This window comes from Vipera berus, assembly GCF_964194415.1.
Source record: "Vipera berus genome assembly, chromosome: 2".
Lineage (NCBI taxonomy): Eukaryota > Metazoa > Chordata > Lepidosauria > Squamata > Viperidae > Vipera > Vipera berus.
The window spans coordinates 616,776-687,398 of NC_138203.1; the positions used below are offsets into that span (position 1 = coordinate 616,776).

The 70,623-nt window shown below is 45.2% G+C and overlaps 1 protein-coding gene across 1 annotated transcript; it reads right to left on the bottom strand.

The window, feature by feature from the left end:
• Window positions 1-33,411: 33,411 nt before the first annotated feature.
• Window positions 33,412-51,705, bottom strand: LIPG (lipase G, endothelial type; the record flags this gene model as incomplete). Its single annotated transcript, XM_081316313.1, has 10 exons — window positions 33,412-34,034; window positions 34,978-35,082; window positions 37,791-38,009; window positions 38,358-38,478; window positions 39,064-39,306; window positions 42,812-43,036; window positions 44,627-44,738; window positions 46,833-47,012; window positions 49,375-49,571; window positions 51,663-51,705. 10 exons carry the CDS (start codon window positions 51,703-51,705, stop codon window positions 34,013-34,015), a joined length of 1,467 nt encoding a protein of 488 aa, XP_081172439.1. The 3' UTR covers window positions 33,412-34,012.
• Window positions 51,706-70,623: the final 18,918 nt, after the last annotated feature.

Sequence of the window (70,623 nt, forward strand, 5' to 3'; positions counted from 1 at the left end):
GGCCGGTGCTCATCTCCGTTTCAAAGCCGAAGAGCCAGCGCTTGTCCGAGGACGTCTCCGTGGTCATGTGGCCGGCATGACTAGACGCCAAAGGCACACGGAACGCTGTTACCTTCCCACCGGAGTGGTCCCTATTTTTCTACTTGCATTTTTACGTGCTTTCGAACTGCTAGGTTGGCAGAAGCTGGGACGAGTAACAGGCGCTCACTCTGTTACGCGGCACTTGGGATTCGACCCGCCAAACTGCCGACCATCTGATCGACAAGCTCAGCGTAGACACAGCTGGTACAAGCATTTATTTAGCCATTCGGGGTTGGTTTGTCCCCCCCAACCCATGGATCTGTGTTGCTATAGACACAGCAGAAGGCTTTCAAATGCAGCTTTTACTTTACATTTAACACGGTAAATTAATTGCCCTGATTGTTATGCACATTACCAGCTCCAGCCTGTTAAAAAAAGGGGGGAAAATAAACCCCAAGGACTTTAAAAACTAATTCTGATTTGTGTGATAACAAACATCTAAATTCTTAATTCCTTCTTTTCTTTACATTGCAGAGATTTGTCTTCTCCTCCTCTAAAGAAAAAAATTATATATAAATATATACCGTATTTGCAGTGCTTTGTCCTGCCTCCAAGACCAACTGTTCCTCAGACAAAGGTAACTTTCTGACCAGCTGTAACCTTTCAAAAACACTTTCGGAGGTCATGGGAATGTAACATTCAAGCTACACGAAAGGCAGTTCTTGTCAGTGGATATCAGGGACTTTCCACCACAACCACGCAAAAAAAATATCCAGTGAATCACACTTTTACAGAATAGACACACTCACTGGATTTCTCCATCAGCATCCGATCTTTTCTAAAAATAAATTTAAAAACCTTGACCTCATACGTTTTTGAGTGGGCGGGATAACGGGAAGAAAGGGCAATTTGGGGGGCTGGGGTCATCACATAAAATTGTTGCATGGTAAAGTATTTGGGATTGCTGCAGGGGGAATGGCCAGATATGGAACAAGTGGTAACAATTGAAGAGGATTAAAGAGAGAGAAGCAGTTAAATGATAAGAGTGTGGGAGATTTAACTGCGAAAAATAATTACAATTCCTTCCAAGCAAAGCAAGGCTCTGTCCCGGACTGGCCTGTTGCGATGGGAGTTAGTTAGACATAACAATATTGTAAGTGTGTGTGAAAGCAGGGGCTTTTGAAATAAGAGATGATAAGAAATGGCGGGTTGGAGAACAGGAGGGAAAACCTGCATTTCAAACTAATTGGAGAGTTTGATTTATGACAGTTAATTAGAGGAGGGAATTGTGTTTGATACTATGTGCTCAGGGGAGGGGAATTCAGATTTCGGCTTCCACCATGTACGTGCCGATGCCATGCTACTCGAATAAAGATTCTTTAAGGTAAACAATACCTCGAAGATCTTGGAAGAGTTTCATCTGTCGGAACCATGACACCTGTATTTTTGGCAAGGTCACCGAGCTTTCACCTTTCTCTCTGGCCCAATTTGGATGGTTTTGACAAAGCCCAGGAAAGAGCCACGAGACTTTGTGCTACCTCTTTTCCTCTCGTTTTAACAAATTATTTTTATGTAGACATACGGGTAGTCCTCAACTTACAACGGTTTGTTTAGTGACCATTCAAAGTTACAACAGCACTGAAAAAAGTGACTTATGACCATTTTTCACACTTACAGCCATTGCAGCATCCTCCGTGGTCACGTGATTTACATTCAGACGCTTGCCAACTGACTCACATTTATGACGGTCGCATTGTCCCGGGGTCATGTGATCCCCTTTTGTGACTTTCTGACAAGCAAAGACAATGGGGGAAGCCAGAGTCATGTAACCACCTTGTTACTAATTTAACAGCTTCAATGATTCACTTAACAAATGTGGCAAGGAAAGTCGTAAATTGGGGCAAACCTCACTTAGCAAATTTCTCACTTAATGACATAAATTTTGGGCTGAATTGTGGTGGTGAGTTGGGGACCGGCTGTTCAGCAATCAATAAAATAAACAGCACAATAATATGCATGTTTAAAAAACAAAACAGATACTAATCACGTCCTACGGATGTAGCCTTACAAGTTTAAAGACAATTTTAAAAAGTGTTAAAACATCTATATTCAATATTTCTATCCAGAGAAATAATTTTATGGGAGGAGGGCATGTTAGGAATTGCTGTACAGGAAGTCCTTGACTTACAACCATTCTTTTAGTGACTGTTCTAAGTTGGAACGGCACTGAAAAACGTGACTTTATGGCCGCTTTTCATGCTTGTGGCAATTGCAGTCTTCCCCCTGAGCACGTGATCCACATTCAGAGGCTTGGGGATAGTTTCATATTGATGACGGTCGCAACGTCCCAGAGTCACATGATCAATGGGGAAGCCAGATTCACTTAACAACCGTGTTGCTAACTTAACTGCAGGGATTCACTTAATGGGGCAAAACTCACTTAACAATTGTCTCTCTTAGCCACGTAAATGTTTGGCTCAACTAGTCAAGGAGAGAAGCAACCTAGAACTAAGGAGAAACTTCCTGACAGTGAGAACAATTAACCGGTGGAACAATCTGCCTCCAGAAGCGGTGAACGCTCCAACACTGGAGGTTTTTAAGAAGAGACTGGACAGCCATTTGCCTGAAATGGTATAGGGTTTCCTGCCTGAGCAGGGGGTTGGACTAGATGACCTCCAAGGTCCCTTCCAACTTTATATTATTATTATTATTAATTGTGGTCATAGGTCAAGGACTAGCTGTGTAGCTAAAAACTGGAAAGCCATACATGAATAAAAACAGTTTTCACCAAGTTTCTTTAAGTTTCTTCTTTGTTGCTATGCTCAAGTTTTCAGACAATATTATTTTCTGCTCTTTTAAATAGGTCTGTTTAAATGAAAGAGGAATGTTAGTTTCTTCATGTTTTATTATTAGTAAAATCTCACAGCTGGTGAGACACACGGGGTTCCTTTCCTCTGCTGCAACATTTTATACAGCCTGCCGAAAGCGGACGTTGAACTGATTCGAGCGTTCATTAGAATCCTAGCGTTGGAAGGGACTCCAGGTCGTCAAGACCGATCTCGTCTTTATTGGAGAAATTCAATTAAAACATTTCTGAGAAATGGCTGTCTGATTTCATCTTGAACCCATCTGAAAAAAAGGAGAATCCGTCACCACTCGGGGTCCCTGATTCTATTGTCATGCTGTTCTCATGGCTAGGAACTATTTAAAACAAAATATTCCACGGGAACGTGGCTTCCTAGGACTTTGACTTGCAACGTAGGGACCCCAGAGCAGAACGGGGCTGATCATTGCAGCTTGCCAGATGGATAAACAGTGAGTGGAAAGCTATCCTTCCTCCTGTTGCAAGAGCCATGTTTGAATCCGTTGCCTTCTACAAAGCTGATAACAGATGAGTTTCAACCGCCTAATGATGCCTGGATAGCTCAGGGAAGAAAATTCCAAAATCCTCGCCTGCCAGATATAAATAAAAGACCCTCCGAAGGGTAAAATATTTGCATTTTGGAGACAGGACGTTACAGCATGTTTCAAAACTAAAGCTCAAGTTGGGGCATGGATGGATGGTCCAGCTCCTTTTCAGCTGCTTTAAATTCTAAAATGTCCTGCCTTGTTTCATTTTGAAGAAAAAACAATAGGGGCAGTTAAAGAGGCAGGGCTGGCTCCAGGCTAGGGCTGAGTAAACACTGGCCCAGGGTGCCAGATTTTAGGGGAAGTTAAGCAATTTGGCAAAAATGCTATTTATGTGCATTTTTGTCCTTGGTGCACCCTTCTGAAGAACTGGGAGGGGAGGGGAAGGAACAGGAGGATGTCGCCCCCTCCACACATCGGTGTGTCTCGGGAAAGGCAGGGCTAGAAACCCAGGGCTGGTCATTCCGGGTAATGATATATGTTATCAAGTCATGGTGAACTCTTAGCAACCCCCTGGATCTCTCCACGTCAATCTGTCCTTTACCTGATCTATCAGATCTTCCAACGATGCTCCCATCGCTTCTGTAATTGAGTCCCTCCACCTTCTTCTAGGACTTCTAGAAGCCACGGTCCAACCTATTTGGAACCATTATGCTGGGCAGGTCCTCTCTGGCAGAAGACTACAAAAAAGATGTGGCTGATTTAAGAGTCACGATTGGACCCTTTAAAGCAACTGCTTCTTTTTTCAGAAAATCTTTAGAAGGTTGGTTTGCTTCCATGAACTGAAGGGAAGTTTCAGCTTGTAGGAGAATAAAAAAAATAACAGAGTTGGAAGGGGCCCTGGAGGTCTTCTAGTCCAACCCCCTGCTCAGGCAGGAAACCCTATACCATTTCAGGCAAATGGGTGTCCAGTCTCTTCTTAAAAACTTCCAGTGTTGGAGCATTCACCACTTCTGGAGGCAGGTAGTTCCACTGTTTAATTGTTCTCACTGTCAGGAAGTTTCTCCTTAGTTCCAGGTTGCTTCACTCATTTTTTAGTTTCCATCCATTGTTTCTTGTCTTCTGGTGCTTTGCAAAATAGGTTGATCCGCTCTTCTTTGTGGCAGTCCCTTAGATATTGGAAGACTGCTATCATATCACCTCCTGCTTCTTTTTTTATTCTTCTCAGCCACTTTGAAGCCATATTAAATAGTGCTAAGGCCTACAGGATTGCGGTTGAAATTAAAAAAATAGTCCTCCCTTAATCTGGAACATTTATTTCTGCTGCAATCCAGGTACTCTTATGTCAAAATTATGTCTCTGTTGCTATCTGGTATCTCTATTTGGATTCTGAGTTTTAATCCTGCAACGAAACTTTCAACATGTTTATATCCTCTTTTTTGATTTGTTGCGATTTCTTCATGAAACACTTGCAATTGGGGGGGGGGGTTTAAAGTTGAAAATGGGGTTACAGTTCTGGCACTCAGGATGCAGTAATATTTCTTATATTTGATTCAGAAACACGTGCGTGTATGTTTTTAGTCAGTCATTTTCTAATTAATTAGAGTTACTTGATCTTTCCATATATTATTCTGGCCACATAGAATATTTGTCAGGGACATTGGCTTTTTTTTCTTTTCACATTAAGATCACAGATGATCCTCTACAACTGTTGTCCATAATTTTTGCTCTCCAATTTACTTTCCATTCTCTTGATGTTATTAAGGGCCAGGAAAACTACTTAAGTTGGTTATTTTAGCTATCCCCAGGCAGCTGGTAATTTATCTCTAGGTCTAAATTCAACTATCTGAATGATGATTTACTTACGATCATTTTACAACTATCTTTTATGGTGATTGTCCCTGGAAAGATACAGAAACTTTCATAAATATTTTCCTGTATTGTTCAGCAGTCTGAAGGCAGTTTATTTTTCCCCTGATTCTATTCACATTTGACAGCGATGAACAAAACAGATTATCCATTAAAAAACTTCAAGGGCTATCTGACCAATGGATATAACAACAAATACAAAAATAAAGTAACCATGACAATTGATCAGGATCTCTTTTCTGCAAAGCACTCATAAAAGCTAGATTTTATTTCTTTATTAAATGTTTAAACTGCCTGATAGCTGAAATTCTCTGGGCAGTTTCCAAGAAAATCCATTGAAAAAAATACAATCAGAATAAAAACATTTTCACTAAAAAGAAATAACATTTAAAACACCACGTAAGCAAGGAAGGGCAGATGCTCAGAATCAAAAACACTGTCAGTCAATTAAAAAACCTGCAAAAATTTGGAGGGGTTTTCACCTGGGGCCAAAACGAAGCCAGCATGAGCTCTGCAGAGCAAGCCCTCTCTGTTCCCTGGCTGAATTTAAAATATTAATTACTGCCTTTTTTGAAGATGGGTGAATATAGCACTTTATATTCAGTTCATCTTAATGTATTTAACGTAAGTAATTTTCTTTCTGAAGCAGCTGCTTGACAGCATCAGAATAGATGTGACACAAGGACTGGGCTGTTAATCACAAGAGTCGGGAAATTTAACTAATTAGCTGCTAGGAGCAGCACGAGGTGTCTTGCTGAACAGGCTCATTAGTTCCTCATTAGCATTCCCACTCATTAGGATGAACAAAGCACACCAGAGGCCCTAAATATAATGATAAAACTATCTTAAACAATCAGGCAAAAAGAATAACCAACTCAGATTTCAGTTATGCCTGGATGTCCAAGCCGCATTTAGCAGACGATGTTAATGAAGGCAACATTGACTGGGAGTGTGGAGAAAGCAACTTTGGTTGGGGAATTGCAAAAACCAAGATTTATTTTTCCCCATTCCTGGAAGTAGGGAAGAAAGTGGAAGAGCTTTGCCTCCAGAAGTCGTGGGTGCTCCAGCACTGGAGATTTTTAGGAAGAGACTAGACATTCACCTGTCTGAGATGGTAGAGGTTCTCCTGCTTCAGCAGCAGGCTGGACTAGAAGACCACTAAGGTCCCATTCTATTCTATTCTATTCTATTCTATTCTATTCTATTCTATTCTATTCTATTCTATTCTATTCTATTCTATTCTATTCTATTCTATTCTATTCTATTCTCTATTCTCTATTCTCTATTTCTATTCTATTCTATTCTATTCTATTCTATTCTATTCTATTCTATTCTATTCTATTCTATTCTATTCTATTCTATTCTATTCTCTATTCCTATTTCTATTCTATTCTATTCTCTGTTCCTATTTCTATTCAAGCTGAAGTTCTGTTCTGCCCCATTAAGGTAAGAGGTTAATTTTGGTGAATTATAATTTCTCAATATTTAATTTATTTGTATCCCGCCTTTATTATTTTATAGAAATAAAGTGGAAAACATACAGGTAGTCCTTGACGTACAATAGTTTGTTTAGTGAACGTTATGCCTTACAATACTTGAAAAAGTGACTTAACGGTATGACCATTTTTCACACTTATGACCGTTGCAGCATCCCCCCGGGGTCACGTGATCAAAAACAAAACAGACCCTTGGCAACCGGCTCCTATTTATGATGGTCGCAGTGTCATGTGATCCCCTTTTGCAAAGTCAGTGGGGAAGCCAGATTCAATTAACCACCGTGTTACTAACAACGTCAGTGACTCACTTAACAACTGTGGCAATAAAGGTTGTAAAATGGGACAAAACCAGTGGTGGGATTCAAATATGTGAACAACCGGTTCTCTGTGTGGATGCTGCTTCTGGAAGTCCATTCTGGGCCTGGGCAACAAAAAATTAGCTACCAGTTCTGCCAAAGTGGGGCGAACCGGCTGAACCCCACCCCTGGCCAAAACTCACTTAACTGTCTCATCAACAGAAATGTTGGGCTCATTTGAGGTTTAGTCAAGGACTACCTGTTTCCATCACACCTTCCTCTTCCCTTTTTCTCCACAACAACATCCCTGTGAGGCGGGGTTGGGCTGAGAAACAGTAAAGGGCCTAAGGTCACCCAGTTGGCTTAGTCCAGCAAAGGCAGGACTAGAACTCATGGTCTCCTGCTTTGCAGCCTGCTACCTTAATCATTGGACCAAACTGGATCCGAGTATCAGTATCTCCATATCCGTTCTTGTTGGTCATGCTGCTCCAGAGGCTTCCCGTCCTGGAAGCAAGGGGATTGCAGACAACAACAGTAAAACGTACACTTTGTGACTTTTACAAAAAGAGAGCAGGGCAAGAACAGCGAGTCAAAACTACAAGAAAGGAGTGAAGGCTGCATGTCAGGAGGAACGTCCTAACTGTGCGAACTGTTAACCAGCGGAACACATTGCCACATGAAATCATGAGTGCTCCATGGCTGGAGGCTCATCCATCACAGGATTCTTCAAAGTTGGCCCTTTTATGACTGGTGGACCAACTCCCAGAATTCCTCGGCCAGGCACGCGTGCCTGGCCGAGGAATTCTGGGAGTTGAAGTCCACCAGTCATAAAAGGGCCAAGTTTGAAGAATCCTGGTCTGGATCCAAGCCCGCAGTTTCATCAAAATGGCCAACTGAGGAATTCTGGGACTTGAAGTCCACCAATCATAAAAGGGCCAACTTTGAAGACCCCTGATTCTATTAGAAATGTTCTAGCAGCAGCTGCGCTGAGAGGGGGTTAAACTAGATGACCTCTGGGAGGCCTGCTATTTTAATGGCTCTGTAATTCTAAAGAAAGTTAGGTTTTGTGCGCTTTGGAAACTGACCCAGAAGGGCGCTTGACTGTTTCAGGAGTTGAGCCAAGGAATAAATACTAATTATGTCCTTTTATGAGCCTTCCAACATCTGACAGATAAAAAAACTAAATACAATTATTCATATTAAACTCACAGCTGGCTTCATGATACTGTATGTTCTCTGCTGGGACCTGGCAAATTGCTAGACAATCTTTCTTTTATTTATTTTTTAGAGGGGAGATTTCAGCTTTGGGTTCTCCATCTCCCTTTCTTTGCATCTTCAGGTGTGCAACTCGAGTTGCTCATTTGCTCCTTCCTGGAGAGGTTTTAAGCATCTCATCCTTCCCTCCGCTGCCTCTGAAAGGAATCCAGGTGGAATCAGACCAGGTTGTTAGTTAGATCATGTAAGGGGGGTGGTGGCGCTCCTGGTGGTTGGAATTATGGTTCTCCAAACTGGGCTTTCACTTTTGCACATTGGATTAGAAGCAGGTTTAATTCCCTGCTGGTTTTTATAGTGACACCGTAATCAAAGAGAATGCTGAGAATTAAAGGAGAATTAAAACTCAAATCTCTGCATCCATCAGTAGGGTTTTCAACCTGAGCAATTTTAAGATGGGTGGATTTCAGTCCCCAGAATTCCCCAGGCAGCCAAGTGTAAACTAAGTTTCTTCAGAAGGAAAGTGGTCTTCGTTTTTCTTGGATGCCTCTCTCCTCTGTTTCTGCCCCCTCCTCTCAATTCCAGGGCTTGCTCCTAAAGATCTGATTCTTGCACACACACACACACACACACACACACACACACACACACACACACACACACAAACACACACACAGAGCCACCTTCCTGTCAGCTATGTCAGACTTCATTACATCCATTAGATTAATGCTTGTTTAGCACCTTTTTCATGGCAAACACACGGAAAGGGAGAAAAGCTCCTAGGGCTTTAAAATGCCATCTCCCAATTCAGAAGGGGGGTCTCCTGGGGTGGTCAAAGAAGTCAAGATGGTGGCCATAACAGTACAATCAAAGCCCAGCCCTATTGTTATTATGACAGAAATTAGATTAAGTTGAGAATTAGGTAAAGATGAGAATTACTTGACAGAAGGGTGGAAGGCAGAATTTTATGTTTTGTTTTTTCTTTCTTTCTTTCTTTCTTTCTTTCTTTCTTTCTTTCTTTCTTTCTTTCTTTCTTTCTTTCTTTCTTTCTTTCTTTCTTTCTTTCTTTCTTTCTTTCTTTCTCTCTTTTTCTGTTTATTTTTGCTGTCCTGGAAAATTCTTAGAGAGAAAGAAAAATAGGTATTTTCAGCCAGAAAATCCTACCCCACCACTCCCAGGTCCCAGTCTGCAGTTTGCACCGAGGGAGCAAGAGAGACGAGAAGCAGCTGGGTTTATTCTAACCAGGCAAAATGATGGCTGGAGAAAATGCCATCCAGGCGAGCAACGTCTCTGCTCTGCCTGCGGGCAGCCAGAAGCCAAAGGTTTGGTCCTCCTTTGAGCGGAGGTTGTCTTACGATGGGTACTGATATGTATTCAAATGTTAATGTTACGTTATTAATAGTTATGTTAAACTAGTTATGGATTAACTGTTATAAATGCTACATGAGGTAAACGCCGCTGATAGGAAAAACATGCGGCAATTTGACAGCTGTCAAATTGCCGCCGGCTACCGCGCAAGCGCAACGATTAACAGCTCCACACGCGGACTCAAGCTGTCAGAAGCCGACCCAGCCGATTGGCCCAGCAGACTGGCGGGAGAAGCCGGGTTGCGGATTGGAGGAGCCAACTTCCAGCTGGCTATATAAAGAAGTCAAACCGGCTGACTTTCGCCGGGTGTACCTCAATAAACAAATGTAGCTGAGCCTGCTGTCTCTGCGTAATCCTTGCCATCGCAAGTCACTTCACTGGCGACGAGGATGGGATCCGCTGGCTAAGCTGAAGTCACTGAGCTTAGGAAGGGCAACCTTCTGGAGGCTCAGAGCTAGTCACTGGGAAGTTATAACTTCCACCTCACAGCAAGCAGAAGGAGAACTGAGACAGCATGGCCGCATTCGGTCAGATACGTGAGTTCGACACCAGATACCCCGAGCGCTGGGAATCGCACCTAGGCCAAGTAGAAGGGTTCCTGCTGGTTAGTAAAATAACCGATGACCGGGCTAAGGCAGCAGCCCTCTTGTACTTGAGCGGAACCGCGGTGTACGACGTGGCCGTCGGACTATGTAGCCCGGAACCGGTCGCGCAAGTAACCTACGCTGAGCTCACCGAGAAGCTCAGCAAACACTACATGCCGACGCGTTCCGAGATCTACTGGAGAGTCCAGTTCACGAAGCGACGCCAACGACCCGGGGAACCAGCAGCCGACTTCGTAGCGGGAGTAAGGCAAGCCACCAGGTGGTGTCACTTTCCGGACCTGGAGGACCAGATAAGGGACCAACTAGTCATAGGTCTGAGCGCCTCCAGAAAAAAATAATCGCAAAGCCCACCCTGAATCTAGCTGAAGTCACTAGAGAGATTCAGGCATACGAAGATAGCCACTCGGAAGACTTCGCCAAAGCTGAAAACAGACAAACCGGAGCCGTGAACCAGGGGGAAATAATCCCCAGGGACAGAGGAGAGCTGGAAGATCTCACCGATGTGGACGCCATCCACCGTTGGTTCGAAAGGCTTCAAACACGAAAAACCGAACGAGAAGAAGGGGCGAGACCCAAGAACAACACCCGAGAACGTCGAACCGCCTGTGCCAGCTGTGGAGGGAACCACATCAGATCCTCCTGCAGGTTCAGGAACGCCAAGTGCCACAACTGTGGCAAATCGGGTCACATCAAAACAGCGTGTAGAAGCCGCAACCGCAAAGATCTCCACGAAGTCGAGGCAACGTCCCCAGGTATGACATTCCAGCCAACCCTAAAGGCCGAGCCCCCCAGATACCTAGTACAGGCAGTAGATAAGGAAGGATAAAGGGGGGAGGGCCACATTCTAACCCCTAAGGTTAAAATCAAAGCCAGATTACAAGGACTACCATGCGAACTGGAGGTAGACTCCGGCTCCGCAGTCACCCTAATATCTGGAAAGACATTCAGGGAAATTTGCCAAAAAAGCCGCAAACAAATTCCCTTAAAACCACCCCAGATAATTCTGGCGGACTACCAGAAGTCCCCAATACCCCTGAAGGGCCAAGCGAAAATTTTTGTTGAATTCAAGAAGTTTCGAGGACCCCTTAACGTCCTAGTCACCCAGGAAAACAGATCAAACCTAATCGGATTGGATTGGTTTAAAGCACTAGGCATAAAACTAACTGGCGTTAATAAAATACAGGCCGCAAGCCTCGAAGACGTCTGCAAACAATTTGCAGACGTCTTCGACGGCTCCCTAGGTAAATACACAGGGCCCCCAATCACCCTTAAACTAAAACCAGAGGTGCTACCCATAAGAATAAGGGCACAAAGGGTTCCGTTCGCCCTCAAACAGAAGATTGAGGACGAACTGGACCGCCTTATCAAAATAGGAGTCCTAGAGCCCACCGACGGAGGGACCTGGGAAACCCCTATAGTGACACCTATAAAACCGAATGGCCAAATTAGATTATGTGCCGATTATAAAGCTACTCTAAACCGGGCACTCAACGCACATGCTTACCCGGTCCCCGCGGTGAAGGATGTCCTCTCCTCTGTCCGTTCCGGTGCCATCTTTGCCAAGCTTGACTTGGTGCAGGCGTATTTACAGCTCCCTGTAACTCCTGAAACCGCAGATGCGCAAACCATCGTTACTCACCGCGGGGCTTTTAAAGTTAAACGCCTCCAATTCGGCATTTCGGCAGCCCCAGGAATTTTCCAAGAAATAATGGAAAAAACATTAAAAGGAATTCCTGGGGTATGCCCTTATTTCGACGATGTCCTCATCGCCGGAGAAAATAGAGAAAATTTAGCAGAACGACTGTCAGCTGTTCTGACCAGATTCAGAGCAGCAGGTCTCAAACTACACAAACAGAAATGCCAGATAGGGGTTCCCTCAACCGAGTTCCTCGGTTACAAAATAGATGCCCATGGGGTCCACCCAACAGACACCAAGATCAAAGCTATCAAAGCTGCCCCAACACCAAAAAATAAACAAGAGTTACAAGCGTTCTTAGGACTCTTGAACTTTTATCACTCATTCTTGCCGCATAAAGCCACCATAGCAGAACCATTACATCGGCTTTTAGATAAGGGACGTCCATGGCTCTGGACATCGGAACACGATACCAGTTTTAACAAACTTAAAGACGCTTTATGCAACAGTTCCACTGTCACCTTATTTAGAGAAGACCCCTGTGCATCGCGTGCGATGCATTTCCATACAGGATAGGGGCTGTCCTCAGTCATCTGCTGGACTCAGGGATTCAAAAACCGATAGCTTTCTATTCAAGGACTCTCACGAAAGCAGAGAGGAATTATGCCCAAATAGATAAAGAAGCTCTGGCCATTGTAGCCAGAGTCAAAAAATTCCATGATTACCTATATGGTAGGAATTTCACTATTTACACGGACCACAAACCCCTTCTTGGCATATTCACCTGGAATAAATTAACCCCGCAAATACTCTCACCTAGAATACTACGATGGTCGACTTTCTTGTCGGCCTATTCGTTCCAACTAATCCACAAACCAGGAAAAGAACTGGGGCACGCAGATGGCCTCAGCAGACTGCCCCTGCCCTATTCAGACCCAGCCCCAGCCCCAGCAGGGCGCATTTTGGCGATCTCAGAGCTGCCAGAAAGCCCCTTAAAGGCAAAGGACATCTCCTCTGCCACAGCCACCGACAAAATTTGCAGCCGAGTATTACAGTGGGTCACTGCAGGATGGCCAACCACATGCCCGGGGCAAGACTTTAAAGCATTCTTCACAAGAAGACATGAACTATCAGCCCATTTAGGATGCCTCCTATGGGGAAACAGGGTGGTAGTTCCGCACAAACATAGAGAAAAAACCTTACTTACACTACACGAGGGACACCCAGGGATAGTTAAAATGAAAGCCCTGGCAAGGAGTTACGTATGGTGGCCAGACATAGATAGCAACATAGAAAACCACGTTGCAGGCTGCCATCCCTGCCAATTAACACGCTCAGCTCCACCTCAGAGCCCACCACACAGATGGGAGTCAACCAAAAATCCTTGGTCCAGGGTCCATTTGGATTTTGCCGGACCATTCCAGGGACAAACATTCCTAATCGCAGTAGATAGTTTTTCGAAATGGCTAGAGGTAGTCCCAGTCCACAGCATCACCACTGCTACCACAGTACAGGTACTGCGGGGGCTTTTCGCAACACACGGCCTCCCTGACATCCTTGTTACCGATAATGGGCCCCAATTTACCTCTCGCGAATTTCAGATATTCACGAGGGGCAACTCTATTAAACACATTACATCGGCTCCCTTCCACCCCTCGTCCAACGGGATGGCAGAAGTCATGGTGAGGTCCACCAAGGACGCCCTCAGAAAAATTGTCAAAGGCAACTGGCATCGACGACTTTCCCAATACCTGCTCGCACAGCACACCACCCCATGCACCACCACGGGTAAATCTCCGGCAGAATTACGATGGGGATGTCGGCTCATCACTCGACTGGACAAAATGCACCCAGATAGATCAAACACCGAAACGGACCAACCCCTGCCCCCAAGAACCTTCGCAATTGGACAAAATATGTGGGCCCGTAATTACTCAGAAGGACCTAAGTGGCTTCAAGGTATTGTCATCGACCAAACGGGGCCACTCTCATACTTGATACAAACACAACACAACGGTCATATTTGCAGGCACACAGACCAATTGAAAAACCGACAACCCCAAAACATCCCACACCCTGCACAAGCTGATTCCGCAGAGCCGCAACAAGAACTCGAAACCCGTCACCTCCCCGCATTAATCCAACCAAGACTGGGGGAAGGGGTACAAGAGAACGAAAGAACCCCTCGACGCTCCAGCCGGAGTAGACAACCACCAACGTACTTGCGAGACTACGAATGGCAGGGCAACAGGCATCATCGAGGGGAGAAGAACAACACCAGTTCAGGGGAGGGGTAAGGGGTGATATGTATTCAAATGTTAATGTTACGTTATTAAAAGTTATGTTAAACTAGTTATGGATTAACTGTTATAAATGCTACATGAGGTAAACGCCGCTGACAGGAAAAACACGTGGCAATTTGACAGCTGTCAAATTGCCGCCGGCTACCGCACAAGCGCAACGATTGACAGCTCCACACGCGGACTCAAGCTGTCAGAAGCCGACCCAGCCGATTGGCCCAGCAGACTGGCGGGAGAAGCCGGGTTGCGGATTGGAGGAGCCAACTTCCAGCTGGCTATATAAAGAAGTCAAACCGGCTGACTTTCGCCGGGTGTACCTCAATAAACAAATGTAGCTGAGCCTGCTGTCTCTGCGTAATCCTTGCCATCGCAAGTCACTTCAGGTACCATCTTCCTCTCTGACACTACAGTGAGAGCTGCATGGTGGGAATCAAATCCACTCTAGACCTCCTTGGCTGATGCCTCCAGTGAAGCCACCAAGGAATGAGCGAGGCCCGAAGGCAGCTTTGCCCAGAGATTCTTCTAGTCTGCAGAACGGGGCTGAGTGGGAATCCCCCACTTGACAAGGAAGCGAGAAGAGAAAACAGCACAAGCTGAGACCAAATCCTTGTCTCGCTATCAGCTGAAATATCAGGCTGTCTCGCACTGTTCCTCTCAAGCACATCCTGACCCTCCCTGTCTCTAGAACAATAACAAAACAATGCTCTTTCTCTTGAACCCAAAGATACCAAGAGACACGGAGACATGACATTCCAATGCCCTGAATTAGGACAGATGATAAATATTATGTCGTGGGCTCTGGTGAGCAGGAATGAAGACACACAGCTGAGTACAGAGAAAATAATAATAATAATAATAATAATAATAATAATAATAATAATAATAATAATAATAATAATAATAATAATAATAATAATAATAATAATATTAATTATTTGGAAGGGACCTTGGAGGTCATCTAATCCAACCCCCAACCCCTTATACCATTCTTTTATTTAAGCTGGAACTGTACTGGGGACTTGGGGTGCACCCCGCCACAATATATAGCCAAACCCTCGGGTAGCAACCAGTAAGATTGAACCCATGCTTGCCGCCCAAGGTTGACCAATTGCAGGACCGGAGACGTCCTGTCTGGGTTGCGGGAGAGCCGTTAGCTCTCCAGCAACGCACGTGGTGTGGTACCAAAAGCCCAGTACATAACAATAAACATCCCTTCTTCAGCTACTGGGGAAAAATGTCCTTCACCTTGAACCTTTCAGCTCCACTCAGCACATTGTAAACCCCTCATTGTGGAGGCTTTTGACCTGAAGCACCAAAAATGGGCCACTGAAGCTCTCCTGGTTGTTGAGATGGAGATGACGGAGAACATATTTAGGTGGAAACCAGATCCCTTTACCCTGGTTGAGCTCAACTGTAAGGAGAAGAGACCATTTCAGAGCAGAATTCATGACAATCTTTTTAACAGAACAACAGAATAACAAGACTTGGAAGAGACATTAGAGGTCTTCTAGTCCAACCCCCTGCTCAGGCAGGAAACCCTATACCATTTCAGACAAATAGCTGTCCAGTCCCTTCTTAAAAATTTCCAGTGTTGGAGCATTCACAACTTCTAGAGGCAGGTTGTTCCACTGGTTAATTGTTCTAACTGTCAGGAAGTTTCTCCTTAGTTCTAGGTTGCTTCTCTCCTTGGTTAGTTTCCATCCGTTGCTTCTTGTCCTGCCTTCAGGTGCTTTGGAGAATAGCTTGACTCCCTCTTCTTTGGGGCAGCCCCTGAGATATTGGAAGGCTGCTATCCTATCACCCCAGCCCTTCTTTTCATTAAACTAGACATACCCAATTCATGCAAGCACTTTTTATATGTTTTTAACCTCCAGTCCCCTAATCATCTTTGTTCAAGAGTCTCAACATCCTTTTTATATTGTGGTGATCAAAACTGGATGCAGTATTCCAAGTGCGGCCTTACCAAGACATTATAAAGTGCTATTAACACTTCACATGATTTTCATTTTATCTCTCTGTTAATGCACCCCAGGACTGCATTAGCTTTTTTGGCAGCTGCCGCACATGGCTGGCTTACTTTCACCCCTCTCTTTCGATAAAAGTGATCAGCTCTCTTAAGTGGTGCCTTTTAGCTGTGTTGAACTTCAGCACATTTATTCCTTCTTAATGTGGAGAACCAACCCATCTGAACAGTTGGGCCATAGCTTAATTTGGATCAGAAGGGGAATCCTTCTGTTGTCCCAGACAAAAGGCTGTCCAACATTTGTTTGAAAAGCTCCAGTGATGGAGTCTCCATGTCGCCAGGAGATACGTTATTCCATAGTCTAACACAGGGGTCTTCAAACCTGGCCCTTTTATGACTTGTGGACTTCAACTCCCGGAATTCTGGGAGTTGAAGTCCACAATCATAAAAGGGCCAAGTTTGAAGACCCCTGATCTAACAGTTCTCATGGTCAGAAAATTCCTCCTTAATTTTGATTTTGGATTTCCCCTGTAAGATGCCTTGGTTGAGACAGGATTTTCTTCTTTTTTCCCCCTGATTTTTTTTAAATTACAATGGGAGCGGTAGACCATTTCATTTTATTTTCAACTATGTTTTCCTCCTTCAAAATGATGGAAAACTTCCAGTATTGTGCATTATGATTCAAAGGCAGTTGCCAAATTAGATTCAACAGCCCCAAGCCTAACCCTAGTTTATAGCTTGCCATTGTGTTAGAATGGGGTCTCCGGGGCTTTTTCTACAAACCATGGTTTAAACTAACCATAATTACATTTGAGCTAAAAGCACTGGGGCAGACACAAATTTCTCTCCGACATTCACCTGTAAGAATGGAATGGCAGACCTATAGTAGTGTTTAGGCTGATTGCTTTTATTAAGTTATTTCCATCTTTCTATTCTACGTCTGCTTCTGTTGGCAGTTCACACGCCCTAGCCATAAACAAATAAAGCCATAAATTTCATCATAAACACAAAATAAATCAGTACAAAATTATCAGCCTATCAGATGGCAAGCCAGATGTTAAACAGCATTCCAGAATACCAGTGAGCACCAATTAAATTTCAGAGGAAAAAGATACTCCAGGGGTTTCCAGGGGATTACCAGGGGAATACAACTAATCCTTGACTTACGATCATGACTGAGATCATAACATGAGTGGCCTTCAGTTCCCGGAACTCTCTAGAAAGAGAAGAGCAACAAAGATGATCAGGGGACAGGAGGGTAAAGGAACGGTGGCTGGAATTGGGGATGTCCTGTTTAATGAAGAGAAGGAAGAGGGATGACAGGATAGCAGTCTTCCAATATCTCAGGGGCTGCCCCAAAGAAGAGGGAGTCAAGCTCTTTTCCAAAGCGCCTGAAGGCAGGACAAGAAGCAACGGACGGAAACTAACCAAGGAGAGAAGCAACCTAGAACTAAGGAGAAATTTCCTGATGGTTAGAACAATTAACCAGGGGAACCACCTGCCTCCAGAAGCGGTGAATGCTCTTAACGCTGGAGGTTTTTTAAAAAGAGACTGGACAGCCATTTGTCTGAAATGGTATAGGGTTTCCTGCCTGAGCAGGGGGTTGGACTAGATGACCTCCAAGGTCCCTTCTGTTTGGAACGTGGCTCAAGATCCCAAAACAAACAAGCTCACTTGGAATTCCAGCAACAAAGTTTTATTCAAAATAAGGCGTTTGCAAAGGCTTGGTGGACTGAAACACACACAGGAGTTCAGCCACACTTTACAGAGCTGTTTGACACATTTTTATATCCTGCTCCCGACGCAGATTCCCCCCTCCCCTATCGCACTCAACGCCCCTTCCCTAATCATCCGATAAACTATCCGGACCGCCTAAAACCACTGTCCCTCCCGTGTTCCAGGAAGCCCCTTTGTCCATAGCCTATCTTTCACCATCTGATTTTCTGTTACCACAGGCCGTCTCCTATAGTTGTTTCGATATTTCCTCTTACAATTTGTAACTTCTGCTTTTCACATTTGTAGTTGTCAATACTTAGATAAAATATTATTTCTGATCTTCAGTTGGCTTCTGCTTCAACCTTTAGACTCATTAGAAATTTCTGAATAATACTTTATTCCTTTCACTTCCAACTTTATTATTATTATTATTATTATTATTATTATTATTATTATTATTATTATTATTATTATTATTATTATTATTATTATTATCCGGCTGGTTGGGGAATTCTGGGAACTGAAATCCACACATCTTAAAGTTGCTGAGGCTGAGAAACAATGCTGTGGAGAAAATATGTGATTTGCAAAATCAAGTAGAAGTGACTTGAAAAAACACAGTCTGTGACAATACACAAAAAAACTCCTCACGAGTTCAAACTCAATACATTGGCCCTTCCTCCAAATATCACCTGGGGATTATTCCCAAAAATACAACAGTCAAAGCGGCTTAGTAAATTAACACCTGCAGTGGAAAGCAAACCCTACTAAATTAACAGATAGATTTCATTTTGAGTTCAAATTTCACTCTCCCATTTGAGGTTCCTCTGTTAGGAAAATAGCGACTTTCAGATCGGTAGTAACAGGTACAAGAAAACTTTCATTTTTCCCTTTGGGGCTTTGAAAGCTGTCGTGTCAGAGGGCTTTCCATCCGTTAATGAATCTTGGTCAAAAGCAAAAAGACGCAGGGGGCTTTAAAAAATTCAGGTAGAAGTTAAAATACGCCCCAGTTATTTGTTTAGCTCCCCGCTGGGCTGGGCCATGTCGTAGGGCTGTGCCATGTGGAGCTTGGCACGGGATGCCCGGTTGTTAACAAGCGGCCGGCATCGACGTCTGAAGTGGCTTTGCAGATTGTCAGGCCGCCTTGCTTATTTTTAGATGACCGTGGCAATTTTATGCTCCCACTGAGTTGCACCCAAGTATAATCACCTCCTTTTGCAGAGGCCTTCCTTCTAATTCCCAGCATTGCTTCTTTGCTGAGTTTTTAAAAAGCAGATCAAAAGGCAAAGAGGAGTCCAAGAAGCTTCAGGGCTGTTCATAGTCCCCCCCCCCCACTTCGCTCCCCAACTCCTCAGAGATCCTTGAAAAAGCCATTTCTCCCCCGGGAATTAATTCTGAAAACCTCTGTGGATTTGCATTGCGGGAGGATTTTATTTCTGGGGGGAAAAAAGGGTTCAGGGCAGTGGCCTTTTTAACATAAAATGGAGTACAGTTAGTCCACGACCCCCAACAGTTTCATATGTGACTGTTGAAATTATAAAAAATGACTTATGACCATTTTTCACACTGAGGGCCACTGCAGCGTCCCCATGGCCACCTGATCAAAATTTAGATGCTTGGCAACTGGCAGGTACCTGTGAGGGTTGCAGCGTCAAGGGGGTCACGAGGTCACCTTTTGCAACCTTCTGAACAGCAACGTCAATGGGGAAGCCAGATTCACTTAACAACCATGTGTCTAACTTAACAACTTCAGTGACTCACTAAACAACTATGGCAAAAAAGGTTGTAAAATGGGACAAAATTAACAACAAATATCTCCCCTCCTCCCCCTCCCCCGAGGAACAGAAATTTTGGGCTGAATTGTAGTTGTAAGTCAAGAACCACCTGTAAACAATAGAGTCATACAGGTAGTCCTTTTTTATGACCACATTTGAGCGAAAAATTTCTGTTGCTAAGTGAGGCAATTGTCCAAACCCTGCTTAAACAGTAGACCTTATACCATTTCAGACAAATGGCTGTCCAGCTTCTTCTCAAAAGCCTCCAGTCTCTCTCTGCTGCCTTAGCTAAGAAGTCCCAAAGGCGCTTTTTTCATGAGGCAACTGGACTTTCTTGTTTTTCTTTGAAGATGTTTCGCTTCTCATCCAAGGAGCTTCTTCAGTTCTGACTGGATGGTGGGGAGTGGAAGGAGTTATGCTCCTTGCAGGCAGCCGGTCATTTACATCCTTTTAGGGAGTCGTTGAGGCCACCTGGAGGTTTATCTCTATGTCCTCAGGGTCGCCTGAGTGGTGCAAATGGATGTGGTGACCCTGAGGCCACAGATAAGCCTCCAGGTGGCCTCAGAGACTCCCTAAAAGACTGCAAATGACCAGCTCTCTGCAAGGAGTATAAATCCTCCCATTCCCTACCATCCAGTCAGAACTGAAGAAGCTTCTTGGATGAGAAGGGAAACGTCTTAAAGAAAAGGCTCCACACCCCGTTGCACTGCTCAGGTGACACTGAGGACACAGATAAGCCTCCAGGTGGCCTCAACGACCCTCTAAAAGAAGGCAAATGACCAGCTCTCTGCAAGGAGTATAAATCCTTCCATTCCCCACCATCCGGTCAGCGCTGAAGAAGCTTCTTGGAGGAGAAGCAAAATGTCTTCAAAGAAAAACAAGAAAGTCCATTTGCCTCTTGAAAAAAACGCTTTTGCAGCAGCCCCAGGGTCACGAGATCAAAATTCTTCATATTTATGAAGATCGCAGCGTCCCACCACCATGTGATCCCCTTTTGCGACTTTCTGACAAGCGAAGTCAATGGAGAAGCCAGATTTCACTTAAAAACTATGTTAGTAACAACTGCAGTGATTCACTTAACAACTGTGGAAAGAAAGGTTATAAAATGAGGCAACATTCACTGAACTTGCTTAGCAATGGAACTTTTCGGCTTGTTGTAGATAGATAGATAGATAGATAGATAGATAGATAGATAGATAGATAGATAGATAGATAGATAGATAGATAATCTTTGTCATTTTTTTTACTGTGGGCACAATGGCACACATTAAAAATGAAATTTAGTTGCTTACTCTCAAAGTGTACACATACATAGCAAACATTTAAACATGCTATGCACAACATACGTATAGACCTGCAACTTTACATATAAATATTAATCACTGTCCATCTTGAATACACAGCAGAAGGAGGAAGCTTTAGAGTTCACATGGCTGATACTGTAGTAATAAGTCGAGGACGAGCCCAGTTGCCTCATGAAAAAGCGCCTTTGGGACAACCGTGATCTGCTACGAAGCCGTCCTCAAATGAACTGAGCTGACTCTCACGCAAGGACCTCGTCTGCCAAATGGTGGTGAAAGCTATGGATTTTGTGGGCCTCTTGAGGCAGACGCCCCCTCTCCCTTCGTCTGAGTCCAATCTCTGCCTCCGCAGAGGTAGCCAACTGACGTGCCCTTTTTTTCTGGATCCTGTCCACAAGCCGTCTGGGAGGAGGAGAGAAGAATTCGATGCAAGAGTTCAAATTTTCCCTTTCGGGTGCCGTGTCAATAAGAACCAAAAAAAGTGAAGATGAAGATCTGGAGAACTTCTGGGTGAACATAACCCTCTCCACAGGACCTGAACAGATTTGCCTCCTTAGGAAAATTTTGGCTAATTATTATCAGAAGGGTTGAGGCTATTGTGAGAAGGGCTTCGGGAGAAGCAGGCAGAGAAGCCAGTTCAGGTAGTCTTTGACTTACGGTCACAACTGAGCCCAAAATTTCTGTTGTTAAGTGAGTTTTGCCCCATTTTATGACCTTTCTTGTAATCAATCACATAAGCACATAGGTTTTCAGGTATCACAGCAAATTCCTGTGGGAGAGACATTCAATGGGTTGTCTGCAATGCAAATGGCAGATGCAACTGTGTACTGGAAGCACCTCTTTTTATCGACATCCTGATGCACCTTAAAAAGGAGGTGGCACTTCAATTCACCCGTTAGAACAATTTTTGACATACACGCCTCCCCCACCGCAAACCTGTAGACATTCCAGACAACCTATGACAGCCGCAGAAGACAAGTAAGGTCAATGAAAGTGAAAGCAAAGTAAATTTCTGGGTGCGTTTTTAAATTTGGAGTTGTTTTGGTTACACAGGAGATGATAAATAATCACAATATCAGCTTAACACTGAAAAACCATCTTCCTTCCTTCCTTCCTTCCTTCCTTCCTCCCTCCCTCCCTCCCTCCCTCCCTCCCTCCTTTCCTTCTTCTTTTCTTCATCCATCACTCTTCCTTTCCCTCTTCCTCTCTCCTACACCATCTCTCAATTTCCTCCCTCCCTCTTTAACTTGTTTAACCTCTTTGAATTGACATTTTAAATTTATATTTAATGTATTTTATGTATATACATATAGTGATAAAACTTTATTATGGTCTTATGTCATGTTTAAATAATAATAGTAATAGTAATAATTCGAGCTTCATATCTACTGATTTCCCTGACTATAGCTGTTATTTGCTGCTTTATTTCCATCAATGGAGAAACTGCAATGAATCCGTCAGTACCTGACAAGGAAGAAACAGTACAATTCTGGAACCAGATATGGGATAACCCAAAGAAACACAACAAGGTGAGGCTTGGTTAAAAGAGGTGGATGCAAATAAAACAGAAGTGGAAATGAAAGAACTAGTAATAGCAACAAAAATGGTAGAAAAAAGAGCAAAGAAGATCGAAAACTGGTCAGCACCAGGTGAAGATGAACCGCATGGGTTTTGGTTGAAACATCTAAGTGTTATATACCCACTCATTGCCAAGCAGTTCAACAATGTACTACAAGGAGGAGAAATTGAAAAGTGGCTAACAACTGGGAAAACCTACCTAATAATGAAAAATCCCGCAAAAGGGGCAACACTAGGCAACTACAGGCCAATTACCTGCTTACCAACAACTTTCAAATTGTTAACTGGTGTGGTAGCTGATGCAGTACAACAGCATCTAGTTGAAAACAATCTCTTTCCACCCAAGCAGAAAGGAAACCGCCCCAGTAGCAGAGGAACAAAAGATCAACTCCTAATAGACAAAATGATCTTGGAAAACTTCAAGAAAAGGAAGACCAAACTGAATGTGGCATGGATTGACTACAAAAAGGCATTTGACTCTCTGCCACATGACTGGATAATCAAGTGCCTAGCAATAACGTGTCAGTAGAAACATCAGAAAATTTGTGCAAAGATGGATGGCACAATGGAAGACACAGTTGCAGGTCAATGGTGAAAGACTGGGAGAGGTTAATATCAAGAGAGGAATATTTCAAGGAGATTCATTATCACCACTACTATTTGTTATTGCACTGTTTCCTCTGCCAATAATACTGAATAACTCAGGACACGGCTATCAAACATCAAAAACATCTGCCAGACTGTCCCACCTCCTTTACATGGATGATCTGAAGCTGTCTGGAAAAACATCATCTGAAATAGAATTGCTGCTGAACATTGTCCATATATATAGCCAAGATATTGCAATGGAGTTTGGCTTGGACAAATGTGCCACATTTACTCTCAAACAAGGAAAAATAGTGAAAACTGAAGGAATCAAGATGCCCCACGAAAATAAAATTAAGAGTCTGGATGAGGAAGATTACTACAAATACTTGTAATACAAATACTACAAATTACTTCAAACTGACAATATCAAGCACACTGAAGTCAAGAAAAAGATTAGAGGTGAATACATCAAGAGAGTGAAGAAGATCTTAAAGTCCAAACTCAATGGAGGAAATATCGTGAAGGCAATCAACACCTGGGCAATTCCAGTCATTAGATACACAGCTGGAATAGTGGACTGGACTCAAGCAGAACTAAAAGCGATGGATAGGAAGACCAGAAAAATAATGACAATGAATCATGCCCTTCATCCACGAAGTGGCATTGACAGACTCTATCTACCAAGGCAAATAGGTGGAGATGGAATGCTACAAGTACATCAGATGAAGAAGAAAAAATGGCTTTGGAAGAATATCTGAAGGACAATGATGAAGATGCACTGAAATTAGTATATCAGGAAGGCTCACTGACTACTGGAGAGACCAAACTGGCCTACGAGAAAGACCAAATGAAGAACAGAATAGAGGCATGGGAAGACAAAGCACTACATGGCCAGTACATTAAAAAAAAATAGCTGGGAAAGCAGATAATAAGAAGACCTGGCAATGGCTGAGAGCAGGAAAGTTGAAGAAAGAGACGGAGGGACTAATTCTGGCTGCACAAGACCAAGCCTTAAGGACAAATACATACAAAGTCAAAATTGAGAAGACAGCCACAGACTGTAAGTGCCGCCTCTGCAAAGAAGCTGAAGAAACAGTGGACCACCTGGAAAGCTGCTGCAAGAAGATTGCACAGACTGACTACGAGCAGCTGCATGACAAAGCAGCAACAATGGTGCCTTGGAAGATCTGCAAGAAATATCATTTGCCTGTAAGCAAGAACTGGTGGGACCATAAAATAGAGAAAGTCATAGAAAATGATAAAGTTAAACTGCTCTGGGACTTCAGAATTCAAACAGACAATCGCCTACAACATAACACCCCGGACTTAACAATTGTCAATAAGAAAGACAAAAAAGTCTGGATAGTGGCGGTGGCTGTGCCTGGAGACAGCAGAATAGACGAGAAAGAACCGGAGGAGATAACAAAATACAAAGACCTACAAATAGAAATAGAAATAGATTGTGGCAAAGGCAAGCAAGGGTGGTACCAATAGTAATAGGCCCCTTGGGTGCAATCCCAAAACAACTGGAGCACCACTTGGACACCATCATCGGCATTGACAAATTCTCCATCAGTCAATTGCAAAAGGCGGCCTTACTAGGAACTGCCTCCATCCTGCGACGAGATCTGTAATGCCATCAAACATCCACATCTGCCTACCCCAGGTCCTTGGTAAGGACTCGATAGGTAGACAAAAATGCCAGATCCAGTCTGAACATCTGGCTGACTGTGCGATGATTAATAATAATGATGATGATGATGATGATGATGTTGGAAGGGACCTTAGAGGTCATCTAGTCCAACCCTTGCTCAGATAAGAAACCCTATACCATTTCAGACAAATGGCTATCCAGTCTCTTCTTAAAAACTCCCAGGCCACAGTGTTGTGACTCAGGGCCAGCCTGTGGGTCCGACAGCCGGGTCCGACGTATCGGAGGACTCAGATGTGGGGGAGGAGGGAAACGAACCGGCTGATGATGATTTGGAGGCTTTGCAGAGTCCTCAGCCGGGGACCTCTTCTCAGCTGTGTGAGCCCGAGAGTGCGGAGGATGATGACCCACAGCTGGCCCTGTTCAAGGACGCCCGACGCAGGAGGCAGACGAGCAGGGACAAACAAAGAAAGACTATGGGACTCCTCGGGAGGAGGCACAGGGAGACCACGCCCTGAGCTCTCTATAAAAGAAGTGTTTGGGGAGGGGCTGGTTGCTGAAAGCAACTTTTCCGCTTGAGAAGACAAGCTCTTGTGTTTTTGTTAACTGCGTAATTAAATCTTGGCAGAAGCCTTTTAGCCTTGGACGCTTTCCAGACTCTTCTTTTAATTAGGGGTTACGAGAAGAGGGCTGGTTCAGAACACACAGCCCACTAGAGAGTCATGACCGGTTAGGAAGTGGGCTGTGCAAGTGGTGGGCTGGCACATACATGCACGTGCCCCAGCCCACCACTTGCACAGGCCAGTCCCCCTCTCCCTCCCCACTGGGCCGCCAAGCCATAAAGGTTGGGGACTGCTGCCTTACAACATTCCAGACAAATGGCTGTCCAGTCTCTTCTTAAAAACTTCCAGTGTTGGAGCATCCACAACTTCTGGTTGCAGGTTGTTCCACTGGTTAATTGTTCTCACTGTCAGGAAGTTTCTCCTTATTCCAGGCTGCTTCTCTCCTTGATGAATTTCCATCCGCTGCTTCTTGTCCTGCCTTCAGATGCTTTGGAGAATAGCTTGACCGCCCATTTTTCTTTGTGGCAGCCCCTGGTTAATTTTGTAGATTGCAGGCAGCTTTCTCTTTTTTATTTGTTGAGGGACTTCCTCAATGGATGAGAAAAGATCTGCTCTTCAGGAAGATGATCCAAGGTGTGCCATTCGAAATTGGATGAAGAGCTTCCGATTTGGCTGAAAAATTAAAGGACCATCACCAGTCAGTTGTTGAGGATGACTATATCTAGAGAGCAAAGGCGCTATGGATTACTTTAGAGCAGGGTTTCCCAATCTTGGCATGAGTGGACTTCAACTCCCAGAATTCCCATGCCAGCGTGGGTGGCTGCAAAATCCACATGTCTTAAAGCTGCCAATGTTGGGAAACCTTGCTTTAATGTTAGGTGATAAAATAAGACTAGCTTAATGGAAGTGCTTCCTCAGAAATTGCACAGCATAGCATAGATTTTTCTCCTGGTTCATCTTCAAAATCCTATCAGATTCTGTTACTGTGAATAAAAGTAATACAGGTAGTTCTTGACTTGCAATTATTTATTTAGTGACTGAAGTTATAACGGCACTGAAAAAAGTGACTTATGACCAGTTTTCATTCTTACGACCATTTGCAACATCCTCACCGCCACGTGATCAAAATTTGGGCGCTTGGCAAGCAGCATGCCTGTATGACAGTTGCGCTCTCCCAACCAGCTTTCAACAAGCAAAGTCAATGGGGGAAGCCAAATTCACTTAACAACTGCAGTGATTCACTTAACAATTGTGTTCAGAAAGGTCATAAAATGGAGCAAAACTCACTTAACAACTGCCTTGCTTAGCAATGGAAAATTTGGACTCAATTGCAGCTGTAAATTGAGGACTACCTGTATTAGGATACATAACTTTGGTTCTCGGGTCTACTTTGAAGGCTAACGTGCCTGCAGCATCCTTTAAAGCTGCTTGCGTTACCTTGTGCATTTTTGGGAGATGGAAATTAGAAATCAGGAAGGAAGAGAACTTGCAGAGAAAATTCAGCCACAAAACCCGAAGCTGTGGGGGCTTGGGATGGTTCGCCAATCATACAATACTGTGGGGGTTTTTTTTAGTCACGGTTGATTGCACAAGTCACAACCGGCTGACTTTGCACAATAGTCTATGTCATACATGGACACCGGAGTTGCCTGGTGGCTGAGTCCGCACAGCACGTTTGTCCTCAAGCAGACAAATCAGTTGGTGAGCTCAGCAATTCCTGTGAACTCAGCGGTCCCCAAGAGTGCTTTTCCAAAAGGCAACGGGACTTTCTTGGTTTTTTCCTTGAAAAGGTTTCACTTCTTCAGTTCTGAAGAAGCCTCTTGGATGAGAAGTGAAACATTTTCGGGGAAAACCCCCCAAAAAGTCCAGTTGCCTTTCGGGAAAAGCACCTTTGGGACAACCGTGACCTGGATGATGGAGAATCTCCACGGGCCTTTGGTAATCGGTAGCTTTTTTTTAAAGTGCATGTCACAGAAACGTGTTTAAAAGTGTTTAGTGTTTTGATATGTCATATACACTCACATAGAAAACAATTTGAAAGCTATGAGGATCAGTAAACAACGTGAATCAATTTTAGTCCTAACGCTGAAATGTACAAAATAAAATATCATTTATAGCTTTCCATTCCCAAGAATTTATGTAAGCCTTTCTCAAGGCTTCCAAGCAGCCCTCACTTATTTTTTCTTTCCCCAGGAAAACTGACAATGCACAAGCTGAGATTTACGGCAGGGTGTGTCTCCGTGCATCTTGAATTGCAAACATAGAGGAGGCTGCCAAGATTTTCTTTAGTACAGTAAATGGAGCTCTTACAGTAGGATTATACAAATCCGGCATTATTATTATTATTTTTTGGACAGAGAAGGCCAGTCAGCTTTTAAAGTCCTGATAAGAGGAGAAAACGATGCTATCTCTGAAATACAGGGTAGGTTATCTGTGCCTTCAGAAACTGTGTCAGAAGCGAGTGACTATTACCCAAGCATCCCTCAGTGAAAAACGGAGCAGAGGTTAGTAATTCTGATTTAAGAAAATGCAAAGAATCTGTTTTATAGAGGGCAAGGAACAGTCTTGCCTGGAAGAAAAGAACCGGGCTGAGGAAATAATACCAGACTTCAAAGAGGGGAGATTCTCCAGCGAGAAACAGAGGGTGGAAAACCTTTATCAGGGTCTTGTGTCAATATATATTCTTATACGTGACATAATATGAGAAACTTCCTGACAGGGAGAAGAATTAACCAGGGGAACCACCTGCCTCCAGAAGCTGTGAATGCTCCAACACTGGAAGTTTTCAAGAGGAGACTGGACAGCCATTGGTCTGGAATGGTGTAGGGCAGGGGTCCCCAACCTTTATGGCTTGGCAGCCCAGTGGGGAGAGAGAGGGAACTGGCCTGTGCAAGTGGTGGGCTGGGGCACCTGCATGCACGTGCCAGCCCACCACTTGCGCTGCCCACTTCCTAACCAATCACGGCTCGCTAGTGGGCCGTGGCTGGGAGTTGTGGACCCCCGGCCTCAGGTCTCTGGCTTGAGCAGGGGGTTTGACTAGAAGACCTCCTGGGTTCCTTCCAACTCTGATGCTCTGTTCCGAAGTGGCATCGTGAAAACATTCTGTCCTTGGCTATGTCTTAATCGTTTCGCCCTTGAGGCCTGCCGGCTGAGAATTTAAGCCCTCTGAACTTAATAGGATTTAAGGCGAGCAAAGAATTTCATTGTCAGACACTGGCCTGGTCTAAAAGACCGTCGTCTGGTGTGACTGTGGGACGGAAGGACAAAGGGGCAGCCAATTTTAAAACTGCTGTGATTTTAGCTGCAGCTTAAGCTCCTGAAGAGGCTGCACAGCTGGAGAATGACAGTTATACGGCTGGTGTGTAAATGTGTAAAGGATGTGTGAAGATGTAAGGGCCATCACCCTCTGCAAAAAGCTTCACCGTGACTGCTGAACATTTCAATTGAAAGGCAAGATCCGTTCTTTTCCCCCTGCTTAGCTGGCAATCCCATCGTTCAGCTCGGCCATTCTAAACCCAAGACTTGTTTTCAGTGCAGTGGAATTAAGATACGACTCGCTGTTGCCTGGATTAAAGTCCCACAGTACTCAATAATATAGGTCAGTCCTCAACTTATGACTCAAAGTCTCCGTTGCTAAGCAAGAGAATTGTTCCATGGATGCTGCCCCGTTTCATGACCTTTCTTTCCACGTGAATCACTGCAGTTGTTAGTAACATAGTCTTTGTGTGAAATCTGGCTTCCCCGTGGACTTTGCTTGTCAGGAAGTGGCAAAAGGGGACCACGTGACCCCGGGACAGTGCGACCGTCATAAATATGAGACACCTGCCAAGCGTCTGAATTTTGATCTCGTGACCCTGGGGATGCTGCAGTGGTCATAAGTGTGAAAAGAGTTGTAAATCACTTTTTACAGTGTTGTCATAACTTCAGTCATTAAACAAATAGCGGTGAGTTGAGGAATGCCTGTATCTACTTCAGAAAAAAAGTGGATTTTATTTAGCTGTTAGGTTTATGCTCTTCGGCTCTCAGTCTCTGACTGGGTAGCTTTTAAAGACCTTCTTTCATTACTGATGGCTTAAAGTCTGGTCTAGCTGCTCTATGCTACCCTTGTTTCTTTGACAATTCCCAGGAAACTGTTTCAAATTATTGTGGAGGTACACATGTCAGTCCTATCCCGGGGTTATTCTAAAAGCATCACTGCATCAAGGAGAGAAGCAACCGGGAACTAAGGAGGAATTTCCTAACAGGGAGAACAATTAACCGGTGGAACAACCTGCCTCCAGAGGTGGTGAATGCTCCAACACTGGAGGCTTTTAAGAAGAGACTGGACAGCCATTTGTCTGAAACGGTATAGGCTTTCCTGCCTGAGCAGGGGGTTGGACTAGATGACCTCCAAGGTCCCTTCCAGCTTCTGTTCTGTTCTGTTCTATTCTATTCTGTTGTTCTACTGCAAAAATTTAAATTACAGGTAGTTCTTGACTTATGACAATTGGAACCAAGGTGGCTATTGAGTCACTTCTGATTTTTTTACCTCTTTTGTGCCACTTGTTATTGAACCACTGCAGTTGTAAAGTGAATCACGTGGTCATTAAGTGGATCCAGTTTCCTCTATTGTCTTTAGTTGTCAGAAGCCAGCTGGAAAGGTTGCAAATGGCAGTCATGTCACCCTGGGATACTGCAACCATTGTAAATACATGGCAATTGCCAAATGCCCAAATTCTGGTCGCTACCGTAACTGTGAAGAGGCTGCAGACATGTCACTTTTTTCCAATGTCTTCAAATTGTCACTCAATGAATGGCTGTAAGTTGAGGACTGCCTGTGATTTTATTGGACTGATTTGTGGCTATTGTGTTACTGCTTTTATTTTCTACTGTGCTTTGGTAAAGGCACATAAGGACCATCCTTGGTCTAGTCTGGACTTCCGTCAGAAGGTTTGAAGGACCCGGTTGAAGACACGTCATCACGGAGGACCTATGTGGCTCCTCGCGTTCATGTCGGAAGGTCCAGGGCACTTGGGGGTTGAAAGGATTAGCTGGTGACATCACCGTTGCCCGCAGGACCCCCCCCAGTTGGGGTGCCTTTCGTGTCTCGTTAATGTGCCCCCCAAAGTGGTAACTATCTATCCGGTTGCAAATGTATGCGTTTGAACTGCTAAGTCAGCAGGAGCTGGAACAAATGACAGGAACTCACCCCTTCTCACAGCAGCACTTGGCTCTCAAAGGCCGGCTTCGTCCACCCAGCGTCCTAACCACGTGAGCCACCGTGCTCCTAGCTGGCTGCTAAGAGGCGAAATCAACTCTGCACTTCCCAGAACAATGACACGGAAGAATTATTCCTTGGATTTGCACCCCTGTCCAAATTTGACAGGCTGCAAGGATTTCCAGGGGACCAGCCGACTATGATGTGATGGGGAAATTCCATGTTTACATGTCAGTTTAGCTGAACAGGTTTACCGAGTTCCTTCTTGATTTCTCTCTACAGACACCCCACGTTAGGGGTTTTTTTAAAGGAAAGAATTAAAATGTCCAGACCTCATTTTAAAGAAATCACTGAGTTTATTTTTGGGTTCCTGGCTTGTAAAAAACACATTAGATTTTTAAAAAAGGAGCCTCTTTATACAAATATACAAATGCACATTTCTGGAAAACAAAATAAATAGAGGAGCAATTATTACAAAAACCCATTATATACACATTAAACTTCACAGACAGAGCTTCAGTATCACTGCATTAGTTGGCACAGGTCACAGTTAAATTACCCCTAATTCCGTTCTTAAAGAACAAAGAAAAATGTCATCTAGGTAAGAAAAAAAACCAGACTTTGGCTGAGATTGCTAGCCCATGCGCAAGAGACTAGCCATAGAAAAGTGCCCAGAGAAATCCAAGTTTAAATAGAAGCATCTTTTCTTCTGAGAGAGCTGACATTCTCTGCAGATTATTTTAACTTGCTCAGTACTTTAATCTCTCAAGGGTCTTCTGTGGGAATTTTGCAAACTTTGAAGAGTCCAACAACTTTACTCATTGATTACAAGGGGAGGCAGCCCTCATTCCGACATATCAAGAACTCGTAAAGTATGTTAAAGAGTTCCCACCACAGATAGTCCTTGACTTACGATCACAGCTGAGCCCAAAATTCTTGCCGCTAAGCACGACGGTTGGTCAATGAGTCTTCCACCATTTTACGAGCTTTCTTGCCACGGTTGTTAAGTGAATCACTGTGTTGCTGAGTGAATCTGGCTTCCTCATTGACTTTGCTTGTCAGAAGTTCCCAAAAGGTGATCACGTGTCCCCAAGACATGGCAAACCATCAGAAATACGTATGATTCAATTGCCAGGCATTTGAATTTTGATCACGTAACCATGGGGATGCTGCAACGGTCATGTGAAAAACGATCACAGGTCCCTTTTTTCAGGGCCTCCGTAACTGTGAATGGTCACTAAATGAAGTGTTGTAAGACAAGGACTACCTATGCAGTGAAGCGTATTTCATTTTATCCCTGTAGATGTTTGCTTGCAGGAAGCCAACCTACAATAGCTCCTTTTTCAAAAATGTAACAGACTTCAGAAATGGCAGATAATTCAATTACATCCTAGCCATTTTTTCTGTCCCCCTGATTTGAAAGCACAATTACACCTCTAATGCAGACACACACAGAGAATAAAGGCACCCAGATGCAGTAGACACCGATGCGCTTGCCGCTCAACGTAACATTAATTTCTCACAGCTCTCTATAATAATTGTTTTCCCAAGGTCCATTATTTTATAAAACAGTCTCCTACACTACGAGAAAATTTTTATTCCTTAAAAAAAAGAGGATGTTTCAACAAGGGAAAACTCAAAAGACATTCATATTTTTCTCTTGGGAAAAATTAAAAAGAAAAATATGAACTGATTTTGGGGCAAAAAAAGTGAAGACTGAACTTGTCCGAGGATCATGGATGTTAACTGAGTAGGGGTGGGGGTTGGGGTGGGTGGGAGAATACAACTAATATATTTTTAAAAAAAGTCACGGAACCCTGAACAGAAGCTGTAAATTTTCTTCTGGGTCCTCTTTTATTAAGCCAGACTTCATTTAACTCAAAAGCATGCCTTGCTGTCATTTAAAAAAAAAAAAGATTTGTTAGAGAGGCAGATGAAACTTTCCTGCAGAGTTATAGAGTAGAATGATTTTCCTTCCGATATTTTGGAAGAAAAAAAGCACCAGAAACATGGAGGTATTGACTTGGTAAACGACAGAAAATTTTGAGTACAATCCTTTGGTCAGGTGAGTGGAGAACCTAAGAACTGTAATGCTGAAGAACACCCATTCCCCTTTCCTCCCACGAAGAGATTAGGGTTGTGCATACTTAGAAACTATTTGGAAGAAGCATTTCCAATCTCTGGAACACCTCCACTATTCACTAAAGCAGCCCTATTTTTGTTTTCTGGTTCCCATATGGACCCAGGCGGGAAGGAAGGGTACACTGCTTATAAAGTTGTGTTCACTTTAATAAGCAGATTTCTGAAAAGGTTAGTTTTTCAATCCAGGAACTACCAATGCAGACAAACAAGCTAACCGTAAATAACAACCTAATCAAGGAAACCCCCAAAACATCCCACCGATGACGCTGATGAGGCAAGCCACTAATACATAAAAATAAGAGCAATCCCCGTTCCCTTCTAGCACTGATGATGTTACCTAGATGGGTGATGAAACATCTGCAAGAAAAACCACCAAGCTCACATTTTTTTGAATGATAAGTAGGGGAATAGACTTCTTCCCCGATGGTTTTTGAAATATGCACTGAATAGATCCATCGATCCATTTCTCATCCTCGGCCACGTTAAGATGGGGAATTCTGGGAGTTGAAGTCCACACATCTTAATTTTGCAAAGGTTGAGAAACAGTGCTCTATCAATAGAAGGCAGTATTTGTAGCTTAGGGTTGAACTGTGGCTTCCTCTGTCATTGTCAGGAGACCATAACATCTCCTCACCAACAATCAACACCCAGATTACTAGAGAGTAACACAAAGATTAATCCTAGACCAAGAAGCAGCAAGTAAAGAAGACCCCAATCAAAGAACAAGCTAAAGTAAATGGCCTAGGACCACAAAGAACATTCCCACCAATATTGAAAGGGCCAGCTATATTAGCACATAAACAGAAGGGGGAAAAACCCATTTCTAGCACTGATGACATTACCTAGCTGGGTAATGAAATGTCTGCAAAAAAAAACCAACCCAAAAACCCAAACAAACTACCAAGCTCAGAAAGAACCAAGGACCCCACAATGCTCTATATTACATGACTGGCTCTGTCTGCATTCACATCAGTCATGGTGTTGCAATAACGTGCAACCTGTTTCGACTGGGCCTGTGAAAGAGGCATTGAAGACCCCCAATGTGGACCAAGGCAAGATGGCATAGGCAAAAACAGGAAGGGTCTCTGAAAAGAGGCCAGTTTAGTAACAGGTGGGCTTATCCCCTCCCAATAAATTATTCTTTAAAAAAGTAGAAGCCATAAATATAAAAAGTCCTCTGAATTATCATCCACGCCGAGATAGATCTTAGCAACCCCACAGATCCATCTTTAAACTACCAGCTCTTGCAAGTGCTGACAAGTGAAGGGAAGCCGGAGGAAAAAGTCTGCAGAAACACGTTTCGGCTGTTTGTCTTTCGTCGCAGCAAATGCTTTTTCCAGTTGGGTTGGTCCCTGATGGATCTAGGAGGCTTCCCAAGGAGGGAGCTTCAATGCCAGGTTGATCCTGCTCTAAGAAAGGAAGAGAAAAACAAAGAACACGATTTAAGGAGCTCACGTATACGTAGCTCTGATTCGCTTCAAGGACAATTCAGATGAGCTGGTCTCAAAGAGAAACACAAAAGGGGGGAAAAATTCATCCTCTAAAGATTTGAGGGGGGAGGCCACGTTCCTGTCCCAGGCAGTTGGTGGGATGTTCCATTTGACTAATGGCCACTGGACCACAAATGGTCTTGTCATGCTTGAGGAGGACCACTGATGGAGGCTTCCAGATACCATAAATTTAAATTTATTTTGTAGTGGGAAATGTTGAGTAAAATGCCCAATTTACTTAGGGACGGCCAAGAGTTCTCTTAGAGCAACTTTAAGATACGTGGACCCATGTGATCCAAACCACGTTCTTTTATTTTTATATACAAGTTATACACCATGGTGACTTTTTCTGACCACCTTTTACAGGTGTCCCTACCCCTAGTTTGCCACTTGCAGTCTTCAGATGCTCAACAGAAGTATTTTTGGACTTGAGATTTGATTCAACTCCCTCCTCTTCCTCCCTCTCCTCCTCCTCCTCCTTCTCTATCACCACCACCAATTTCTTCTCCTCCTCCTTTCCCTTTTCCACCGTCACTATCTGTCCTCCTTCTCCTCCTCCAGCACTTTCTCCTTCTCCTTCTCCTCATGTGCCATCATCACTTCTTCTCTTTCTCCTTCCTTTGTTCTTTGCCTTTTTGAGGTGTTGGGGAGCTTAAGAGGCACCCTGTTTGTTTAAGCGCTGGGGACCTTTGGGATGTCCACACCTTCCCAAATCAAGTACTACCCCATTTTTGTAGTATTAAGGGAGAACCCAGCCCCACAGATTTGGGGGAACAATTGTCTTCTCTGCAACACAGTCAGATAACCCCTCGTGCTAATTCTGTTGCAAGCAATTCAATCCTGAGCCGGCACCACGACTTACATTGTTCTGTTCCATTTTTGCCACCCTTCTCGGCATTTTACAAACCAGAGATCTTGGCCAGGAGACACGTCGGTCTTCCCAGGGTCTTCTGCACAAAACACAAGCCTGAAACAAAACCAAAGGCGTTTTAAGCCACATAGAACACAAGGACCTTTAAATGGAAAGTGATACTAAGCTATCTATTCAAATTTTGTAAGTTTTCCGTGACAAAACTGTTAATTCCCAGATCGCTGGGAAATTATGACATGTGGACTTCATCTCTCAGAACTGTCCAGCTAGCATCCTGGCTGAGGAACTCTGGAAATTGAAGTCCACATATTTTGAAGTTGCTAAGATTGAGAAGCATGGGGAACCATGGCCCGTTCTGGGAGCTGAAGTCCAGGAGTCCTAAAAGGACCATGGTTCCCCACTTCTGTCCCAAAGATACGGCTTTGGGTCATCTTCCTTCCAACTTCCTTCCTTCATTATCATTCCCATGCCAGGCAAAGCTTTTTTTATTTTTCCTAAATATTATATCTAATATCTTGCTTCTGTATTACATCAGAATGTCCACCTCCCGTGCTATTTCTTTTATCGTGCATCAGTGTTGCTGTTTGGACATTTTCAGGTGGATATCAACCACAGATAAGATTCCCCAAGAAGAATCACTTTGAGGGACAGCATGTCAAAGAGCCAAGGTTGCCTAACCCTGTCCTAACCCATAACGGGTCTCTCTACAATTGCCGAGTTGTGGTTCTTCTGAACGTCCAATTTTACAAGCCGACAAAAGATCAGCAGCATCCTCCCCTCCCACCGAGGCTTCTTTGAGGAATGTCTCCCCCGAGACTGTGGGAGTTAAATTCTTGAATTTGCTTCAGATTAGTAAAGTAGCTCCTACATGCGTGGAATGTGAGCCGTGATGAGGATCACTTCACTATCCACAGAAGAGATCTGATGAGAACAGACTGAGCTCTTCTGATTTGTTGACCTTCGCGTGACTCCAGAAAGCACAGATGAAAATACGGATGAAAAAGAATATTTGTAGCTCAAGAGTTGAAAGGAGGGGTCCTTGCGGCGTGCTCCGAGCTGGGTTGTTTTCTCGCAGACGTTTCATTACCTAAACTAGGTAACATCATCAGCACTGATGCCCTGGTGGTGTTACCTAGGCTGGGTAATGAAGAAAATGTAAGAAAACCGCCCAGCTCAGAGAGCACCAAGGACCCCACGGACCTCCTCCTCCTCCTCCTCCTCCTCCTCCCCCCTCCTACAAACCCCATTCCTGCTAGAACTGACGATGTTACCTACTTGGGCAATGAAACGTCTGCAAGGAAACCGCCCAGCTCAGAGAGCATGCAAGGATCCCGCAGAGACAAAAATTCTTACTAGGTAGATAAATACGAAGTATTGAAATCAAGCACGCAAAGACACACAGAGAGGGCTGTTCTCTGTGTCATTCGTGTTTCCTCGGAAAGAAACTTTCTACAAGCAGTTCTTTGACATCCATTAACATGAAAAACCAAAAGGTTTATCTTAAGATTGGGGGTGGTTTAAGTTATATTTATGGAAAGATGGCAGATGGCCAGACTGTTTCCCCTAAATTAATTTTCCACTTTGTAAAAGACTCTTCTATCCTCGAGTTAATTTGTAAAGATGCAGGTTAGGTTAAGGGCAGGGGTAGGCCACCTCGGCTCTTTTATGACTCATGGACTTCAACTCCCAGAATTCCTGGGAGTTGAAGTCCATAAAAGAGCGGAGGTGGCCTCCCCCTGGGTTAAGGTATCATTCGGGCCTTTCGCTTGCTAACTAAAGTCCTGCTTCTAAAAGCGATTTTAATTAATAAACTGAACATGAAACCAGATTGACTTACTCCAGATTATGAGGATTCGAAACTAAAAGAACAGCTACTATGAATTCACAGCTTTTTTAACATTATTTTTTAATTTTTTACATCATCCCCCTTCAAATCCATTTCTCTGCACTTTATGTCACCTGATTTTGATTTTTGGGGGAGACAAAGGTTGTTTTGATTTTTGAAAAAGGAACACTGAAGAGCAAAATAAACCCAGTTCTCGACTTATGACCACGAGGGGAACTAAAATTTACATTGCCAAGCAAGGGGGTCACTAAGGAAGTTGCCACTGATTTTACGATCTTTTTTGTCACGGTTAAGAGAATCAGTGCAGTCGTTATTTGAATCACACGGTCATTAAGTGAATCCAGCTCCCCCCCCATTGACTTTGCTTATGGGAAGGAAGCTGGGAACGTGCACACAAGGCTGGTCCTTGATTTACAACCACAACTGAGCCCCCAGTTTTTGTCGCTAAGGGAGGCATCTAGTAAGGGAGCTTTGCTCCATCTTACGCCATTTCTTGCCATAGATTTTAGGTGAATCACTACCATTGCTAAGTTAGTAACACGGTTGTTAAGTGAGCCTGGCTTCCCCATTGCCTTTGCTTGTCCGACAGTCGCAAGAAGTGTTCACATGACCCCAAAATACTGCGACCGTCATAAATACGAGTCAGTTGCCAAGTGTCTGAATTTTGATCACGTGACCCTGGGAGAGGGGATGCCGCAGTGGCCGTAGGTGTGAACAATGAGCGTAAGCCGCTTTCTTCAGTGCCGCTGTGACTTTGAACGGTCAGTAAAGGGGCTGTTGTAAGTCGGGGACTACCTGTACATAAACTAGCACACACGTGTAAATTGTTTAGCTCAAACTGAGCTTCCTTTCCCTCCCGGCCAGCCTGTCCAGCAGAAAAAAGATGGCGAGGACAGGGCATCCCCACCGTCGGGACGGTCAGGTGCTCCCTCGTGGGGATCCCCCCGCCAGCACTCACTTCTTCTGAGTTTCTCCCGACTTCACGCGGATCCGTCTGATCTGCAGTTCTTTGGAGGAGAGATCGGGCTTAGACCAATAATTCTTCATTTGGCTCCAAAAGTTGTACCAGGACTGAGTGTTGCTTTCCCAAGTGAGTTTGATCCTTAGAATGTCACCCACGTCTTCTTCTGTGTAGACCAGGAAGGTGTTTGTGTAGTTGAGGCCAATCTGATCGGATCTGAAAAGGAAGCCAAAGTCAAACCGATGCCGGTTCACCCAGCGGCTCAGCCCTGCTCCAGCCGGAAGACCTCGAGGCCCCGTAGAGTCCAAGGGTCAAGCTCATGGGCTAGACCAGACCCCCCCAAGCTGGAAGTTCCCAGCCCTCATTTCAAATTATGGGGGCACTAAGACAGGCAGTGTAGGAACGCAACGTCATTGAGAACTTCTCTGGACCATTCCCCACTTTCAAACAACTACCAGCTCTTCCTAGGACAGGGCCAGGGGAACGAAGCACGGAGGTGGCCTTTTTAGAAAAAACAATGTCAACCTTACAGAGAATGAGTGATATTTGAAGTTTTCCACTCACACTTCCAGAGGCAGAGGTTCAGAATCCCCGCTGGTTCCATAGAAAGTCACGGAAAATGACGGTTCCGTTTCTCCCAGACTCTTGTAACTGAAGACGTGGATCTTCAGCTGATAGTGGAAGACTGAGGAGAGACAGATGAGAGTGGCAAATTTCCGGCAACGTAAACAGACACGGCTTGCAAGGGGAGGGCCAAGGGGCAGAGGATCTGAGTGCCACACGTGTTGTTGGGGCCCCAAACTAAAAGACTAGAGAGAATCAGAAAAGCAGTTTTTTTGTGGATGATGGATTCCCTATTACACAAAGGAGAAAGACTGCAAAGCTCTTGTACGCCACGAAATTAATTGTAGGCAATCCTTGAAGTACGACCACAATTGAGTCCAACTGAGACCGTTGCAGCCTCCCCGGGGTCACGTGATCAAAAGCCAGACGGTTAGCAACTGACTCGTATTTATGACGGTCGCAGTGTCCCGGGGTCATGTGATTGGCTTTTGCGACCTTCTGACGAGCAAGGCCAATGGGGGAGCCAGTTTCACTTTACTATCGTGTTACTGACTTGACAACCGCAGCGATTCACTTTAACAACTGTGGCAAGAAAAGTCATAAAACGGGGCAAAGCTCACTTAGCAACCGTCTCGCTTAGCAATGAAAATTTTGGGCTCAATTGTGTTCGTAAGTCGAGGACTGCCTGCGGTAGGATTCGCCTTACCTTTGAAAGGCATGCCGGCCCTTGTCTTGAGGTACATCTTGCTGTTGCGCTTGTTCCTCATCTTCTTGATGTTGTATCCGATGCTGTTGCAGCGATTCTTCCGGCAACTCAGGCAGATGCCCTTCTTGAAGCGCCTGGAATCCGTGCATTGGAAGGCGAAACTCTGCTTGTCTTTGTTCACGAGGGAGTCCACAAAGAGGTGCACTGACCGCTCGTGCTCACATATCACAAGGTCTCCGATCTCTAGAAGGGGAGAGGCACCACAGGAAACCATTGGGACCTCGGAGTCCTGGTGGACAATCACTTGACCGTGAGGTAGCCGGCTGCGGCAGCAGCCACCAAACCTGGCCCAGAATCAAAATCACGCAGAGTATGGGTACCGCTTTATAAAGCCTTAGTAAGGCCACACCTGGAATGCTGCAGCCAATTTTGGTCACATTATAAAAAAGAGGTTGAAATGCTCCAAGACTGGAAGTTTTTAAGAGGAGACTGGTCAGCCATTTGCTTGAAATGGTATAGGGTTTCCTGCCTGAGAAAGGGGGTTGGACTAGATGACCTCCAAGGTCCCTTCCAACTTACTTATTATTATTATTATTAAATTTTGGGAAAAGTGCAAAGAAGAGCAACTTAGATGATTAAAGGCCTGGAGACTAAAACGTGAAGAACGGGCGCAAGAATCGGGTATGGCCAGTCTAGAAAAAAATAAGGGCTAGGGAGGGACATGATAGCAGCATTCCAGTGTTTGAGGGGCTGCCCCAAAGAAGAGGAGGGGGTCACCTTGTTCTCCAAAGCAGCAGAGGGAAGGACGAGAAGCAACGGAGGGAAACTCATCAAGGAGAGAAGCAACCTGGAACTAAGGAGAAACTTCCTGACAGGGAGAACAATTAACCAGTGGAACGGCTTGCCTCCAGAAGTTCTGAATGCTCCAACACTGGAAGTTTTTAAGAAGAGACTGGACGGCCATTTGTCTGAAATGGTATAAGCCGGCTCTTCTGCTTGTGCAGGGGGTTGGACTAGAAGACCTCCAAGGTCCCTTCCAGCTCCATTCTGAATTGAATTGAGTTGCATTCTCCTGCTCAGCCAAAAGGGAAAAGCCAACCCCCCCCCATGTGCAGCAGCAAAATCTATGTTTTTTGGAGCGCAGCAGAAACACAAGCTCTGCTCGGGCCACCAGCCAAGAATGTTGCTGTGCAGCCCAAAGGACACACATATCACTTAAGTCATGAGGAGGAGGATGCAGAACCGGTTGGAAACCTTTCATGAGCTGAAATGGCTTTGTGTTTTAAATGGGCTTTCCAAGCAATTGCCAACCATCGCGAAGCCTCGGGGCCATTCGCCAAGCAGCCCCGCAGGCATCCGTTTTCCCTTCTTATGGCCAGGAGCGAGATGCTGGAAGTTTAAATAACGGCTTGGCCTTTATAAAGCGTGCGCTGTAGTTTAAAGTCCTTCCAGAGGACGTTCTGAGGGAAACCCTTAAACACAGCCCTTCCTAGGCTGGGCTCCTTCCAGGAGCGGGACTTTGGATCAGGCTGCTCAGTGGTTAGGGGAACCAGCCTCAGCGGCAACAGCCATTTGGGAGAGTCAAAATCAGCAAGATGGCATTGCCTCCTCCTCCTCCTCCTGCTGTCCAGTTTAATGAAAATAAGGACTAGGCGTGACATGATAGCAATATTCCAATATCTAAGGGGCTGCCACAAAGAAAAAGGGGTCACCCTCTTGAAGGCAGGAAAAGAAGTAATGGGTGGAAACTAAACAAGTAGAAAACCAATCTAGAAATAAGAAGAAATCTCCTAACAGTGAGCACAATTAATCAGTGGACCAGAAGTTGGCTTCAAAAGTTGTGGGTGCTCCATCACTGGAGGTTTTAAAAAGAGATTAGACAGCTATTTGTCTGGAATGGTGTGGGGTCTCTTGCTTGAACAGGGCTTTTCAACCTTTTCACCCACTGTGCCACATTTAGGATATGGCGACATCCGAGGACCACCAGTCGCCTAGCAAGGTGTCAAAAACTTGAGGACCAAAAAAAAGGAAAAAAAGTGATGAAGTGCAGGTAGTCCTCGATTTACAACAGTTCACTTAGTGACTGTTCGAAGTTACAATGGCACTGAAAAAGTGCCCCCCAAGCCACAGCTGAGCAAGACACCTGCCTGCCTGCCTGGCAGAGCTTTTCCTCCTGTCCGAGGTTTTCATGGTTGTGAGCATTTCTGTTGAGGATTGGCAGTGGGGATGGGGTGGGAGGTGTTTGGTTTTTATTCCCCCCCCCAAATCTGCTGGGTGGTTGCAGCAGGTTTTGGTCACTTCACATGACCCTGGGACACTGTGACCGTCATAAATATGAATCAGTTGCCAAGCATCTGAATGACCCTGCAACGTTCCAGCTGATCGGTGGTGCTTCTTCTGGGCTCAGCAGACATGCCGGGATCAGTGCTGAGCTCCAGCTGGATCCTGGCGCTGATCCTGGCGCTTCCGCTGAGCCCTGAGAGCCCTGCAGCTCCAGCCGTCTGGTTCAGCTCATTCCCCTCCCCCGCTACCCCTTTCCTAGGATGGCTGCATACCACCCGCCAGGTGCCAGTGTACCACAGGTGGTACCCGTACCACTGGTTGAAAAGCCCTGGACTAGATGACCTCCCTGGTCCCTTCCAACTCTGTTATTCTGTCTGCTTTTTGGCTCCCTCCCCACCTGACATCCACTGACCGCAGACCAAAATAGTCAGGAGGCAGCTGCTTTAAAGCAACCTTGAAATATAAGTCAGTTTTGGTACCTCGATACTGAAGTTGGAGGCCTAAAGTCATCTAGCATTTACACGGTAAAGAAAAGATGCCAAGGTGATTTTATTAATATTTCACTGGGCTTTATCCTGCTCTAACGCTCACAAGGATCCCGTACGGAAAGGAAGGCCAAAGAGGCAGACGTTGCACTGGACTTCTTCGTCTTGGAGACTGCAGTGCTTTCTCAGCAGTAGTGATGTTCCAACAACGTGGTTCATCAAATCAAGGAAAAGACAACAACAATACAGGAAGTCCTTGACTTACTTGTTCAGTGACCAAAGTTACAATGGTAATGGAAAAAAGTGAGACCATTTGTTGAATAGTTCAAGGCAGGGTATTTATTTTTAATGTGTATCCCATCTTTACTATTTTTAGAAATAATTCAAGACAGTGAACATATCCAATGCACCTTTCTCCTCCTATTGTCCCCACAACAACAACCCTGTGAGGTGGGTTGGGCTGAGGGAGAGGGACTGGCCCAAGGTCACCCAGCTGGCTTTCCTGCCTAAGGCGGGACTAGAACTCACCGTCTCCTGGCATTTGGCCCAAAGTCACCCAGCTACTTTTCATAGTTAAGGCGGGACTAGAACTCACCGTCTCCTGGCAATTGGCTCAAAGTCACCCAGCTAACTTTCCTGCCTAAGGCGGGACTAGAACTCACCGTCTCCTGGCAATTGGCCCAAAGTCATCCAGCTGGCTTTCATGGTTAAGCGGGACTAGAACTCACCATCTCCTGCTTTCTAGCCTGATACCTTAACCACTAGACCAAACTGACTCTCATGCCAGGGTATTCATTTCTACAAGGATTATTTTACTAATACCCTTGTCTGATATCAACTGTTACACTACCTTCCTCAGAGAAATAGCTGGAGAAATCCCCATTTTCCCCTTGGAAATGAGCCCAACGTGGCGTTCCCGCCTCTGCGAAGCCCCGGCTCTCTGAAGCAACCTCACAGATCAGGTGGAAGAGTCAACTCACCCCCTAAAGCCAGCGTTCCCAAGATGTCAGTAAGCCCACATCCCGGCTGGATGTCTCCTCCATTGGGGTAAATGTCAATGTGACCCACGGGCATCTGGATCCCGATGCTGATGCCCAACGTCTCTCTTGTGTACGTGTGCAGGACATCCACAAAATCGGCATCATCGGGGGAGAGACGTCTGCTTGGATCGGCTCCCTCAAACATCGGCCCAGCTGGATCCAAGCCTAGAAAAGCCAAGGCGTGTGGTTAGTTAGCCCTTCACCATAATTGAAGGTCTTCGTTCTTCTAGAACAGGGGTGGAGAACGATGGCCCCTTTATGACTTGTGGACTTCAACTCCCAGAATTCCTGAGCCAGCAATTCTGGGAGTTGAAGTCCACCAGTCATAAAGGGGCCATTGTTCCCCGCCTCTGTTCTAGAGGAACCTGGTTCATACCTTATCAGAAGAATGATTAATCTAGAGCAGGGGTAGGCAACCTTGGCTCTTTTATGACTGGTGGACTTCAACTCCCAGAATTCCTGAGCCGGCCTGGCTCAGCTTGGAAACTTCTCCCTTTCCCCTCAGCATGGCTGGCTCAGGAATTCTGGGAGTTGAAGTCCACCAGTCATAAAGGGGCCAAGGTTGCCTACCCCTGGTCTAGACCAGCAGCAGGGACAAACGTTATGCTACTTTAACTATTAGGTTCTGGTAGATCTCATGGTTAACTTCCAAATTTGGAGGTGGGTGGTTACATAAAACCCGAAAATAACTTTCTGGGGCTGTCCAGAGCCCATGGGCCACCTTTACATCGATCAGCTTAGGTTTTTTGCAAAGAAGGGAGCTACATTTCTTGTAAGCTCTGCTTTGCTATCTACTAGAACTTGCAACCAACATACAGGCAATCTCAGGAGGGGAAAAAAGAAAATGGAAGAAGATTTTCATTCACCAAAGAACTATGAAACTTTTATGCCTCCCATTTCCCCGACAAAGTGACTTTTGAGGCAAAACTGTCGTGCATATGTTCAGCAAGAGTGGGGTGGGGAAGCCCTCCTAGCCTTGGGGTGACAGGCTGTCTGGCCTGGAAGGAGAATTATAAAGTAGATTCTCTGTGAGATGCAAAGTTTGGGGGAAATATTCTCGGCAAAACAAGCTTCTGGGTGTGTGCACGCAGACCAAAGGACACACGCACATACTTAAACACACGTACACACCCAGCTGGGAAGAAAAGTTTCACTGATGACCCCTTCCCAAAAAATGTCTTTTTTTTCATGTGCCAATTAAGGTTAAGGGTGGATTGAGGGGTGCAAATCCGCCACTAATGCCAATAAAAGCTTTTTTTTCTTAACCTTTCTCCTGTATAATGAAGGACCGACAGCACTAGAAGTCAAAAAGCTGATGACATGGCAGAAGAGAGACGAGAAGGCCGGGACCGAAATGAGATGCCCTCCTGCCTTCTGACTTTGGCCCCGTCCACCACTAACCACAACCCAGCCTTGACCAAACCCAGATCTGCAATTACCCCCAAGGGCATGCGCAGAAGGCAGCCTAGAGGCAGATCGGTTTACCCGAGGCTATTTCGAGTGGGATGGCTTTGATTAGTTACTTGAAGTTGCACACACAAGTCAACCTGGCAACTTTAAGACTTGTGGACTTCGACTCCCAGCCATGTTGAAGTCTTAAAAGCTGCCAAATTTGGAGAGCCCTGGGCTAATTCTCTTGGGCTGCAAAACCACTTTTTCTGCACTAAATGGGGCATCAGGCAGTTGCAGAAACAGGAGGCCAAGCGCTGTAATGTTTCTGGAAAGCAAGAGAAAGCCGCCAGGTGGTCACCTTACCTGTAATTCTTCCAATAGTCCCCTGGGCATAGTTTCCGGTGTAGCCAGCAATATGGGCCCCGAGACTGTAGCCAATCAGATGGACGTTCTTGAGTTGGAAGTCCTTCTTCTCCTGCAACATGGACAGGAGGAATAAATCCCTCGCGCTGGTGACTCTACCGCGTTATTTAGCAAATGGACGAAACCTCATGCTAGAAATTTCCTCCCAGAAAAATAGCAATAGCAACAAGCATTCAGCCTTACATAGCCACCCACTAGCCCAGGGGTAGGCAACCTTGCCTCTTTTGTGCCTGGTGGACTTCAACTCCCAGAATTCCTGAGCCAGCATGGGAGGACTATGGCTCCCTTCATGACTCGTGGACTTGGTGGAGCAGTGGGCTAATGCCTCCTTAAGTAACACCAGCTGCCTGCAATTAGTGCAGGTTCGCATCCCACCAGGCTCAAGGTTGACTCAGCCTTCCATCCTTCCGAGGTAGGTAAAATGAGGACCCAGATTGTTGGGGGCAATTAAGCTGACTTTGTAATAATGCCGCTTGGGGGGGGAAAGCCCTAATAAGCAGGCATATACATAGAATGAAGGCTACTGCTAAGCTTGTAAGCCGCCCTGAGTCTTCGGAGAAATGGAATTAAAAAAAAAACTTCAACTCCCAGAATTCCTGAGCCAAGCTGGCTCAGCTTGGAAACCTCTCCCTTTCCCCTCAGCATGGCTGGCTCAGGAATTCTGGGAGTTGAAGTCCACGAGTCATAAAAGGGCCGAGGTTGCCCACCCCTGCACCTAGCCCTTTACAACGTTTTCTGGGCAGTTTACAATGTAAGCATTATTGGCATACAAGCAGTCCTTGACTTACGACTACAACTGAACCCAAAATTTATGTTGCTAAGTGAGACATTTGTTAAGTAATTTTTGCCCCATTTTGCAACCTTTCTTGCTACAGTTGTTAAGCGAATCACTGCAGCTGTTAAGTTAGCAACACAGTTGTTAAGTGAATTTGGCTTCCCCATTGACTTTGCTTGTCAGAAGGTCATAAAAGGGGATCACGGGACCCCGGGACACAGGTACTGTCATAAATATGAGTCAGTTGCCGAGCAACTGTATTTTGATCACGTGAGCTATGGAGATGCTACAATGGTTGTGAAGTGCGAAAAAAGGTCACAAGTCACTTTTTTCAGTGCCGTTGTAACTTTGGATAGCTTTGTAAGTCAAGGACTCCCTGTATTGGCCCCAACAATTTGGGCCCTCATTTTACCGACCTCGGAAGGCTGGAAGGCTGAGTCAACCTTGAGCTCCATCAGGATCAAACTGCTGGCTGTGGGCAGAGTTTGCCTGCAATGCTGCACTTTAACCACTGCGCCACCAGGACTCACAAACCACCACCCCTAACTTCGAAAACCAAGGGTGTTTAAGAAAAGTTCACTTTAGTTTATGTCCAGTTAGTCACCCACTACTCAAATGTGCATTCCTCCACACAATTACAAACTATTCCGGCCTGCAAAGGGCCGTAGTAAAGAACAGCTCTAGGCAATTCAATTCTAAATGTACGTATAGTTCAGTTTAAAAAGGCCGCAGTCCCAGTGCCAAACTACATAAAATAGCTTGGAAGAGCAGGCCTGTCTAATGGGGAGGAGATTAATTAAAGACAGAAGTTGGCTAATCAACTGTGACAAGAGAGGGGAGGGGGAGAAGCAAATCTGGATTAAGGAACAGCTGCCGGCTGCAAGGGACGAGGCCTGCCTACTGAGATCAGCAAAATCAATATGCGCATAAAACAGAGGCAAGCATATCGCTTTTTGACTAAGATCAAGTGAGGAGGCTCATATTTAAGATCTGTGTAAACGATGTGTTTCCTACTGCCCGCTTTACAAATGACAGCAGGGACCTAACTAGATTAAGGAGCAGATAAGTCAAGGAATGATTAAGCAATTAGGGATTAACCAAACAGATCTGAGCCAGATTGGCAGATATAAAAGGATGAAGCTGCTGTGCATTTTCACCTAGGTTGTGTCGCTGAGATATCCAGTATGCAATCAGCCCCAATTATTTCCTCTCCTCACCTTTTTGGCACTCAGCCAGCTTTGTTATGCTGCTGGCAGACAGACTCTTGCCTATGCAAATGTGGCATTTCCAAGCATCCACTTGATGCCAGCTGGGCGGCCGCTTTCTTGGGCAACATGCAGAGCGAAATGTTTGTTTGCTTGCGAAAATTACCTCTAACCAGTCCAGCAGGCCCGCAAGTTCTTTTCCAACCACCCTGGTATTGTTGACCGCGATGGTGTAGAGTTGCTGGGCAAGAGCCAGCCAGTTCACCACCACCACGTTGGCTTCCTTCTCGCGTTCCTGCAAAGCCCAGACCAGCCTGTCCAGCCACCTTTCGTACATGCCGCCCATCTGGAAGGAAAATCAAGATATGGCCCCAGTCTAGTCCTAGGAGGATTGTAAGCAGGGCTTGAAGTCTTCAGTAAATACGTATTTTTTTAAATGAAGGAATTAATACGTTTGCCTTGCGCACAGTCACTCATGCGCTCGTGACCTCCCGGTTAGACTACTGAAACGCTCTCTACATAGGGCTGCCCTTGAGGACCACTCGGAGGCTTCAGCTGGTGCAGAATGCAGCCGCGCGAGTTGTGATGGGGGCTTCCTGATACTCCCATATAACACCTCTGCTCCGCGAGCTGCATTGGCTTCCGGTTGCCCTCCGGGTGAGATTCAAGGTGCTGGTGATGACCTATAAAGCCCTAAATGGCTTGGGTCCGGGATATCTGAGGGAACACCTGCTGCCGGCATCAAGTTCCCTTCGTCCTGTGCGCTCCCACAGGGAGAGCCTTCTCAGGGTGCCGCCGGCAAAAGACTGCCGACGGGCAACGCCCATGGGGAGGGCCTTCTCTGTGGGCGCGCCTGCCCTCTGGAACCAGTTACCCGTAGAGCTCAGGACTGCCCCGGATTTTCGTTCGTTCCGCCGGGACCTGAAGACCTGGCTCTTTGAGCTTTCCGGCCAGGACTGAGGATTTTTTTATTTTTTAACTTATTGTAATTGGGTTTTTAATCAGAGTCATAGGGGTTTTAGATTTTAATTAAGGAAAATTTAATCTATTTTAATTGCTATTAATTTTTGTATTGTAATGTTGTTTTAATTGCCTTGTGAACCGCCCTGGGTCCTACGGGAGAAGGGCGGTATATAAGTTTAATAAATATAAATATAATATATAAATATTTGGGGGATGCAATCCTGGAGAAGATTTAACTGCATCCAAATCCAAAGATTTGCCTTGGCCAGGAGGTGCCTCCTGCCATCCTCAGGCCAAATTCAAAAGAACTTCACAAATGACCAGTTCGGTTTCCTAGCAAGGACAGTTTCTTCCCAAACAAACAGCTGGTGAGAGAACACTCCGAAAATCACAGCATTGGGTTTTTCTTTTTTACTTTTAAAGGTATTAAAATACACAGGCCCTCCTTAACGTAAACTCCTCCACCATTCAGTGAGAATGGAAGAAGCTTCTTGGATGAGAAGCGAAACATCTTCAAGGAAAAACCAAGTCCAGTTGCCTTGTGAAAGAGCAGCTTTGGGACAACCAGGACCTGCATGTCTGAGAATCTCCATTCAGGTAAGCACTAAGATCTTAACCAGGACCGCCACACCTTGATGGAGGGTACCCTGCCCTCCCCTTCACTTGCTCAGAAGTCTCCTTCTCCACACACACCAACGCAAGTTACTGTTTTTAACTGCATCGGGGCCGATACACTTTTTTCCTCTCATTTGGAGGGGGAAGAATTTTGAAAACCCAGAAAGTTCTATGTGTCATGCTGGCATTAGTCATTGAAAAAGAGGCCAAACCATGCTGGATATTTGATGTATTATGTAGCTCAGCCCTTAGAAGTCACCAACTGCCTGTCTTTGCTTGAACTGCCAGTTTAAACTGATGTTTTCCTCTGTTTGGGGTAGGGTGGAAGGAACGACTACACCATTTTTTCTTTCTTTCCAAAAGTTGGAAAAATATTTGGGAATGATCCTAAACCTGAAGCTGCATTTTACCAGAGAAAGTGGACAGGCACTGACTCGGAGACTGGTGGAATTCCAATTATCAATAAAGGAGAAAAATTATACCTCAGGGCTGAAACGAGGAGTCCTTGGTCCTCTCTGAGGTTGGTTGTTTCCTTACCTTAACTAGGGCGTGCAATGATGATATTACCTAGTTTGGGTAATGAAACGTCTGCGAGAAAACAACCCAGCTCAGGGATTCCCAATTACCTTCACGGGAACAAACAATTGAATACTTCCAGATTATTTGAAGGGCATCACACTTAGTATTCTCCAGTCAGTTTTCCTCAGGAGAAATCCTAGCAAGCTCCAACACTTTCATGGCTCTGGAGCACCCATTACCGATTGTCTGAGCCCTTCTTTCTGCCTAACCATGATTGGATTAGACTGAAATTCATCCAGGGGTAACCTTGCAAGCAATCACCTGATACGGTCTAAATCAGGGGTCTTCAAACTTGGTCCTTTTATGACTTGTGGACTTCAACTCCACAAGTCATAAAAGGGCCAAGTTTGAAGACCCCTGGTCTACTCTAAATAATAAAAATGACCAGTGTAGAAGGTACATCCCATCAAGAAAGATGGGCGGTTCAAAGCTCTATATAACTGGTGCCTAGATATGGCAATGTTGCCAAAAATCAGTCACTGTAAACGATCACAGCTTTAATTGGGGAACCTGTCACATGTCAAGGAGCTCAGTCAAGTCCTTCTACTTACTGCCCATCCATGAATAACAAAGAAAGTCTTGGCGGAGACATTGAACTTGCAGTCGTCTAGGAGATGGTCTTGACCAACCGTGAGATAGCATTCAGCATCATCCAGGTCTGGGGTGGTACGAACAATGAACTTCACTTGTAGATCCCGAACTTTAGATGGTCCTTCTCTCAGCTTTTGCACCTGAGAAACACTATCATCTGGAATAAAATATGTAGAACTTAACATCATTCATCCGTAAGTGATGTTGGCCAAATAAGCTGAACAAATATGGGTAATCCTTGTTTGCAATAAATAAATTGCAGCCAGTTGCCAAGCATCTGAATTTCGATCACGTGAGAATGGGGGTGCTGCAACGGTCATAAATGAAGGCAGGAGAAGCAGCAACGGATGGAAACTCATCAAGGAGAGAAGCAACCTGGAACTAAGGAGAAACTTCCTGACAGTGAGAACAATTAACCAGTGGAACTGCCTGCCACCAGAAGCTGTGAGTGCTCCAACACTGGAAGTTTTTAAGAAGACACCAGAAAGCCATTTGTCTGAAATGGTATAGGGTTTTCTGCCTGAGCAGGGGGTTGGACTAGATGACCTCCAAGGTCCCTTCCAACTTTATTATTCTTGTTGTTATTGTTGTTTTGTTGTAAAAAACGGTCATACCTCACTTTTTACATTGCCGTTGTAACAGTCACTAAATGTTGTAAGCCAAGGGCTACCTGTACAGAATCTGCCTTCCTGCTTGGTGCCCCTGAAATGTGTTGGACGTCAGCCTTCAGAAGTGGAAACTGAAACCCACATTCTCAGGAGAACATCACATTGAGAAAAGCTGACTTCATCTTCAACAGCTATCGTCAGCTGCTGGTATAACTTGGCCCATTTCCCTTGTGCACTCACTGAGAAAGCAGAAAAGTTTTGTCATCTGAAAAAGATCTTTCCACATGTCATCTCCTTAGGTCTGAAGAATGGCCACCAGAACTTCCCCTTCTCCACAAGCTGATTCAATACGTATCTGGCAGCTTTTCAAACTATCAAATGCTCTCGTGGGAACTTCCATATGAGTCCGTTGCAAAACCCATAGCTAGAACTCAGCCACCAAGGAATGATTGCAGCCAAACAATAAATCCTGAGACAATGGAGACCTCAAAGAGGTCAAACAATATTGTGTATCTCTTTATCAGGCTAAGCTATTTTTATAACTGTAAAGCTTCTGGGCCTCATGTTTCCACAGAAAACCAATCCACAGGGCCAGCTGATCTGAAGGATGGCCGTTTCTCAGTTATATCTACCCAACCCTCCAGAGTGAAGAGGCAGTATGGGTCCCCTCTCTTAAGAAGGTCCATCTAGTGCAGGGGTGGGGAACCTTGGCCCTTTTATGACTTGTGGACTTCAACTCCCAGAATTCCTGAGCCACAAGTCATAAAAGAGCCAAGGTTCCCCACCCCTGATTTAGCAGAACCAAGAAAAAGGATTCTCCCTGTAGAACAGGGGTCTTCCAACTTGGCCCTTTTATGACTTGTGGACTTCAATGTGTGCCTGGCTGAGGAATTCTGGGAGTTGAAGTCCACAAGCAAGGGTCTTCCAACTTGGCCCTTTTATGACTTGTGGACTTCAACTCCCAGAATTCCTGAGCCACAAGTCATAAGAGCGCCAAGGTTCCCCACCCCTGATCTAGCGGAACTAAGAAGAACAATTCTCTCTGTAGAACAGGGGTCTTCCAACTTGGCCCTTTTATGACTTGTGGGCCTGGCTCAGGAATTCTGGGAGTTGAAGTCCACAAGTCATAAAAGGGCCAAGTTGGAAGACCCCCGCTGTAGAACATCATCCCTGCGGAGATAAGATTGGTGCCACCTTGACATTCTTCTGCAAGGCCCTGGAGACAAGGTTTTGCCAATGGTTCTGGGGACCCCAGACTGATACGGAGCCCATCAAGTGGCTGGCTTCATTATTGTCACGGTGTGTGTGTGTGTGTGTGTGTGTGTGTGTGTGTGTGTGTTGGGTTTTTATTTGGGGCTTAATTTCTGTAAGCCACCAGGAATCCCAGGGAGTGAGTTGGGCAGCCACATAAATCTTCTTAATAAATAAACATACATGCAAACCAAAGAAGAAAACCAACCCTACAAAAATCCACACCATCCCTTGTCCTTCCTCAAGATGCTGGGCTTGTCGGCTGGAAAGCCGGCACCCCAGATTCGAGATCGGAGTGCCACGCAGTGGCATGAGCTCCCGTTCCTTGCCCCAGCTCCTGCCAATCTAGCAGTTCCAAAGCATGCAAATGTGAATAGATAAATAGGTACCACTTTGCTGGGAAGTGCCGGTAACAGTGCTGTGTGATGTCATGCCGGCCACATGACTACAGAAACATAGAACATAGAATAATAGAGTCGGAAGGGACCTTGGAGGTCTTCTAGTCCAACCCCAGTCTTTGGACAGCACTGGCTCATCTCGACACAGAGATGAAAACCGCCCCCTACAGTCCCCAACAACTAGTGGAGTAAAATCTGCAAGGCCTCCTTTACCTCCTTTTTTTTCAACCTGCCCTTTCTTCCATTTTCCTCCTCCTATAACTAGCCAAGTATCTTAGGTTGAGAATGGGCCACCAAGCCTCCAGGCTGGCTGAACAGGAGGAAGAATTCGGACCTGTCCTGCAGGTAAAGGAAGACACAGCTTATCCCACCAAATTCCTCCTGCTCTTTGAACATCTGCTGTGCAAAGTCAGTTTGTTTTCAAAACGGATGGAGAGAGAGATTTTTCCATACTTCCTTGGCTGCAGCTGAACTCTCAATCAATCAGAACAGAGCTTGAAGGGACCTTGGAGATCTTCTAGTCCAGCCCCCTGCTCAAGCAGGAGACCCCCATACCATTTCGGGCCTTTTCTTAAAAGCCTCCAATGTTGAAACCCCTACATTAAAGGCAAGCCGTTCCACCTGTTAATTGTCCTCCCTGTCAGGAAGTTTCTCATTGATTCCAGGTTGCTTTTCTCTTTGGTCAGTTTCCAACCCTTGTTTCTTGTCCATCCCTCTGATGCTTTGGTGAATAACGTGACCCCCTCTTCTTTGGGGCAGCCCCTCAGATACTGGAACGCTGCTATCATGTCTCCCCTGTTTCTTCTTTTCTTTTAGACTAGCCAAACCCAAGTCCCGCAGCCGTTGTTCGTATGTTTTAGTCTCCAGGCCTTGCATCATCTTAGTGGCTCTTCTCTGTACTTTTTCCAGAGTCTCAACATCATTTTTGTGATACGGTGACCAGAATTGGCTGCAGTATTCCAGGAGTGGCCTCAGTAGGGTTTTATAAAGCGGTACTAATACCTTGCATGATCTTGATTCTATGCCTCTGTTTATACAACCCAGGATTGTGTGAGTTTTTTTGTGGTTGCTGCTGCACACGGCTGGTTCACGGTCAAGGGATCGTCCACTAGGACTCCAAGGTCCCTCTCACAGTTGCTGTTTTTGTTCTCTTAAGCTTGCAAGTTGCAAAATGGGAACAGGGTAGAACTGAGCATGCACATGAAGCAGTAGTTAGCTCTGGGCTGACCCAGAGCCCTTGTACTTTAATTGTGACACCACAAGCAGCTCAGAAGTGCATGTCGGTGATCAAAAGAGGTGTTGGTAGGAGGGGTTTTTCAATACAGGCGGTTCTCAACTTTCCACCACAACCGGGACCAGAATTTCTGTTGCTAAGCAGTGAGTCATTCCCAATTCTATGAGCCTATTGGATTTGTTAAACAAATCGCTGCAATTGTTAAGCGGAACCCACAGTCACTACATGAATCCGGCTTGCCTCGTGGACCTTGTTTGTCGGAAACCGGCTGGGAAGGTCGCAAATGGGGATCGCATGACTCTGGGATGTTGCAACCACCATGAATACAAGCTGGTTGCTAAGTGCCCAAATTTTGATCATGTGGCCATAGGGATGCCGCCACCGTCATAAGTACAGGGACCGGTTGTTAGTCACATTTTCAGTGCTGTTCTAACTTTGAACGGCCATTAAACAAATAGTAAGTTGAGGACTAGCTGTATTTTGCGGAAGTTCTCGTTATTTGTTTTTCCCCCCAGTAACTTTGAAGGTTTCTGGGGGGGGGGGGGAGGCGGAAAATGTTTAGAGACTGTTGTAACTTCACTGGTTCTGTAGCTCGAGAGGACACACCAGGTTTCAGGGGAAGCACAATATTTGGGGAAAGGGGCAATTTCACCTGGAGAGGTGTATGCTGAGGTCCCCAAAAAGGGGTGCCAGAAGAAATTAAAAAGTCCAGATGGAGCTGAGATTGCCCAAAGCCCTGCCTCTCTTCAAAGTGTGTTGCGTGACAGGACTTGTGCAACCCTTTTCTTTGGGGATTCAATCAAGCCACTCGCTGCATTTGCCTAATATTTGGAAACAGAAGCTAATATAACGGGGAATTCACCCCAACTAAATTTAGCACATCAGAGGGAAGTCAAGCAACGGATGGAAACTAGTCAAGGAGAGAAGCAACCCGGAACTAAGGAGAAACTTCCTGACAGTTAGAACAATTAACCAGTGGAACCACCTGCCTCCAGAAGCGGTGAATGCTCCAACACTGGAGGTTTGTAAGAAGAGACTGGACAGCCATTTGCCTGAAATGGTGTAGGGTTTCCTGCTTGATTAGGGGGTTGGACTAGATGACCTCCAAGGTCCCTTCCCACTTTATTATTATTATTAAATACATTCAATGGGGATTCAGCCGATTGCCTGCTTGTCCCAAGTGCGTACAAGTCAGACACTGTGAGCATGCTGCCAAACACACACTGGCTAATTGCATGCAGACTTTGTACAATTGTGTCCTGGAATACCACAGGCCACAACACCTGCAGAAGAGAGGCAGAGTGTACAAAAGTGATCTCTTTTTTTTTGGAGGGGTGGGAAATGATTGCACGTACAGGTAGTCCTTGACTTATAACCATTGATTTTGTGACTATTCAAGGTGAGTTTTGCCCCATTTCACGACCATTCTTGCCATAGTTGTTAAGTGAATCACTGCCGTTACTAAGTCAGTAATACAGTTGTTAAGTGAATCTGGCTTCCTCGTCAACTTTGCTTGTCAGAAGATCAGAAAAGGTGATCACGTGACCCCCCCCCCTGGGGCTCTGCAATGTGAGCCAGATGCCAAGCATCCAAATTCTGATCACGTGACCATGAGGATGCTGCCAACGGTCGTATGTGTGAAAAATGGTCACAAGCCACTTTTTTCAGTGTAACTTTGAACGGTCACTAAACAAACTGTTGTAAGTTGAGGACTACCTGTATTTATTATACTCAATATTATTATACGGTAGTCCTCAACTTACGGCCACAATTGAGCCCAAAGTGTAGGTTGCTAAGTGAGAAATTTGAGTTTTACCCCATGTTACTACTTTTCTTGCTACCGTTGTTAAATGAATCATTGCTGTTGTTAAATTAGTCACAAAGTTGTTAAGTGAATCTGGCTTCCCCATTGATTTTGCTCGTCAGAAGGTTGCAAAAGGGGATCACGTGACCCCCAGGGATGCTGCAACCGTCATAAATGTGAGTTAGTTGTCAAGCGTCTGAATGTAAATCACGTGTCCACAGGTCGCCAAGTGAACCGTTGTAAATCAAGGACTACCTCTACTCAATAACATTATATTATTAATTATATTAGGAAGGCTAGGTGTGGGCAGGCTTGCTTCTGACCCATGCCAGCTCCTTTTGGGCAAAGGTGAAACGGGGCCCTTTTGTGGCTCTGAGCCCCAGAAGCATCACGTGGGAGGAGCAGAGGCGGGACAGGCCCACACTTGCAGCTGTGTGGCAGCAACCTTACAAAAACTTCAGCTTAATTTGCAGATAGATAACAGAAGCTGAAATAGCAATATAGCAACTGCAATTAAGGGTTATTACACTATCTGTAGTGGCAACTGGATTATCCTCTGCTGCTCTCCTACCCCTTGTAGTCATAAAACCTGTTGAACAGCCCTAGACTCAACGCACACCAGAAGAGTCGATCTTTCCTGGAAAGGACTTCTCCAAAGTTCTCTCCAAATCCCAAGAGTATGGAGGTCAATGGAAGGATCCGTCAATGACATATGAAGTAGGCCTGTGGCCTCAGGCAGCGCTTTGGATAGAGTTAAGCAACAGCCTAAGTCAGTGCCTGCCTAACAAAAGCCCAAGGGAAGAGGTCTTAGGCTCAACGGGCAAAGGAATCCGCCCTCATCTCAGTAACTCAGCTTCATCATTCTAAACCGTGGCTTATGGCATCGGTGTTGTCACATGGCATGTTGTGTCACACAGTTTTGATGTGCAAACCATCAACTGCAAAAATCTGTTCAACTGACCAAGCCCTACGCAAGCAAAAACACTGAGGAATAGCAGAAATTCTGAATTTTACGCATTTGTCAATAGCCGTCCGCTTCTGGGGATGTGCAATGAATGAATGAATGAACAAATGAAGGAACGAATGAACGAACTCCAATGGGGAAAGAAAAACACCAGGAGAACTTACTGATCTGGCAATTGAATTCAAGATGAGTTTGTGCCCTAAGACAATTTAAAAACAAGGCATCACCCACATGTTTTGCTATTACGACAATGCAATTTAATACCACCCGCAAAGCAGTGTAAACTACCATTTTGCTACCCATGGAATGGAACGGAAGAGAATAGGGCTGGAAGGGACCTTGGAGGTCTTCTAGTCCAGCCCCCTGCTGGAGCAGGAGAACCTCTACCGTCTCAGACAAGTGAGCATCTCCCTCTTTAGCTTTAGCTGGGCCAAGGTCTTCAACTATTTGAAATCGGGAATCTCTTACTTATAAATCAAGAGCAGAATCGGCAGACGTCACCAAGCACCTGACTAAAATAAGAGCGCTGCTAGAGTTACCCTATATTTAGAAGCGATCCTATCATTCTGCTTCACGTCACATCACGCGATCCGCTCGCCTGGGGTCTTAGCGCGACTCCCGGGGTCTCCACTCGAGGCTGGCGACCCCCACAAAGCGCGGCTCGGCCGGCCCTTCGGGGCACCCGCCGCCGCCGCCGCCGCCGCCAGTGGCTCTGGCCTGCCGGGACTCCAGCTCCCCTCTCGGCCAAGCGACCCAACCTCGCCGAGGGTCCGGGCCGGAGAACCCGCGCCCGGCACCGTGAATGCGCGCCGGGACACGAGGCCGCAAACTCCGGCCCCAAACCTCGCGCTTCCCGCGCCCGAGTTGCAGGACAGCCCCGCTGCCGCCTCCCCAAGGAAGCGCTTCCCGGCGGGGGGGGAGGTCGGGTCCGGGCGCTTCCTTCGCCCGATCCTCGGACCCGGGTCGGCGCGGGTTCTCACGTGCATCGCCAGATTGACAGCTACCCCCCTCTCGACCCCCCTCGATCCTCTTCCATCCCCCCCCCCGACCCCCAAAGGATCCCTCGAGGGGGAAAAGCTCCGGTCCAGCGGAGGCTCATCCAGGGAAGCCGCCTCCCCCTCCCGCGCCCGCCAGGTGCCTCGCCGGGGACCGGCGGCGGGAGAAGCCGGGCCGGGTCCGGCATCCCCGGGGCTGAGCGAGTGCCTGCTCCGGGCGGGCGGGCGGGGCGGGGGCCTCGGAGGACGCGCGGACCTTCCCCGAAGGGCGACCCCGGCAGGGCTCCCGAGCGCGGCCGGCGCCCCGTTACCTCCGCGGCGGCCCCGGACAGCGGCGAGGCGCCCGAGGCTGAGCAGGAGCGGCAGCAGGAAGGGGCAGGCGCGCATGGCTCTCTCCGCTCGGCTCCGGGCTGCGCTGGGCTGGGCTGGCGGGAGCCTGGCCGCACGGTGGGCAGCGGAGGCAGCGGCGGCGTCGGGGCTGGCGAGGGAGAGCGGGGGGGGGGCGGGGGGCTGCCTAAATAGGCGAGGGGGCGCGTCAGCTGACCCGTGGCCAGAGGGGGACGGCACTCCGCAGGCTTCGGCTCCCGGGCGCCGATTGGTCCCGCCCCCCTGACGTCGAGCCAAAGCCGGCCGAAAGTCTCAATGAAGCGCCGACACACCCACCCGCGGGGGGGGGAGAGCCGGGGGGGGGGGCTGGAGCGGCCGCCCCTCCGACCGGCAAAGCCCCGCGGCTCGTCCAGGCTCCGGCAGCCCCGGGAGCGCGTTCCCACGCAGACACGCTCCCTCCCTCCCTCCCTCCCTCCCAGCACCAGGAGCGGGCGATTCCCTCGGGGATGCTCGCCGCTTGGTGGGGATCCGGTGGGGAAGCAGAGAAGGTGGAGAAGGCGCACCCTGAGCGGAAGCGGGGGGGGGTCTCAGGAGGGCTCGGTGGGTGGAGGGAAGGGGTCCCACCCCCGGGCAGAGGGGGCGGGGCTGTGGTTTGGTACAACGCCCTTGCGGTGTAGTCCAAGAGCCCCGGCCTTCTCCTTCTCAACAGCCAAGGAGGGAACTTCGCCCTAGTCCAGGTGGCAACACAGCCTGGGGGGTCTGATCAGGATGAAAACCCCGGGAGACCCTCCCCCCCCCCCCCCCCCGCGTGTGCCAGAGGGTCGTTTCTCCACACCCAACTTTGTGCAAAGAAAGGGAGCTGCGGTTGAACCCTGAGCTCCCGAGCCATCCAGGCTGCAATTTGGGTTTGGTTCTGCAGACAGCCCAAACTTTTTTTTAGAGTAATAGAATAACAGAGTTGGAAGGGACCTTGGAGGTCATCTAGTCCAACCCCCCACTCAGGCAGGAGACCTACACCATTTCTGACAGACTCTCCTTGAAAGCCCCCAAGGATGAAGCTCCCACAACTTCTGAAGGCAACTTCTGTTCCACAGGTTGATTGTCCTCACTGTCAGGAACTTTCTCCTTACTTCTAGGTTGAATCTCTCTCCTCGATCAGTCTCCGTCCGTTCTTCCTTGTCTGGCCTTCGGGTGCTTTGGAAAATGGGTTCCCCTCACACTTTTAGCAGCACCCTTGAGGGGTGAGGTGGGGCTGGGGTTGCTGCTGCCAAATGTGAGGATGGCCACCCGTTTAGACAGCTACACCGGTAGCCTTCAACATACAATCATTCTTTTAGTGTCCATTCAAAGGGAAAAAGTGACTTATGACCTTGTTTCACATTTATGACCGTCGTAGCATCCCTGTGGTTACGTGATCGAGATTCAGATGCCTGGCAACCAGTTCCTATTTATGACAGTGGCAGAGGAGCCCCAGGGTCGTGGGATCATCTTTTGCGACCTGGCAGGCAAAGGCAATGGGGGAGACAGATTCACTTAACAACTTTGTCACTAAACAACTGCAGTGGTTCACTTAGCAATTGTGGCAAAAAGGATTGTAAAATGGGGCAAAACTCACTTTAATGTCTCACTTAGCAACAGAAATTTTGGGCTCAAGTATGGCCCTAAGTCAAGGACTGCCTGTACTACTTTTTTTTACCAGCAGTATGGGGGTGGGGGTTCCTGTTGTCTATCTCTGGGGCATTTTTTTTTTAAACTTTCCAGCTTAGCCTGAGATTCCTTGGTTATCTCCCTCCGGTCCAAGTTCAGGCTGCCCCACGTAGCCAAGGCCATCCAGCTGCAAGGGAATCTAAAAGAGGCCGGGTCACGACACTCCTGTCCCCGGAGATAATTTTGATGCCGTTCAAGGAGATTAGCTTTGAGCAAGGTTCTTCTTGGTTTTTTTAAAAAGCTGAAGGAAAGAGAGAAATAAGAGATTGGGGCAGAGGGGAGAGAGAAAGAAGGGGTGGGAGAAAAGAGAAGGAGAGGCTGGAAGGAAAGAGAGAGGGAGGAGAGGAGAGAGAGAGAAAGAAAGAAAGAGAGAAAGAAAGAAAAAGAAAGAAAGAAAGAAAAAGAGAAAAAGGAAGGAAGGTGGATAGACAGGGAAAGAGGGAGGGAAAGAAAGAAGGAGAGGGCACAAAAGGGAAGGAAAGGAAAACAGAAGGAAGGAAAAATCCGGTGTGTGGGAATCCAAACAGCATTTTGGTCAAGATCACCTCAACCCTGGTAGCGTTGCTAACAATGAATTTTCATCCATCCATCACAATACTGGAGACCTGGTTTCTGACACATGTGCTTTCCATTGATGGACAAGGGAACATGCTTTCAACAGGATCTTCCAATGCATAATAATAATAATAATAATAATAATAATAATAATAATAATAATAATAATAATAATAATAATAATAATAATAATAATAACAACAACAACAACAACAACAACAATAACAACAATAAAAAAGTTGGAAGGGACCTTGGAGGTCATCTAGTCCTACCCCCTGCTCAGGCAGGAAACCTTATACCATTCCAGACAAATGGCTGTCCAGTCTCTTCTTAAAAACCTCCAGTGTCGGAGCATTCACCACCTCTGGAGGCAGGTTGTTCCACTGGTTAATTGTTCTGACTGTCAGGAAGTTTCTCCTTAGTTCTAGGTTGTTTCTCTCCTTGATTAGTTTCCATCCGTTGCTTCTTGTCCTGCCTTCAGGCGCTTTGGAGAATAGCTTGACTCCCTCTTCTTTGTGGGCAGCCCCTGAGATACTGGAACACTGCTATCATATCACCGCTCACCCTTCTCTTCATTAAACTACACATACCCAATTCCAGCAACCGTTCCCTATATGTTTTAGCCTGCAGTCCCCCAATCATCTTTGTTGCTCTTCTCTGTACTCTTTCTAGAGTCTCAACATCTTTTTTACATCGTGGTGACCAAAACTGGATGCAGTATTCCAGGTGTGGCCTTACCAAAGCATTGTAAAGTGGTATTAGTACTTCACGTGATCTTGATTCTATCCCTCTGTTAATGCAGCCTAGCACTGTGTTGGCTTTTTTGGCAGCTGCAGCACACGGCTGGCTCATATTGAAGTGATTGTCTACTAGGACTCCGAGTTCCCTCTCACAGTTACTACTATTGAGCAAGGTACCACCTATACTATACCTGTGCATTTGATTTTTCCTGCCTAAATGTAGAACCTTACTTTTTTCACCATTGAATTTCATTTTGTTAGATAGTGCCCAGTGTTCGAGTCTGTCCAGATCCTCCTGTATCTTAAGCCTATCTTCTGGAGTATTGGCTATTCCTGCCAGCTTGGTGTCATCTGGAAATTTGATGAGTTCCCCATCTATCCCCTCATCCAAATCGTTGATGAAGATATTGAAGAGCACTGGGCCCAGAACAGAGCCCTGGGGCACCCCACTACACACTTCCTTCCATGTAGATGCGGTTCCATTGAGGACCACACGCTGAGTACGGCCTGTCAGCCAGCTACGAATCCATCTGGTGGTAATGCTATCTAACCCACATTTTTCTATCTTATCAAGTAGTAGGTTGTGATCTACTTTATCAAATGCCTTACTGAAGTCCAAGTAAATTATATCTACAACATTCCTCTGGTCCACTAGTTTTGTCACTTGGTCAAAGAATGTAATAAGATTTGTCTGGCATGATCTGTTTTTGACAAACCCATGTTGACTTTTAGTGATGACTTTGTTTGCATCAAGGTGTTCGCTGATTTGTTGTTTGATTATCTTTTCCAGAATCTTCCCAGGTATTGAGGTCAGGCTGATAGGTCTGTAGTTTCCTGGATCTATTTTTTTCCCTTTTTTGAAGATGGGAACTACATCAGCTCTCTTCCAGTCCTCTGGTAGTTCCCCAGTGCTCCAGGATCTTTGAAAAATATAGTTCAGTGGTTCTGAGATCACGTCTGCCAGTTCCTTGAGAACCTTGGGGTGTAATCCATTTGGTCCTGGTGATTTGAACTCATCTAGGCTGGACAGGTGCTCACTTACCATTTTCTTGCCTATCTTAACTTGCGTTTCTATTCTGTTTTTTATGGCACTGGTTTGGGTAGGTTGGACTGTTTTTTCCCTTTGTGTAAAGACAGATGCAAAAAACGAATTAAATAGTTCTGCTTTCTCCCTGTTGCTTGTCACCTTCTTGCCACTTTCCCCCACTAATGGACCAATCATTTCCTTAACTTTTCTCTTGTTTTTTATATGTTGAAAGAAGCATTTTTTGTTATTTTTGACTTTGGTCGCAAGCCTTAGTTCATTTTGAGCCTTACCTTTCCTCACTTCATCTTTGCAGGCACGGGCTATTTGCTGATATTCTGACTTAGTTATGTGCCCCTCTTTCCAATTCTTATACTTGTCCTTTTTATCTTTCTTTATGCAGCCATGCTGGTTTCTTTTGAGAGCTGTTATTTTTCTTCTTTGTTGGTATTGTGCTAGACTGGGCCTTTATTATCTCACTTTTCAAAATTTCCCAAGCTTCTTGAGTTGTTTTCCCCTTTAGGATTCTCATCCATGGAATTCTTCCCATGGTCTCTCTAAGTTTATTGAAATTAGCTCTTTTAAAGTCCAAGACTCTAGTTTGGCTGTGTTCTATTGCTTGTGCCTCCAGAATGTTGAATTGCAATATTGCATGATCACTTCCCCCCAAGGTTCCTGTGGCTTTGACACCTTCTATCATTTCATCTCTGTTTGTGAGAATTAAATCCAATATGGCTAATCCCCTAGTTCCCTTCTCTACTTTTTGGGAGAGAAAGTTGTCTGCTAGGTTTGACAGGAATCTGTTTGATCTTCCACTTGGTGCAGAGTTTGTCTCCCAGTTGATATCAGGGTAATTAAAGTCCCCCATTACTATTGTGATGTGCTTCTTACATACCTTAGTTAGCTGACTAGCAAAAAGTTCATCTATTTCCTCTGCTTGGTTGGGCAGCCTATAGTATACACCTATGGCAATGTCATTTTTTCCCCTTTTATATTGACCCAAATGCTTTCATTTATGACATGGTTACTTCCACTCCTCTTAATTTGTAAGCCAATTAATTTCTACTTGCGAAACGCAGGAGCAATAGACCCATACCTTTAATTACCATGTTTGCTGAGGAACTTGCATTATACCATAGGTGGATATCAGGTTTCTGGCACTGAGCTGTAAGGCTGCAAAAGATTATTATTATTTAATTCTTACAATGGTTTCTTCCAAATAAAACATACGAAGAGGTTACAAACTTTTCAGAAAATACTCCAGGGAACACTGAAGAGGGGGAGCAGAAGGAGGTGCTTAGACTCCAAGCCTTGGAGGGAAGGCTGATTAAATTTGGGGGACGGTGGAAGAGGCCCCCCCCCTTTATGACACGTTTCTCCTGATGTCTGAATCTGGAAATGCAACTTCTGAGAGCGATTACTTTCAGGTATCACTTTTATGGGCGATTACAAATGCGTCGCCACATACAGATGGTGCCTTGGTGGAGCAGTGGGCTGATGCCTCCTTAAGTAACACCAGCTGCCTGCCATTAGTGCAGGTTCGAGTCCCACCAGGCTCAAGGTTGACTCAGCCTTCCATCCTTCCGAGGTAGGTAAAATGAGGACCCAGATTGTTGGGGGCAATTAAGCTGACTTTGTAAAAATGCCGCTTGGGGTGTGTGTGAAAGCCCTAATAAGCAGGCATATACATAGAATGAAGGCTACTGCTAAGCTTGTAAGCCGCCCTGAGTCTTCGGAGAAGGGCGGGATATAAATGGGATTAAAATAAAATAAATAAAATAGATGGTCCTTGGCTTATGACCGCAGTTGACCCCAAAATTTCCACTGCTAAGCAAGACATTTTAAAAGGGGGTTTTGCACCGTTTTGTCACAGTGGTTAAGCAAATCAGCTGCAGTTGTTAAGTGAATCGTATGGTCGTTAAGCAAATCCATTATCCCCCACTGATTTTTGTCAAGCCAGCTGGGAAGGTTTATAAATGGGGATCACGTGACCCCTGGCAGTGCAACTGTCATAGGTACATGCCAGTTGCCAAACGGTGAATTTTGATCACACGACCATGGGGATGCTGCCCTGTCAAAAGTATGAAAACCGGTCATAGGTCACTCCTTTCAGTGCCGTTGTAACTTTGAACGGTCGCTAAACAAATGATTGTCGAGGATTACCTGTAATAAGAGACATGTCTCCTCATCAAAGTTTACACACTCGCTTGGCACATCTGCCCTCAGGGAACTTGGCTAATGGCAGGCTGTGCAGAGACCTGGAGACTAATTTCATGGGTTTACACAACACCTTTCGACTAGCAGTGCTTCAGTGCATTGTACAAATATTGCCTATTTAATTTTGTTTAAACCAGTTCGTTCAGTGGAAAAAGAAGGCAAGCTTTGGGTCATCTCCACGTTCCACTTTCCAAAAACAAGACAGAGGAGCATGTATTGTGTGAATGAGCATTCAAATCCAAACTGGTTTACGTTCCCCATTAAGCCTGCTTGAAAACCTCAGTGTGGAGGTAAAGAAAAGAAAAAAACACCTCATGTTTTGCAATTTCATGATTGGAAATGCCTTGTTATTTTTACTCTACTCTATCTACACTACACATACACACACAAACATATACACATGTGTGTTTGTATAAGTGGATGTTTTAATTAAATTTATGTTTGGGTTTGTATGTGTAATGAGTTTTATTAGTATTGCATATAGTGTTGTGATTGCACAACCTCTACAGATGTCATATGCAAAATAAAAATGTTAAGATCTTTAAAATTTAATAGCTGGAGTAGTGAAGGGGTGGACCATAAGTAAGAACACACACTTGTAGCTAATTGGTTAAACAGAACTGGCCAGGGAATCTGAGCTGTGATTGGTTGCTGTGAGCATAAAGGGGGCGTTACCTTGTTTCCCGCTTTTTTTGTCCTGGGTGTGCCCTGTGTAATGTTGTTCCTGCTCTGTTGATTTACCTCACGATGCTCCTGTTTGCCTCCCTTATTCATTGTAAACACTAATTTATGTAAAACCACAAGTTCTTGTCAGCCTCTCTGTCTCCATTTGGACACCAACTGCGCAATTCCTGAGAAAAAATAAATAAAATATTACGAAAAAGCACTATAGTTGAGTTGCAGCATCATTTCTGAAGAGCTTATGAGATTGCAAATTAAGGAGCACATTATTCTCCTATTGCCTTGCACGCGGTCCTCACTTTACAACCATTATTAGCACCTGCAACTCAATCCATAAATGACATAGTCATTAAGTGAGACATCGTGTGACCGTGCTTGACTTCTGACATTGGTTCCCCTAAGATCATTAAACAAATCATCCACTGTTGTTAAGCACATGTTGTGACCATGATGTGCGCTGGTCACGTGATGAGGAATGTTGTGCCCCTCTTAAATGTGTGCCTGTTGTGAAGCACCTGAATCACACACGTGAGTGTGGAGACACAGCAACAGTCACAGATTAGAGGACTGATTGTAAAACTGACAGGCACAACACTTTAAGCCTTAGACTGTATATAGATAGAATAGAATAATAGAGTTGGAAGGGACCTTGGAGGTCTTCTAGTCCAACCCCCTGCTCAGGCAGGAAACCCTATACCATTCCAGGCAAACGGCTGTCCAGTCTCTTCTTAAAAACGTCCAGTGTTGGAGCATTCACAGCTTCTGGAGGCAGGTTGTTCCACTGGTTAATTGTTCTCACTGTCAGGAAGTTTCTCCTTAGTTCTAGGTTGCTTCTCTCCTTAGTTAGTTTCCATCCGTTGCTTCTTGTCCTGCCTTCAGGCGCTTTGGAGAAGAGCTTGACTCCCTCTTCTTTGTGGGCAGCCCCTGAGATATTGGAAGACTGCTTCCAAGTCTTCCCTAGGCCTTTTTTTCATTAAACAAGACATACCCAATTCCTGCAATCGCTCTTTGTACGTTTTTAGCCTCCAGCCCCCTAATCCTCTTTGTTGCTCTTCTCTGCACTCTTTCTAGAGTCGCAACAATTTTTTTTATATCATGATGACCAAGACTATTTTTTCATTGCCATATAGGTTTGAATGGCCACTAAACAGGGCAGTCATTAAGCAAGGACTGCTTGCATTACACTAAATGTTGCATGAAACCATTGCCTTGATTCAGCTTTTTGTGATCCCACCTTGCTGGGGATTTGGTTTGGTAGGATTGACGGTTTGGTAAGATGTAAGGGCCCAGACCTTGTGTTGTACCAACAAACCGTATTCGGAAGAACACTGTTTTTATCTCAAAGGGTAAAACCTAAGTCAATTTTTTAATCAGTATACAGTAGTCCTCAATGTACGACCTGGTCACTTAGCAGCCACTTAAAGTTATGACCAACCTGAAAAAGGGGACTTGTGACCAAGTTTCAAACTTCCGACAGTTGGACTCCTCCACATTTATGTGACTAAACTTCGGATAGTTAGCAAGATGGTCGCATTTACAGCCATTGTCAACGTCCCACGTTTTATGACATTTTTTTAGCAAAAACCAGCATTTACTTCAGTTTTTGGCAAAACTGCACCCATGGTTAAACATTGGTTTGCTTAACAACCACGGCATTTATTTAACACCTGGTGCAAAAAAAAATAATAATTGTAAAATCAGTTTAGTCATTTGACTGTTTTATGACCATCACGACATATAACTGGAATGGGCAGGGTCCATTATGTTCGTATGTCAAGGACTACCTACTGTATATTAAAGAGAAATTGCAATTCAGATTAATTTTTTCTTAATACAGACATAGATGCAGTAGGAAAAAAAGGCATGGCTCCTTTCTTAATTTTTTGTTGTTACTTTGTTGGGAACATGCAGCGGCATTTGTGAAGATTGCTCAGGAAAGTCAGGACTTGCAACCACATCTCTGAAGTTGCAACCCTTTTTTACAAATTCACATTCACAATTGGCAGAGGTTTGATGATACGTTCACCATATTCTTTCTTTCTTTCTTCTTTCTTTCTTTCTTTCTTTCTTTCTTTCTTTCTTTCTTTCTTTCTTTCTTCTCTTTCTTTCTTTTGTGACCATCTGAAGTTACATCAGTATCGAAAAAAGTGGCTTACAGCCAGTCCTCACACTTACAACCGTCACAGCATCCCCATGATCAAAATTCCGGCACTCGACCATGGGCATGTATTTATGATAGCTGCTGTGTCCTGGGCTCATGTGATCACCGTTTGTGACTTTTCCAGCTGGCTTCCGACAAACAAAGTCAATGGGGAAAGCTGGATTTGCTTAATGACTGCATAACTCACTAACAACTGCAATGGTTTACTTAACAACCAAGGCAAAAAAGGTTGCCAAATTGGGTGTGACCCACTTAAAAACCATCAGGTTTAGCAACCTCTGGTTCCAACTGGGGAATCAGCCATGGCTGACTAGTTACTCCTAACTGCTCAAATTGATTGATTATGTATTATCAAGTTATTTTCAACTGAGACAAGCAACCCACCAGAATTTCTAATTTCTAATTATTAACGTATTCTGACTCCATTCCCTATACCGAGCAGGTGGTTGGGCAGGATGAACCGAAAAGCAAATTTTATAATATTGTGATTCACCATTTGCGACCTTCCCAGCCCGTTTCCGACAAGCAAGGTCCGCAAGACAAGCCGGATTCATTTAACGACTGTGGGATTCACTTAACAATTGCAGTGATTCACTTAACAAATCCAACAGGCTCGTAAATATTATATGCTTTGGGCTTTTAGAATCTGAAATAATTACTTGAAAATAGGTGTGTTAAATTTTAAATAATCCAAAGCAGTAAAAGTATGGTGCTAAAAGCTGCTAATTGTTGAATTTTAGCTATTCAAACTGGGGATGCTCTGGAAAACATAAGGTGGGGATGTTTTTATATTTTATTTAGAGGGAACGGTGGGTTTTTTTTCCACTCTCTAGAACTGATTTCAGTCAACATTGATTTATCCAAAAATGCTGCGGTTTTCTCCTTTTCTCTCTCCTTTCCCAATGTTTTTCTTTTCTCTCCAAGGCAGACAACAAGGAATAAAGAGCACGTGAGGATTTAGGCAGCTTGGTTGCCAAGCAAACCACCCAAGTCTTCCTTCCTACCCCACCTAATCTGGTTTTCAGAAGGATGGAGAGAAAGAATTTTACAGCCAGGAGCAACAGGCTGGGGGTATGAATGGAGGGACAGAGAAAGCTGGCTTTGACTGCAAATAACCCCAGAGAGACATAAAGCGAGGTCTTCAAAAGGGCAGCGAGAGGCTGATGCAGGCTCAGAAGCAAACTTATACTCTGACTGAAAAAGCATTTGTAAAAAGCCGGAGATAGCAGGAAATTTGATAGGGCATGCTAGCTGCAACATGGGAAAATAGTACAAGCAGTCCTGCACTTACGAGAACAATTGAGCCCAAAATTTCTGTGGCTAAGCGAGACATTTGTTAAGTGAGTTTTTCCCCATTTTATGACCCCTCTTGCCACAGTTGTTAAATGAATCGCTGCAGTTGTTAAGTTAGTAAACCTGTGCTATGATGAAAGGAACTTCTTAGTTTGCCAACCACAAATTGGCATCCGAATTTGGACAAAAAGGGAATTGCAGGGGAGTAGATGGAAACATGACGTTCAACTCCGATGAAAATATGTTGGAAGACCTTCAGAGAAAAGGCGAAATTCATAAACTCACCCTTTTTATTTCAACTTTCCCTGCCAGGTTATATAGTCATACCGAGCAATGTTGAGACAGGCCGGGCATGTTTTAACAAGGACTTCTGAAAGATGGATTCAGGGGTTCCTAGGAAGTGGGAAAAGCTTAAAAAGCTTTTCAAATTTGGATTGGCAGAACAGCAAAGCTGATTCATCCCGGCGAAGGGTGTGCCTTTCCTGATATTTGCTAACGCTCTTTGCTTTGCCATCTCTTCTTGAACAATCTTGAATTTCCTGAAATAATTTAGGGAGAACTGACAAATTGCAGCCTCTGTCTATTGTTGTGCGTGTGTGTTCAGGTGCACGGATGAAATTCCCTTGAGCAGTGGCCTCCGTGGGGGAAAAGGAAGACCACATCAGCCCTTGTGACTTTCAAGAGCCTCAGTAAACCCAGTAAACACAGATGGGGGAATATAGATTTAATAAATATATCTAGGGGAGAGCAAAAGACAGCAAGGTAGTCTTCAACTTACAACCATTCGTTTAATGACCGTTCGAAGTTACAACAGCACTGAAAAAAGTGGCTTATGACCATTTTTCACACTTGTGAATTTTGCAGCATCCCCATGGTCACGTGATCAGAATTTGGATGCTTGGCAACTGGCATGTTCTTATGACAGTCGCAGTATCCCAAGGTCACGCGATCCCCTTTTGTGACCTTCTGTCAAGCAAATTCAATGAGGAAGCCAGATTCACTTAACAACCGCGTTATTGACTTAACCACTGCAAGGATTCTCTTAACAATTGGGGCAAGAAAGGTTATCAAATGGGACAAAGCTGACTTAACAACCGTCTTGCTCAACAACATAAATTTTGGGTTCAGTTGTCGTAAGTTGAAGACTATCTGTATCACGCATTTCTTTTGAGGGAACGACAATGCAAAGATATAAAAGGTAATTCTCAACTTATGACTTATAATTGAGCCTGACAATTGTATTCTTAAGTCAAATATGGTCATAAAGTGGGTCACCACCTGACCGGACCATTTGAATAATCTTTTTTTGCCGCAATTGTTAAGTATACACAGCAGTCTTAAAGCAAATCTTGCAATTGTTACATGAACTTCACAGTTAATAAGTTAATCCATTGTTCTCTACGGGCCCGTTTTTGCCAGAAACCAGAAGTAACCACCGGTTTTCAGTGAAAACATTGTAAATCTTGGTGATTTTTTCTAACCAAATGAAGGCTTTTGCATCCCTGTTGCTGAAATTCATGGCTTCTGTCCATAATAGCAGTATTTTTTCAAAATCTTTCTGAATCTTGATGTTCTCTATATATTAAACAGATTTTTCAAAAGGCTTGGACTTTGAGGACATAATCAAGGCCACCATAATGATGTTTTTGACCTTCCTGAGAAATATTGAAAAAGCTTGGGTGATTTGCTGAATTTCGAGTTACACAGGTATTCCTTGACTTATAACAATTTGTTTAGTGACTGTTCAAACTTACAACGGCACTTAAAAAAGGGAATTAGGACCATTTTTCATATTTACAACCGTTGCAGTATCCCAAACTCATCCCAAAGATCCTTGGTAGGCGTCTCCGGAGTCACGGATCCCCTTTTGTGACCTTCTGAGAAGCAAAGCCAATGGGGAAGCCACTTTTGCTTAACAACCACGTGACTCACTTAACAGCTACGGTGATTCACTTAACAGCTGTGGCAAGAAAGGTTGTAAAATGGGGCAAAACCTACTTAACAAACGTTTCACTTAACCGCAGAAATTTTGGGCTCAGTTGTGGTCGTAAGTCGAGGACTGCCTGTACACAGCCAGCATAACCCCTGTGCTAAGGCAGGAGATTAAACACCAGATAGTTTTTATTGATCACGTTGGGATAAACATACAGAAGAACACAAGAAGTTGCTTAGTCGTGAGAGCAACTGAACTTGTGTGGTTCTTTAAACTGTAATGTGGTTTGCCCAGTTTTGGCTTAAAGCGATGTAGAAGAAGTCCATGACTTGCAACCACAATTGGGCCACAATTCCATGGCTAAGCAAGGCAGTTGTTAAGTGAATAGCAGCTGGTTTTATGACCTATTTCACCACGGTTGTTAAGTGAAGCAATGTAGCATTAAGTGACTCACACAGTCTTCAAGTAAATCCAGCTGCCCCGTTTGACTTTTCTTGTCGGAAGCCGACTGGGAAGGCCGCAAAAGGGGATCGCGTGACGCTCAGGACACTGCAGCCGTCATAAAGACATGCTGGTTGCCAAGCAACCAAATTCTGATCATGTGACCCTGAGGACACTGCGACAGTGATAGGAGTGAGGACCGGTCGTGGGTTGCTTTTTTCCAGTGCCGTTGTAACTTCAGATGGTTGCTAAACGTATGGTTATAAGTCAAGGACTGCCTGTATATGAGCCATTTCTGATTATAAACCATGATTTATCGCTTTTTCACTCAATGGATCGTGAATAAATAAACCACTGATTCATCTGACAATTAATTGTGGTTCATATGTGAAAATAAAGCCTGTATGCCCAGCCTCTCATAGGTCTTCAGAATTGTACTTGAAGCAACCCCAAATTTCCAGTTAGACTTGAATCCTGATCTCCTTGTGGTCTGTCCCAGTGAAATGAGAGTTTATAAAATGATCCTCAGGGGGAAAGAGGGAGCGCCTCTAGCATCCATAAAACAAAGAAGCATTCTGAATTAACCCCAGAAGATACACAAACAGACCCAAGAGAGGACTACAAGTACAGTGATGACGTGAAAAGGCCTGCCTTCTGCCCCCACCCCAAGGCAGGGAGTGCATGCCCACCGCTTAGGACTGGGAACGATCGATTATTAACTGTGGTTTAGCTAACACAGATTCTCAGTGGAGCTCCGAGCTGTTGTTCACAGATTGATTTGCGTCAATCATCCCTTTGTGAAGTCAGTGGAGCACTTAATTTTTCTTAGAAATGCAACCTTGCCCCCACCCCTGGGTGGGAGCCTTTGACAGAGGG